At 35.5% G+C, this 72,089-nt stretch overlaps 1 protein-coding gene across 6 annotated transcripts; it reads right to left on the bottom strand.

Annotated features, from left to right (window-relative positions):
- Positions 1–15,128: 15,128 nt before the first annotated feature.
- rhobtb1 (Rho related BTB domain containing 1) lies at positions 15,129–63,353 on the bottom strand. 6 transcript variants are annotated; one of them, XM_039771335.1, is made up of 12 exons: positions 63,152–63,352; positions 61,701–61,790; positions 57,255–57,353; positions 43,838–44,040; positions 43,484–43,587; positions 38,238–38,423; positions 31,336–32,300; positions 28,761–28,879; positions 21,315–21,465; positions 19,857–19,945; positions 17,978–18,083; positions 15,129–17,845 (listed from the first exon to the last, which is right to left on the bottom strand). In XM_039771335.1, exons 4-12 carry the CDS (start codon positions 44,027–44,029, stop codon positions 17,676–17,678), a joined length of 2,082 nt encoding a protein of 693 aa, XP_039627269.1. In that variant the 5' UTR covers positions 44,030–44,040; positions 57,255–57,353; positions 61,701–61,790; positions 63,152–63,352; the 3' UTR covers positions 15,129–17,675. The 6 variants fall into 6 exon arrangements, with proteins under 6 accessions (XP_039627269.1, XP_039627255.1, XP_039627262.1 ...); XM_039771321.1 differs by lacking the exon at positions 61,701–61,790 and adding an exon at positions 61,411–61,490; XM_039771328.1 differs by lacking the exon at positions 61,701–61,790.
- Positions 63,354–72,089: the final 8,736 nt, after the last annotated feature.

Genomic DNA, 72,089 nt, shown 5'->3' with positions numbered 1-72,089 from the left:
ATGTGGCCACAAGGGGGTACCAGAGAACCCCAATCTACAGACACAGTAAAACACCACCTGTTGATAAGATAAAACAAAAGATTTTTATTCCTTTTCCAAGCTGTGATGGTGCACATCAGCTCCTTGTTCCCATTCTTGTTTGGGAGCCTGTTGAACCCGACACTGTCGATAAAGTAACTGGATGAGCATGGCAGATGAGGACAAAACACACACAAAGTAAGGGGATGGTACAAAGGTGCTCAGTGCGTTTATTAAAATCAATTCAACAAATCAAGGTGTCTGTAAGAGCCAACCTAGAAAGTAATGCTTTAAGTTAAGTTAAATTCATATTAATGTTTGACTTAGTTATAACCATAGACAATGGTACAGCCTTTTACCCCCTTAAGTTAATAAGAGGTAGAACTTTCTTGCTATAATTAAAATATAGTGTGACAATTAAGTCAGTTGTTGTTTAGAATTGGTCCCAGTACTCTGGGACTTAAAAGACCCATTTTCAGCAGAGAAATGGGATAGGCTTACAGTTTTCTGACCATTTAGAAATGTTTAGAAGTGACTTTGTAACGACTAGAAATGTAACAAGATTTAAGCTTTGAACAGAACTTCTCTTAATTAAGAACTTTTCTAATTTTTGCTATTTTAATGTATTCTTTTTTGTGTGAGCTGTTTTACTTTGAATTTTAAGTAAAACTTTTAAAAATGAAGATATTTTGTCTGTGGAATCATTTCAACAGGTCAGGCTTTTGTTGAATGCCATTTTTATGTTAGAGCTGCTGATCTTTGGTAATTTTGGGAAAACACAGCTACAGTGTCCAAAAAGTGCAGTGCTCCAAAAAAATTCAGTAAATAAACAAATAATCCATAAAAACAGTGGAAATCTGTGAGATAAATAAGACTTAAAAAAGGCTGAAATTAATGCCACAGCCAGAGTGTCATTGTTTCTCCCTCTTCATCTCCCCAGCTCATCCATAGCACACTCAGCTGGTGGAGACACTAACAGCTACAGTCCTCTCCTCCTGCCTCGAGGAGGTATCAGCCATACCGCTCAGGGTTGGTTGGCCTCCCGTATTCCTTCATGTTCTCGCAGTCATCCCTTGGATTCCAGGAGAGGACACCATTTCGATTGCACCCATTCCTCAAGGAATAGTCAGTGGGCACAATCCACCCCTAGAACACCAAACCTCTGCTCCTACACGGGGTAAACAATTGAGCTGCCTTTCTCCACACTGGCTGGCTGGTCTGACCTGCCTCTCCACCCACTGCTGTTCTCACATCTCTCACTCTCTGTGTTTTGTCTCTTTTCTGTTCTCTCTTCCTCACACTCTTGCTTCCCTTTTTAAAACAGGGATGTGGCACAGCTGGGGCAATCAATAGCTCCTGGTGCCAATTAGGGTCACGGGAAATCCTGTCCATCTCGCCCCATTACCATGCCCCCACCTGAAGACACGAGTCTTGGGATTATTTATTTAAAAGATTCCAATCAACCATGGACCTCACATAAGCACCTCTCCAACTCTTCTTTCAGTAACAAGCCACAAATGTAATTACAACCATGATAAACCAATGAATCTTCCTCCTTCTGTCTTCCAGTTGAGTCTTGACCACTTTCTCCTGACTCTGACTCATCCATGTGTGGCAACGAGTTTCCTTTTATGCTTGTACTGTCATTTTATGTCTTTTGGGAAGAACTTCTGGGCCATAATGAAAGTAGGGAGGTCAACAATAGTACCCTCTATTGGAACGTAGGGACCCCGACAGGGCTGCACTTCTGGACTCCATATCACAAGCACCCCTGTGTGCCCTCCCATAATCTCTCACGAATCTCAGCTTCTGTTGGTCCATCCCTTATTTCCTGCCAGCCAGACACAAAGCTGTTTCTCCCCTCTGCTGGCCAGTTTGTCGTCGCTGTGGCCTCCTGTCCAGGTACTGTATTTTTCCCCATTTGTCTGTGATGCCTGTTCTCCTCCTACAGTACTTTCATGATGCACTGGGAGTAATGAATAAATGGCTTTGAGTTATGTTATAGCAGCCATTTCTGCTTTCCATTAGTGCATGTCATGAATTTTAAAATGGAGGGGTATTGCTGAAGTGATTGCTTTTATTGACTTCTAAACTGATGACCCAGACCTGCACTATTATGGATGAAAACCTGGCTCCTTTCCTTTCATTTTCATCAGGGATTGCTTGCTGGTAGTCCAGAACCTAACAACAACAGCAGTAGACAATGCATTAGTATCCATTATTTCATTATTTATAGGAAACTCTTCCAAACTGTGTGTTTCTCATTGCTTGAGTTTGCAGAAGGGAAGCAAAAAGCAGTTCTGTTTACACACTGTCATCAATCCCTTTCACTCCTGTCCTGCAAACAGCATTGTGACTTTTTATGCTGAAGACCACAAGAATCAGATTATTCAATGTGTGTGTTTCTTACCTACTGTGTAAAAGTCTTCTGCTGGTTTTTTTTCCACACATAAATATAAAGGAATGTTGGGTGTCAGTGAATTGTGTACTGTTACATTGGACAATATGATATTTAGGCTTTTTAATTCTCTGTTGCCTAGAAGAGAAGAGCCCACTGATAATTTCACTTGCCATCCATCATTTTATTATTTTTGATAAGATCCTATAATAGAAAAAACCATTCACAAAAATGTATGGATAAATTTGACTTATTTTTGTCTCTGTAACTGCTGCTAGGCTGCATGGCGTCTGAATGCTTTCTCTAATCTGAAGCTGGCTGTGGCTTTACAGAATACAAATCTACAAAATGAGATACCTAATGTATCTTAATGTGATTATGCCAGTGTGCTTTGAGCAGCTAGCTTAGTTAAATAACTCTTCAGCTCTACTATTTTCCAGACAGCTGTAGCTAACCTGTCATATAAATAGCGGCATTCTTCATAATTTAATCAGTAATGATTTGATGCATCCAGGGTTACACTAAGGCCATCTTAGGGCTTCAATTCAAAGCAGGCTCCAGCAACACTCACATTATGTTTCTCTCACAAACCCTAAACACACCAGTGCCTACCTGTATGTTCAAAATCTTACCATTTCCAAAACTTATCTAAATTCTAAAAACATCATTAGTAAGGATTGAATTGATTAACAATGCCATTACCTCCTGGACTTAATGGTTAAACATGCACAATCTAAATTAAGCGTAATAAAGAGGAATACAGCATTTAGAAGTAGAGTGCAACTAAGCAACTTTAGTAAAGAAAAACACACTAAGTCTAACTAAAACAGCCACAGATTAGCAATAATTTATCATATGAAATAGGCCTGTCTTAGTCAAGGTTTTTGTATGCTTTCTGTGAAATAATGGACCTCAAGATATCAATTGCAATAAACAGGCAAGTAAACTGATAAATGCTGCTTTCTATTAGTGCCAGTAGGCTGACAGCCAGGCTGCCGGTGAGTTTCTAACAATAACATTTATTTCTATAGCACATTTTCATACAAAAGATGTTGCTTTACAAGATACCAAAGAAAAAGGTGCAAGGAAAAAAACAAAGCAAATTAGGAATAGATAAGAATAAAGATGAATAAATGACCGACCTTATTAAAATAAAATACACTGCAATAGACACAAAAAAGCTGTGGATATATCTCAATGTTAGGTAATATATATGCAGTTAAAAAATATATTTTTATCCACATATTTAAAATATATGGAAGCATATATTTCCTTAATATATTGTATCAAAGACATTTGCAATATGTAGTGTGTAAAGGACACATAAAATACTTTGTGCCCCGATCCTTGGCAGAACATGAACGACTTATCTTTCTACCTGCTGGAGAAAGCTAAGCACAAAAAGTTCAGTTAATAAACAAATAATCCATTAAAACAGTGAAAATCTGTGAGATAAATAAGACTTAAAAGAAGACTAAAATCAATGCCACAGCCAGCATGTCATTGTTTCTTCCCGACTTGGGCGAGCCAAACACAACTCTCTCTTCGTCTCATCGGGTCACCCATAGCTCACTCAGCTGGTGGAGACACGAGCAGCTGCGGCCCTCTCCTCCCAACGCCCGTCTTAGCCACCTTGAGCGGAATCAGCCAGACCTGCTGGAGAAGGTTAAGCACAGTCTTCCCAACTATTCAAATTTATTCTGAACTCTCTATAATTCACTAAAAGTAGTCCAAGTAGGTAGATGTGATATCATATGTAGGCCTCAATTCAGTTAAAGATATATGTATAATTTGTGCTGTAACAGTGTAATTTGAGCTAGGATAGATCTCAATATAAAAAAACACCTATCAGATGTCTATTTAATGATGTTCTCAAAGTCAGGTTACTATATTTTTAACATTTACTGCAGTATATAAAAATGACAGGTATCTTGAAATATAAACTCTGAAATATATCATATAGCACATTATAACTAGTGTGAGCCACCAGGTCTCGTACAGCTGCCCTAACCCGGACACACACAGGCAGGCAGGACACAGGTTCAAAACAACACCCACTTTATTTGCAGTTCTAAAGTGCACAATCACCAGCACCAACACCAATACACAGTCCCTTCTTGCTGCCAGTTCTTCTCCCTGCATTCCTCCTCAGGCTTTGTCCTCTTCCTCCAGACTCTGGCCATCGAATGGTGGGACAGGCCCCTTTTTAGAGGGCATCCAGACGAACTGCAGGTGCCTAACCAGCTTCTTCCAGCCACACTTCTGGGTGCGGCAGAAGTGTGGCCAAATAAGGCCCGGGAAAAGTCCATGCACCCCCTGCTGGAAACCAGGGGGGCTGTCCTTTGTCAGCCCAGGGGAGAAACTGTCCCAAAGATACTCTCTCCCTTTGTCCTTCCACACTCTGGGCGTCCCAGCCGGGCAAGAGTTCCGGGCTCCCACCACACTGGAATTAACAGTATATTTAAATACATTATAATAAATTTAAAATATATTTTAATAATATATTAGCCTTAGCTTTTAAAAATAGATTACAAAAAATATTTGATGTTTATATTTTGGAAAATGTATTGCAATATGCAAAAATTTAAATAATTTACATATTTTTATTTTACAGTGCATTTCAGCATACCACAATATATTGTAATGCATGTATCCTTGATGTATTTTAAAACATATTGTAAAAAATATTTAAGTATAGCGTAATATATTTTTAAAAAATATATTTTACATATATCACATTTTTGAAAGGAATACGAATATAGATACGAATTAGAAGATAAGAATTAGAAAAATAGTAGATAACAATTAAACAATGTGCACTTACATAACACAAATATACATTAAAAAAATCCTGAGGTGAGATGCTAAAAAAAAAACAAAATCTGCAGGGGCTCCAAGGCCTAAAGCCCACGCAGCTGGGCATTCTGTGTAACATAAACATACTTAAGTACTTAATTCCTTATTGTTTTTTAAGCTTTGTTCTATACAATTCGATGCAGTAGTTTCATTGACAGCTGCAGTGTCCACTTTATGTCAACATCACAGGTGCTTTGATCAGGTTGTGGTGGCACAAAACACCACCACAGATAAACTGAACAGAAGAGTAAAGATTAATTATGTGTGAAAATCCCAAAGGAAAATGATATTTCTATGCATATAAAAACTATTTGGAGCAGAACTAAAAAAAAGGTTAAAAAGAGTTTTTTAAAAATGTTCCATGGAATTAGCCTGGCGTATCTCTATCTGATAAGTAGTCCAGATTTTTGGTGCATAAAAGCTAATGGCTCCCTCACCACATCTTTTATACTTAGCCATTGCAATCAAAGGTAGACCACTCTTCGAAGATTATGACTGGGAATGTTATGGAAAATTATTTGTGCCAAAATTAACCAGTGTGTCAATTACTTTTCACCATCTCAAACAATCTCACACATATCTTTTAAAATGCAATAGAAAAGCATGTTACAATTTAATGTTCTTAATATTCTTTAATATTCTTATTCTTTCTTTGTGTTAAGTTGTTTGTACTGTGTATGTTGTACACAAGGGGATAAACCCCCCCAAAATAGTGCACCTGTGGGACCACCATCAGACTTTATACAAGACTTAGATGTCACAATTCTTTGCTGAGGCATTCGTAAACTTTCACTGGTCATTTGACATCCCTTGATTTTTATTTCTGTTTAAATTTTTGTGGTTTCTGGACTTCATTCTTGGATTATAGATTTCATATTATTCTGTTTTGGCTTCTTATTTTGCTATTTTTTTTCTTTTTGAAAATTTGTATTGATAAACTCCATCTTTAAGAATCATTGCTTTGGTATGGAGCTGGGGTTTTCTATGGTTTCCTTGTCCCTTTTTTGAGATATATAAGTGTGATCTTTTTTGGTCCATGAAGACTGCAAAAGCCTGCTTTTCAAGTTTGGAGGCAAGGTTTACTTTGTGCTTTTTGTGAATTCTGATGAAGCCATATTTTTGAGTTGAATACCTTTTTGACTTTCAAGATGCCTACAGATCACAAGAGTAATGATTAGTGGTGAGCAAATACTGCAGATTTTGCTTCTCCGTGCTTTTGGTGAAAGCACAGAAATGGTCGTTAACTTTCCTGAACTCATTGAGCTCAATTAGGAAGGAGGAACTGAACTAGTTCTGAGTGGCCAAAAATGTGACCTGAGGTGTTAGGCAGTAGTGCTAACCTTTGCGTCACCATGCCTCAAACAACAAAAGACACAGATGGAACGATAACCACAAACAAAATACAATAACTGGCCACACACTTAACAGTAAGTAAAATATATTATTGCAAATCTTGGGGCATACATTATCTGTCCAATGAAGTGGTGGCATGGGACTGCTTCATTCCATTGTTTGAATTGTCACTGTTGGCACACTTGGAATATTTTTTTTGAAGAAGATGGCAGCAGATTGTAAACAAAAAACAATTTTTCATTTTTATTATCAGTTCACAGGGTTGCATGTATTTTCTTTCTCAAGGGGGAGGACTCCTTTGTAGCTGCAGCACATGGCTAATTATTCCTGCAAATTAGCCATGTGGCACTGTACTGTCAATACATAGGGATCAGTCATATATTCCGTCAAAGTACTCCTAATATTCTATTTATGGTCTGCTAAAGTTCCCCTCAAATGAAAATACTGCAAGTTTTTTTTTAATCCATGCAGAGTGGAGGGCTGTAGTATTGATCAGGGTAGTGACATAAGGCATAACTGAAGCAGATTTACAATGATCTTACAGTATGCATGCTTGAAAGTTATGTGCGTAGGTTGTACAACTCTGTGATGTCACACTGTCCCTGCAAAGCATTAATGGGGTGCCAGGAAAAAAATGTTCATCTAAGCTGGCTAAACTGCAAATTTCCAGGAAAATATTCAGTACACATGGTCACCAGCAAAAAAACTATTTGTTTCAAGAAACACAACGATCAATGTTAGTGATGAACAAACAACAAATGCATAAAATGGTGTCATGAAAAGTAATAATTTGTAACACAAACATGATATTAATGAAAGGAGAAATGGCAGAATTTTAAGGACAACATTCATCAAAATCATGATATTATAGAATGCCTAGGAAATGGAAGGCAGGCAGTTGGTAAGTAACTGCAACTGCTTGTTACTTTATAACCGACTGCAAAAACCCCCAGAGGTTTGTTTTTCTCTATGTATCTTGTTGACTGGAGTTCCTGTTTTCCATTAAATGAGTGAATCTTAATGATAACAAAAATGGAGTTTATATTGTCTTTATTCTTTTTTGTGAATATGTATGTAAATATTGTATGATTTTAGTAATTTGTTAGTTGATACAATTGTACATTTGTGCAAAGTTTCAGAGAGTGTTCTCAGTGAACAGAGCTATATAAAAATAAATTGAATTGTATAGATAAGCTGCAGCACAGCATGAGACAGATATCAGTGCTAAGGGAGTACTGACCCAATGTTTCAGAATAGAGACGCTATTTTGGGTCTGACCGTTTGAGGCTGTTACCTATCTTGTCTGATAACATAATGGGCTCCAAGTACAAATCATCTCTCATTCAAGACTAAACGCCTTTCCAGACAGTATCTTTGAAACATTTTTTTCCAGTGGCTTTTCCAGTCAGTCAGCCACCTGATAACCTTATAAAAGTTTCATTCCATCAGTAACACTGGAGAAGTAATTCAGATACATTTACATTCAAATGTGTTTTTTCCTGCACAACAAGATGAAGTCTTACTGTAGTATCTTATTATCTAAATTGCACATTATTTGTGCTGCTATGGATTGCCTGAATGGAAACTTTTTTCTCATACCAACCCATTAAGGTTTGCCATGTCTCCAATTCTTTCCCCTGGGAAGAATTTAACAGATGCTGCCAGTGGCTTTATGGAGATGTTTCAGCCTATGGATCATCAAGCACCACTATTAGTAAAAATCTTTTTAGGTGTTTTGAATCAGTTTGAAATTGCAAGTATTGTGTAAGGGTATAAATCTTCAGCTTTTTGCTTCATCTCACAACACCCAAGTGCCATTTCAGGGAATTAATGTAATATCCTGTGATCATTCTTAAGTATTATTTACTGATAGCAGACTCCATTTCCATATATTATAAAGAGTGTAGCAAGCTAACATTTTAAGACATGATGGTGCAGTGACCAGAGCCTCACATACTGCATCCAGCCAATAATGAGACTTCATTCAAAATGTCCTGTGGCTTCAGCCTCTCCATGGATGGCAACATTCCGTATGTCTTTCTTCCTATGTAGTTTGTAGCATCAGCATCATATTCATGGAGCTTGTCTGTTCATGATTAGATATTTTGGGAATTATTATAAACACATGTCAAAAATGGGGCTGCCTTTGAAGAGAAAGCCAGGGATTTAAATTTCTGGTATAATTATGAAGGAGGTCATAGCAAAATTAAGGTGAAAGCAAACAAATCAAAGTTAGGTTTTGCTGCACTTGGGCAATGAGCATGTGTAATGTGGAAAGAACAATCGAAACTACGTACTAAGAGCTCTGCTCATCCTCACTTTGTTTTCTGCTTATGATATTAACTTTACATTACCACTTTGTTTTACTAGCTGGTTCTGTCAAATCCATTAAATCTGTTTCTAGCATATATTCCTCATTTTTGGCACCCATCCTTTATTAGGTGGTAGATTGTCAATGGCCAGCAATGTTTTGTATGTGCTGAAGGTAATATATATCTATTATTAATCCAGTTCAATTGTCAGTTGTCCAAACTCTGTACTGATGGTAATGGATTAAAGGACATTTACATTCACATCCATTCATATGAGGCCAATTTAAAGCCACCAGACCCTTTGGATGTGAATGAAAGTCTGAATAAGAATGTAAACTTGACAAAAATCTAGGATTCGATCCCAGACGTCTTGTGACATTGTTTAAATATTGATCCATTTTGGAGCTGCATTAGATATATTAGAAATTGCCTAGGTTAGTGCAAAAATCTTGGCTATGGGGATCAAGGTGAGCAGTAAAGGACATAATCATCCATCCATCCATTATCCAACCCACTAAATCCTAACTACAGGGTTACGGGGGTCTGCTGGAGCCAATCCCAGCCAACACAGGGCGCAAGGCAGGAAACAAACCCCGGGCAGGGCGCCATCCCACCACAGGGACATAATCATTTCAAGCAAAACTGTCAGAACACAAAGCAGTCAAAAAACAAAAGGCACAGAACAAGGACAAAGGCCCTAGAAAACAGATCAAAAGCATCAGTTGTCCTCAGAACTCTGAAGAAGATAAGCAAGGGACACCATTAGTGAGTGATTCTCAGTAGAGATGAGTCTCTTTTAAATATGTCATGGAAGACCACTAAAGAGGTTCAAGTGATTGCAGTGTTCTTGCCATTTCCAAGAGAGATGATATGGTTGGTCAAAAGAGAAACAGGTGGTATTGTGAAATGTGACTACAAAGTGACTAAGCCGCCTCCTTTTATTTTTGCTCGATTGCCGTTGCCATGCAGCAGCACAAAAACAAGGATGTGAAGTATGAGCCAGGACAAAAATGGGTGATAAGTGCATTAGTAGCACCATAAGGTGAAGTCAACAAGCCTATAATTTAGAACATGTGTGCCTGTGTGTTAAAGTTTAACCAAAGTTTAATCCCTGTAAATTATTGTTTTATGTTACTTCTATGTTTTACTGAATATTGTTTTATTTATTTGTCATGTTTTTTGTTTGTTATTTTTTAGCCAGAGTTTCTCCCCTAGCTAGAGTTCACATTTCTTTTTTACGTTTTTTGTTCATGTTTGTGTTAAATTTGTTATTTATTATTATTTGCATTATTCTATATTTATTAGTTTATGTATTTTTTTTTTTTGTAATTTTAACATGTTCCTGCTTCTACTGTTTCATATATTTTCTGGGTAGTTCCCCAAGACTCGGGCCACCATGCCTATCACCCTCAAGGGACTTGAATGCACAGGGTGTTGGTGAGTTCTCTGCGATATTTGCTGTACTTTTGTAAATATCTGGGTTTTGACCATTTTTGCTCTTACTTTAACCTTTTGGTTACTACTGGATGCCAATTTTTGGGAGCAACTCCTTTTGTGCCTTTTGTGCTTTGTAAGTTGAAGGTTGATGGATACTTCCTTTTGTGGGGCCTTTTGAAACAGATTTTGGGATTTGTTTGGAGGAAATCCCAAGTTCACAACTATGTGCCATGTCTCGCTAATATTGAGTTTTAGGGAACGGGTCCACCATAACGCCCACCCACAGGACTTTCCTCCACCTATAAAAGCTCAAGCAGAAGGTCCTTCAGAATGGCATTGTGTTTCTGGAGAGTTCTTCCTCCTCTTCTTCTTCTTCTTTTGGTTGGTCCTCTTAGCAGTTGCTACAGCGGAGGATCTTTTTCCAAACCATCCTATCCTCTGCATCTAACTCCTTCACATTCACTATCTGTATGTTCTCTCTCACCAACCTTCCTCTTTTTCTCTTGCCTGGCAGCTCTATCCTTAGCATCCTTCTCCCAATATACCGGGCATCTCTCCTCTGCACATGTCCAAACCAGTGCAGTCTCGCCTCTCTGACTTTGTCTCCCAACTATCCAACCTGAGCCGACCCTCTAATTTACTCATTTCTAATCCTATCCATCTTCATCACACCCAATGCAGATCTTAACATCTTTAACTCTGCTGCCTCCAGCTCTTTTTTCTTTCTTTTTGTCAGTGCCACCATCTCTAACCCATATAACATAGCTGGTCTCACTATTGTCTCATTTTTGGAGAGTTTATTGTAAATATTTGTTTTGTGGATTTTTGTAGATTTGGACCTTTCTTTTGTTCTGTTTTTTATTTTTGATTTATTTGCTTTGAGATGTCTTTTTAGGCATAACTTTATTTCCCTTCTTTTATATTTTTCTATTCATTTATTTTTTCAATAATTATTTTCGCAAAGAGCCTGATTTTTACATGTCTCACTATTAATTAATCCAGGTATTTTCTGAAGATACAGGAGTATTTTGTTGCTGTGCTTTCCCGTTTACTACCTCTGTAGGCCAAAGCTTACTTTAAGCCCACAGTAGGCCTCAAGCCTAGGCCTAGATTTTGAGAGGCTTGTCCTCATTTTATTTTGTGTCTGTTTATCACAACACTATGGCCCTGACTTGGATCCACATTTCATCTATTGTTTTTGTCATCTTTTCTTTGTTTAAGAGACATTAATTCCTTGACAACAATTTAATTTGGTAGGACGATGTCTGTAAACAGGCCTATCATATGTGGCAATTAATACAAACAAATCTAGTCCAAGTGCCACCATAGACACAGCAATGAAAGGAGTTTACCTATGATTTTCTGTCCTACAATAGTCTGTGGACCCCACAAAAGGATGCTGCTAATTGAAGTTTTTCTTTTCCTCTTCCTTGTTGTCAACTGGCCATCGTTCAACAATTAATTATTGGACAATTACTGTTGTTTTTCCTTTATGTTAATTGGTTTCAAACTACTTTCTTTTCCTGTGTGTTTAAAAAAATATTTTGCCCTTATGTGTACAATTGTTTTTTGTGATTTGTAAAAGGTATACTTTGCATTTTAACTGCAAACTTGTCACTGCACTCTGCACACGCAATCAGTGAATCTTGCTAAAGAAAAATAAACTGAACTGAACTGAATTTAACTTAGTAAAAGAAAAGACCTAGTAACTGGAAAACAAAGCAGTTATTATAACTAATTAAATAGCAATAGATCAACTATCTATCTACATCAAACAACCTCAACAACAGTTCAAAACTAGTATGCCTTGCTCAGCAGATGCCGAGAGCCATAATGAGATTGGAAGGTGGATCATCCCCGAGTTTAGGTGAGCTCTGCACTACACCACGCTAGTGTTCTTTATCTTCTCATTTTAAAGGAAGCCTGCATCTTGAGATTGCGGTGTACACCCTGGAGTATAGGCACTAACAGTTTCTGTAAGTTATGATGAGAGACTAAACCAATATCCTATATGGAGTTTTTTACGGCCGCGCTGCTAGACTTTTCATGCCAGCTATGACGGTTTTCCACAACACTGCTTGCTGTGAGAAGAATGTCAGCTATGTTGTGCACCTGTATCTGTGTTTGCTGGGAGGCATGTGGACACTTTGCTGCCTTCTATGAGAAGGTCCCGAAGCTAAATTCCTTGGCCAAGGTGGACCGCCCAACCAATTCACAGGTAAGGTTACATGTCTTACTATGTCATAAGGTCTCACTTGTGACCAAGATCAAGCTTCAAGATCAAGCCTAGGGTTGTATGAATTTTTGTGTGACAGACAAGACAACCCTTTGCATTTTATATAACCCGTTTCCAATCAACCTTGTTTCCGAAAAAGTTGGTATGGTGTGTAAAAAGTAAATAAGAACGGAATGTGATGATTTGAAAATCTTTCAAATCCATATTCAAATCAAAATGCAACAAAGACAAAATATCAAATGTAGAAAATTTTTATGAAAAAGTTTTATGAAAAATACTGTATATGTTCATTTGGAATTTGATGCCAACAACACATTTCAAAAAAGAAGAGACAAGGGCAACAAAGACAGGAAAAGATGTGGACACTGCCTCCCCCAAAACCCTAGATCTCAGCTCCCCTGGAGTCTAACGGTGCCCCAGATTCCTGCAGGGCATCGTGGGACTTTGAGCCCTGTTGGGTACCATGGGTGCCGCCAGGAGGAGCTTTGAGAGGAGAGGAGGAGCCCTGCCTCATCCAATGCCCGGAAGTACTCCAAAGTCACGAGGATGGGAACCCTGAAGTACTGAAGAAAAAGCAAGTTCTCCATCTGACCCGGAACTGCTGGCAAGTCACATAAACGGAAGAGGAGAAGCACTTCCTGGTCAAGGACTATATAAAGGACTGCTGGAGACGCAGCAAGCGAGCTGGAGTCGGGAGGAGTAGGGCAGAGCTTGCTGGGAGATGTGGAGGAGAGAATTGTGATATATTATTGATTTGCTTCTGTTTATTGGTGGCTGTGGTGCTGAAGGAGCACTACTTAAAGAAGAAAAATATCGAATATATTCCTAGTGATTTTACCCTCTGTCTGCGTGCTTGTCTGTTGGGTTTAATGGGGCGACAGCGTACCCTAGCAGGCGTCTTACAGGGTATAAAAAGAGCATCCCACTGAGGCAGAGCCGCTCACAAGTAAAGATGGGAGGGCTTCACCACTCTCTGAATGGATGTGAGGGAAAATATTCCTATTATTTAAGAATAATGCTCCTTAATGTAAAATTGCAAAGAATTTTGGGATTTAATTGTCTACGGTACATAATACCATCAGGCGGCACTGCATTAAATTCAATTCTGTAGTGGGAATCACTGCATGGACTCTAAAACACTGGCGAAAACCTCTGTCTGTGAACACAGTTCAGTGCTGCATCCACAAATGCAAATTAAAACTCTACTGTGCAAAGAAGAAACCATTTACAAAGATGACACAGAAACACTGCTGCCTTCTATGGGTCTGAGCTCACTTGAGATGGACTGAGACAAAGTGGATAATTGTCCAGTGGTCTGATGAATGAACACTTAAAATTCTTTTGGAAATCATGGATGCTGTGTCCTCAAAGCTAAAGATAAGCAGGACCATCCAGAATGTTATCAGTGCTCAGTTCAAAAGCCAGCATCTGTAATGGTTTGGAGGTGTATATACAAGTTTTAGAGCAACACATGCTGCCTTCCAGGCAACATCTTTTTCAGGGAAGGCTTTGCTTATTTCAGCAAGACATTCCCAAACCACATTCTGCTCGTATTACATGACCCCACATTAAAAAAGTCCGGGTGCTAAACTGGCCTGCCTGCAGACCAGACCTGTCACCCATTGAAAACATTTGCTGCATTATGAAACAAAAAAATAAGAAAAAGGAGGCACCAAACTATTGAGCAGCTGAAACCCTGCATTAGTCGAGAATGGGACAACATATCACTGTCAAAACAACAGCAAGTGGTCTCCTCAGTTCCCAAATGTTTAATGAGTGTTGTTAAAAGAAGAGATGATGCAACACAGAGGTAAACAAACATGCCCTGTCCCAACCTTTTTGAAACGGGTTGCTGGAATCAAATTCAAAATGTGCATATATTTTTCAAAAAACAATGTATTTTCTCAGTTCTAACATGCAATATGTTTTGTTTGTAATATTGTTATTTATAGTTTGCAAGCTTTGCAAATCCTCACATTCTGTTTTTACCAAAGAGGTAAATTGGTCAGAGTTCATCACTCATGCGAGTCCAATTGCTGCCTTAAAATGGCGACTTTTAAATACAAGTGGCGGAAGTGATGTCATCGGGGCCGGAACTGGATATGACGTCAGAACTGGGCGGGATTTCCCGAGAATGGTCTGTAAGGGATTGAGAGAGACAATTAGAGCACCTCGCCGCCCCCTGGTCAGGCATTGAATTACTATTAGTCAGGCCCTTTAGTTGTCTCCAAATCGCATGTGTATGACACTGTATTATATTTTGGTATTTGTTAAATTGTATCAGTCCCCAAAAGGATTACTTTATATAAATTTAAATAAAAAAGAAATTGTCAGCAATTATATGCAATATGCTATAATACTGTTACCTTGAAACTATACAATGAAATATTAACGGAATTAATTTACTGCCTAATCTGCAAGTACTGTATCTGAATATTTAGATGGAATGTAAACCTACATTTCAGTTTTAATTCTGCCCTTCTCAAATGTAGACACAGTAATTTTCAGCATACTCACATTCAGGGTTAAAGCAATATACAGTATTTATTTCACATTTTTTCAAAAAAACATAAAAAACTCAAACCAAAACATCTTCAAGGATAATGACCAGCAAGATCAAAGGCCTTTGACAGAATCAACCAAATGAACCGGCCACTTGGTTATAGCAGCTGATGACAATATTTTATTATTGTGTATTTCCAATAATGACAATCACTGTGTATTAAGCATATGGGAAAAAGTACATGTAAGTACAGTTTCGGTTTACTAAAATGAACACGCTATCAACATACAAAGGATAGACTACTGATTTAAGTATTACATCATTTTGTAACACTATGTTTAAAGCCATATTCCTTCCCAGTCATAAATAAAAAAGGTCATTTTGCCTCTTAACAGCTACTCACAACTATAATTTTCAAGAGACAGTAGATTCCTGATACCTTTGCATTTTTACTTGAAAGTACAGTTGTGTATTTCTGAGTATATATTAATGAAACAATCATAAAAGCGCCCTAGACTTGTTTTAATTAAATACAGTACATGGAATCGGTATATGAGCAAACATTAGCACGACAACTACGTACAATGCATATCGCAGATTTAAATTTGTATTCAGTTTTGATCAATGTCAGAACACTCTGAAGATTACATGGATATGAAGCCCTTCTAACAATTTGAACTAAGCCTTTCGATTGCTGAAACAACAAAAGGTTACTAATTTCAAGCTGGACTTAAGTTCTTTAAGGTTACACTTGTATAAAAAAATAATTCCAGTCTAGAATTAAAACTATTGTTTTCATCAGCAGCAGCAGAAACATCCTTCTGTCCTTTTTATTAACTTGCTTAGTTACATTGTACACTGGAACAAAAAATAAATGCCCAGCAATTGGGCCTTCACTTCATATGCACAGATCTCACTACTGCTTCAAAGTAAACATTAAGCTATGTGCAACTTTCTACATTTACAGCTGTAAGCTCACTACTGTATACTTCACCTGCAAAGCCATGTAAAGCCTTTCACTCCGAAAGGTGAATGCAGATGAAATAATCCTTTGTAAGTATCACAAATGACAATTATTGGAATTAGCTGGTTATACAGTGTGAATGCTCAGTCTTGTATTATGATTGGCTAACACTCCAGGTACTTTCACATCTCAAGTTTTCTTGACATTAGCGGAAATTCTACAGGAAATGTTCTTAGGGTTCATTTTACTAGCAAAGAACAGGCATCAGGGGAGTGTTGCAACCTATTACTTACACTAAACACACAGGCAATGCGTACAATTTTTACCTCAGTTAGCAAAGTGTATGTGTACAACTTTACTGTTAAATTGTAAAAATAAAGCCATAAGCTACCCTTATAAGAGGACAAAATTAATCGATCATACTTATTACGAACGAATTGTAGTGAAATGTTAAGAGCTCATCAGAAGCTGAATGGTTTACTGACTTATATAAATATAATGGGTAAAACACAACTCTTCTCCATAAAATAAGTAAACAAAATAACATAACAAATCTAAAAGTATTTATCATGTTGGGATTGTGGGTTTAATTGAAAGAGACTTTATTTGTGTAATACAGTAATGCTAACACACTGGTTTAGTCCATTAATGGGCAGATGAGCTCTAACAAAAAAAATCTATTGGAAATGGAAAATAATAAGTCGACCTGCTTTGTTTAAAACAGCACTGCTACCAGTCAACACCCTGCAACAATTGTTTGCTCTGCTTTGGGCGTTGAGTTTCTTTGGCTCTTTAAACACATGAACTGCCACTTTTCAGTCAGGAGTTTTACTTCTTTATTGTCACCTTATAGGACACTTATCTGAGGGCATAATGAAATCTGCAACATGAAAGATGGAAAGCACAGGATGTGTACATTTTTAGAACCTACTTTATGAATATTATCATCTTTGCAACTGTTTATTTCTCAAATATTGTATGTTTGTTAAAAATATTTTAAATCAAAAAGGTAATTTAATTTCAGCTGCCAATACATCATACACTGAAAGATTAACAAAATACTATTGCTTTAGGCAGAGATGTTAAAACACCTCCTTTTTATGTACAAATATAAAACAAAAAAAGATGGCAATACAATATGTCATTATAAAGTTAAAACAATGATAGTCTGTAACTAAGTCTATTTTTAAAATAGAGTCTAGCTTGAATGGATAAAAGTAAACCCTTTTGTATAACTGGAATATATTTTACAATATAATTTGAGTCAAAGCAAACAGAGTAACAGATGTAAAATTATCAGTGACTCGTAGTGATGGTCATTCAAAACCAAATAGGCTTACAATCAAAAGTGTCAAAAAAAGATAACTACACACTCTGACGGAAAGGAAATCAAGTTTTTCAACCTACTTAAATAGGCTGTGTTTGTGTGTATGGATATGTCGGTTTCACTTGAGACAAAGTTTGTGCTTTTAATCTGACAATATTTAACATTTTAAAAAAAGTTCAGTGCCTTGAAACCAACATCTCTTTTGCAAATATTAAGACAAAAATACTGAAAATGTTTATAATGCACAAACACTGAGGCAGTTAACAGGTTGCTATGCCACTGCAGATGAAGTATTCCAGAAACACCATTTGTATCTAGAATGGTGTTTATTAAGCACAACATCCTCTTTTTCCCTCTCCTTCTTGACACGTTGATAATGATCCTCTTCTTTTAAGTACCATACAGGAGGCCATCGATGTTTTTCAAAATATTCTTGATTTTCTGCAGAGGTAAAGCATTTTTACTTTGTTAGATTGCTTTATATTAGAAGATAAAGTACAATGGTATTTTCAATTTACACACCATACTCAAGAGTATAAAACATGATATAGCATTCCAAATCCCCTTACTGACCTGCAGATTTAGACTTGATCTCTTTCCGAAACTTGGCACACACGCTGTTATAATGCGTACAGATGTGATGAAGACACCAAGCTGCCAGCTGGTTGGCATTATGAAACTGTATTTAAAAAGTAAAAAAAAAAAAATTAAAGTGCATTGGACATTTTATATACACATAGAATTGTAAAATAACCAGAATATTTGTAAGTCAAAGATTTTTTCTCACAATCACGATATACTGTACATTAATTTGCCATGTGAAATTAAGGTCTTAAGTGAAGCATTCTATCTACATTTTAAAAAAATACTGTCCCTATACTTAAAATAGTGTCTATGGCTCAACAGACTGTGAAAACTGAAACTGTAAAAGTCATCAAATAAGTCCATTTTCAAGTCACGAACAATCTTGAGTATTAATCTGTTATGAGATTGCACACATACAGTATTATAAAACTGTTCATCTGTTATAATATGCGGTTTTCACTTCTTTCTGAATGAATTATATTTATACATATTTTTTACATATCTGAGGTCAGCTTGGTAGAGAAATTGTTTCCTAAAGTCACAGAGCTGACATCAGCAAGAAGCCAAATATATGTCCACGCTGCATGGCTTTTATTAAAGACGTTTGTGGGAACAGAGTAAAAAGATTCTGTTTCCCCTTATAATCTTATTTTCTTTAGCATTTTGAACCCAGTTTTCCTTTTCCTGATTTTTGGTATCTCCTGTTAATCTGGCACTTCCATCCATCCATTTTCTAACCCGCTGAATCCGAACACAGGGTCACGGGGGTCTGCTGGAGCCAATCCCAGGGCACAAGGCAGGAACCAATCCCGGGCAGGGTGCCAACCCACCGCAGGACACACACAAACACACCAAGCACACACTAAGGCCAATGTAGAATCGCCAATCCACCTAACCTGCATGTCTTTGGATTGTGGTAGGAAACTGGAGCGCCCGGAGGAAACCCACGCAGACACGGGGAGAACATGCAAACTCCACGCAGGGAGGACCCGGGAAGCGAACCCGGGCCTCCTAACTACGAGGCAGCAGCGCTACCACTGCGCCACAGTGCTGCTCTAATCTGGCACTTTGTTAGTATTTTCTTTCTGGTTCTGACTGTAGCTTGGGATTTTTTTTTTCTGGTTCACCTGTATAAAAATTTAATGTACATCTGTCTTAAAGATATTAGAACAGCAGTCATTGTTCGCTTTGGTAAAAAAAAAAAAAAATATATATATATATAAAGATGTTTTCAGGATTAGAAAATAAGCTGTCATTATATACCCACTGGAAAACTGGGAAATGGTAATTTCTCACCCACTCACGATAATTTGGAATCATCAGTTCACCTAACCTGCATGTGTTTTGGGACGTGGATGGAACCTGCACACTAAAGACAAAGTCCACAAGGTCAATGACTGGCCACGTAATTTAAACTCAGGATGTCAGACCTGTGTAGCCGCTGCACTAACAACTGTGTTAGCATGCCGCCATACATAAGAGGTACTCATTAATACAGTGTTAATTTTGCTAGTAAAAAACATTTTCTGATACTGTACAACTCTGTTTTTCATATTTCTGCAACAATTCACCTAAATAATCGTTAGAATCATGCAGACACAAGGTTAACTGAAAAAAAATAGGAAAGCATGTGACTGCAGGAAATAATGGCTCTAATAATGTGACTATTAAAAAAAACAAAACAAAAAAAGAGAGAAAAGTTTTTTCAATAAGCACATTAAATGTAGTAAATTACATTGGGAATCCAATTACAGGTTGGAACTGGGCAAAATTAACAAAGTGACTTTATGAAAAAATAGTGGCCACGATGTTACTTCTAGGTCAAGTTTGGAAAACCTTGTTAAAAACTGGAAGCTAAGATACCCACCTGGGACAGTTCTAGATATGTGAGCACTTCTCCATCTATATCAACTCCATCCTTTGAAGCTTTTACCAGTTCATTTACAGCATATTGTTCTGCAAGGAAATATGTCAATATTAAGCACTTGACCTACATTTGTCAGGTACAAAATGTTAAACGTTCATACAGTAAAATTTCATTTTTGCTTGTAGATGTTTTGTTCAATTGTGAGAACAATATTTTTACAATGATGAAGAAAAGTGTTCACACTAAACCTAGAAAATTGCAAGCACGTTTGACTGTTCCTGAGTAGTTTAATAAGAACTACTAATTAGAAAGCAAACAAAGTTTGTTTTTAGTTTTGTTTTAGGTGACTGAATTTACATTTTGGTCAAATTAGTGTTTTAAGAAAACAAACATGAGAATCCATTTTTCTTGTCATATCTGGTGATCATCAACCTCACAAAAACAATAATTTTAACCTTATTTTAGAGTTACTAACATTTAACTTAATGAGCTCTGCAAACTATTTCTAAACTATTGTTTAATTTGGCTTGCAGTTGGTAATTTATCATCTGTTACTCATGCAGTATTTCTAAAAGCAGAAAATGGCAGGACAAAAAAAAAAAGTTTTTTTCTTTCTAACATAGTAATATGTTATGTGTCACACATGTGCACAGTGAGAGCTTGTTGTAGGCTCTGCTCATGAGGTGGGGGACCACTTTGGATGAGACACACCGTTTACAAGCTCTCTTTGTCTTCGTGCTCTAGAGTGAAGGAGGAGCCCCACAAAGAGCAATGATGATACTTCTAGTCCGGCCCAGAAGCTTTGCCCCTTCCAATCACCTTACTTTGTTTTACCTTTTTAATTTTTTCTTCAGTTTATTGACATTGCTGCTATTAAATGGGGATCTCATGGGAACCCCAAAACTTTATTTTTTTCTGTTTTCTTTCATTCAACACTAGCTTCTATATAAATTTAAAAATACAAATTTTCTAGCTATAAACCTGCTTCTATGTAAATAAACTATATATATTTATATATATATATATTTACAATATATATGTATATCTTCTCCCTATGAACAGTAAAAAACATTGAACATTAATCTTCGCTTAATCTTTTAGTGCATCTGCATATATTAAATCTTTTAAGTGTAGATTAGAAAAACTGAAATTGAACATTATTGCATCAGTGTAGGTGTTTCCATAGCACCATCTACTACATTATCATTGATCGTCATCTAATGTTTCAATGGCATAGAAAAAGAAAAAGGGGTATAAAAAGTAAAACAAAACTTGCCAACAGGATTTTTTCGAATATAATAGTCTGCTACTGAATTAATTTAATTAACCATTTTTACATAGATAATCAGGTCAACATAGTTTGAGCTACCCTTTTAATACAGCTAGCATATAATGAATCTAACACATTGCACATGGTGACTTAAAGGATGTTACTTTCAGCAAATTTTATATACCGACCTGTCAAAGCCACCAAACGTGGAAGGCACAATCTATTTGCAAGTGCAATTAATTCCAGTGGATCCAGATCCAGTGAAGGTGACAGCTGATTCATATACAGATACTCCAAAACTGCTTGTATGCATGCCTTGCTTGTATTAGGAAGGTAAACCTATTTAAAACATAGAATAACAGGAAAAAAGAACACATGAGGTATAAGTATAAACTAATGCATTACTTTTATCACATCATTGTAAGTAAAGCTTTTAAGGTGTACTGTTAATCTAACTGGAAAAAATACATTAGTCACCCACACACTGAAATAAAGAGTAAATAAACAAAGAACCTGTTCTGCCAATAAATTAGAATTGTCAAGCCAGAAAGTTAGATAAATATTTTTGAATGTGATGAGGAGAAAAATGTCCATTTTGAGGGACAAAACAAAATCAAAATCTGCCAGCCAGGAGTCAAAAACCTAAAAGACTGTTAAAGAATTGAGCATCAAAGTTAAAAAAGAAGCCAGAAATCAATATCAAAGCAATAAAAACTAAGCCCTAAATCAGGTCCCTTCTCTGACTAAACTATAAAGCAAGAGTGAAATTCTGTTATTAATTTAAAAATATGTATGTGTGGCTGTGGCAATGCATGCTCTCATTAGTGGTGGTGCAACACCCATGTGGCATCACGTCATGTCCACATAACACCAGCAACAAGCATCATAACTACAAGATGGCGGTGCCTATTTTAAGATACTGTGAAATGGAATTGTCAACGAGAAAACAAATAAAATGGCATTATGAACTAAATTGTAAATAAATAATAATTGAATAGCATGAAAAACAAGTAAAAACTATCAACATAATTGTAATAGCAGAAACAAGCTTACCTCACTTAACACAAGTATGTAAGAAACACAATCTGTACTTATCCCAACTGTGCTGATCTTACAGCAACAAAGCTGGCCAGTGTATATACAGTAATAAGTAGAATAATAATCAAAAATAGTAAAAAAAAAAGGAAAACAAAAGAAAAACAGCAGGAATAATAGGAGGCACTACACTGGGCAATGGCATAGCACAGTTTTCAAGGTATCCTCTGGTTTCTCTCCATCTTCCAAATACTTAAACATAAACTTAACTGAAGCTTTAAATTAGCCCTGTATGTGTGAGTGTACAGTAAGTGTGTGTACTGTATATCAATGTCTGTTGCAGTAGACTACAGCGCTGTCAAGTCGTGATTCATGTCATGTACTATATGACAGTAGTTAGAGATTGGTATTTTCAACAAATATTGTACAGATCCACAATCCCTTAACCACATGTCTGAAATTTAAAAGATCCAAAGAGCAATTTTATTCCATAATTACATTTTTTTTTTTGAAGGACCAAAGACAGTGATGCCTAATGGTGTGACAACACATTTTGTGGAAAGTGTTATGAGTGTTTGTGCACATATGACCTGAATTAGTTATGGCAAAATACCACACTTTAAGTCATGGTGTCACTTTTGTAAACAAGCTTTAATGGTTTTATAAAAACTCCAGCTTATTCCTTTTAAAAGATTAATACTTGATTCTGACATTAATGTCAACACAAAAAATGACAAGAAAAATTAAGAAATGATGTTTCTTTATTGGCAGGTAGTTCATATTAGTATCACCATGTTTATTTGGCATATCAAAAAATATAAGTGAATAAAATGAAAACACATCAAATTAGTTAAAATTGACAGCAAATTTTAACACTGACATTTTATGTCAATGTTCAGAAGGAACATGCACACACTTTTAGTCATTCCCTTTCACTTTCTGCCAGCAGCTATGTATGGCTTAAAAAAATTGCAGTTTTAAATCTTCATGACCTAATCACCACATAGATTTGGCCATGTTCCTGAGTGACATTTTTACTTTCAAAACACAGGAGAGAGCAGAAAACGAAACTACAGTGAATGTGAATTTGAGGTATTGTGGAGTGTAAGGAATGGCCAGAAGGCCTACAACCCCTTTTTTTGTATAAGAAATGGCTTACACATTATACTGTGCACTCTTCTGCTGCATGTACTTTCGTTGAAATGTGTATGTGTTTCCCTCATGCTTCTCTTATTGTGTAACATACTGGCCCTTGTTTGTGGTTAAACAGTCAAAAAAGCTGCAAATCCCAATATAAATAAAAGTGAAGAGAAGAACAGAATAACTCATTTTTAACTATCAATAGCACAGAAAGTGGAGTTATTGCTAATGTTTTATCATGGTGTGTATAAGCTGCACCTATCTGCAAAAGTTCAGATTTAAATATATAATATATCTAAGATTTTTTAGTAAACACTTTCCTCACAAATAATTAATTGTCAGTGTTCATAAGGTAAATTTATACTGGTCATGAATCTGAAAAATTCTGAACATCTAAACATACCTGACTCATGGACTTCTGATAAGAAATTGGGATCAAGTATCTGGATATTCTAATGTGAAAACAGAAAATTTTTAAAATGTGATGAAGGGTCGTTAGGGTTGTTCCAACGCAGTGCCATGGATCTGAAGAACTGGTTTTCAAGCAGGAAGAGAAATGGTAAATTCATATTTGTTGGCTCACATTATGAATGTGTTTGGAAATTTTGGGAAATGCTTAAATAAGGTACCCTTTTAATTGCACAGAAGAATGTGGTAACAAAGAGACATTTTAATCTTTTTTATCAACTGAATCTTACTGTATGTTTCAGGTTTGTTTATTAAGGTATCATATTTCAGCTATTTCCTCTGCACTGTGGATCCCTGAAGAGATATCAACATGACTAAAGTACCTCTGCAGCTGAAGACAGGTTTGGTAGAAAACTGAAAATACCATGTTGTGCGTGCTCTGTACCAGATAAAGTAGAAAAACAGCTTTATGTAAGTCTCTTTATGTCTCACTTTTCAAAGAGTGAAATAATCATATAATACTGTTGTCTTTTGAGTACTCTTCTCTTTCAAAATGTTAGTCTAGTTAGTATAAATCTTTGCTAGATCATCTCAAGATATTCTACAACTTTACTAAAAAAGTTTAACCAGTTCATTAGAATCAAAGGATGGAATTATTCTTTTATAACATAAGATTGCACAGAACAGAATTTTACCAGCTCATGAGGAAGGGTGCGCAACCAGCTGGCCTAGGTCTTCAGATCAGTGACAGTGTCTGATTTTGTCTTTTGACTTTGTTCATTATGACTGAATGGGAAAGCCCCCAGAGGTTTATTTTCTCCAAGGTTGCTGCTGACTCTTGGAAATGCTTTGTTTTGCTGTGTATCCAAACAAATTTTGTACGTGGACTCTTGGGCCTTTCTTTATGTGTATCCATTATGTTATTAGTATTTTGTCAAATGATAATTGCAAGAACATGGTGTCCCATGCACGTATATATATATATATATATATATATATATATATATATATATATATATATATATATATATATGTATGTAAGCACTGAAGAAGACAATAAAAATAATGCACAATTTAAAAGTCCAGCATTTTCACTATGTGTTTTTGGACTGTCATTCTAAAGGTGCAAAAAATAGAGAAAGCAAACAAACTTTATAAGAAGCAGTCACTTTGCAACAAGAAATATCCTACAGACCTCTTAGAAGGCATCATTACTGTACACCTCACCTAGATGTGGTTACAGTGTCTGTAATAAATTGCAAACAGAAATATAGGAATACTGGACAGTGCAGGAAAATACCAAATTTAATTATCAGCAGTAGCCAAATATTATTGATTCTTTTATAAGGTAAAGCTCCTATTTTCTATAGATGAAAACCAAGAAAAGAGGTACTCAAATCATGTTTATTTAACGTTATAAATGAAATATAAATATCTGAGATTTTAGTCCGGCAAATTGTTTTACTCACTCTAGCTCAAGGTTACTGCTTCCATGCACAGATCGTATGCCATTATAGTCCATAGCAACAACATTTACTGACAGCAAAAGTGTGAATATTTTTGTGTGATGAGTTGTACACTAAGATACTACTATATAGTTAACTATGAGTTACTGACTATGAGACAAAAGAAATTCCTTTCTGCAAGCTTTTCATTCATTATTCCAATTAACAATTTTTTTTCCCCAAGCTTATTCTAATTTCAAATAAATTATTAAATATACAATCAGTTCTCATTGCCTTAATAGATTGTACTGTTATAACTGCATTTGCAAGATACATTATAGATGAAGCATGAGATATACCAGGTGCAGGAAGCATGGTGGTACAGTGGTAAAACCACTGAGGAGACCGCAGTTCATATTCTGGGTGCTCCCTGAGTGGAGTTTGCATGTTCTCTCTATGTTCGTATGGGTTTCCTATGGATTCCGCCCACAGTCCAAGCACATGCAAGTTAAGTGGATTGATGATGCTAAATGTCCTGTGTGTGTATATGTGTGTGTTCAGTCTTTGATGGACTGGCACCATGTCCAGGCAATGTTCCTCCACTGTCCTCCATAAAAGATGGATGGATATAACAGGTGCTTATTGTAAAAGAAGCCAGTTTTCTATTTATATTTAATTTTATTTAGAGGAGGAGAAAGTTTTCATTATTCTGAAAGAGTAAATCATGAAGAACTTGTTGAAAATGTCTCCTTAAACCAACCACTTACTGTGGTACATTTCTCAGACATCTTGCTATAATATATTATATATTATCTAGAATTATGGCTGTGAATTCTGAAGGAGTCATTGAATAATATTTTGTTTGTCCACAGAAATAAACTTTCCTCTTTCACTTCATTAATGTTTTGATTGAGTATTTTTCTGGTATGTACCTTTCAGTGCTATGCATTTCCTTAAACAACCTATAGCATTTGCATAATTTAGCTTTAAAAATATGCTTACAAATTTTATTACAACAACCTAACAATAGGCTACCTTGTTATTGGCTATTTTAAGCACATCATCCATTATTCAATAAAGTCTTCCCACTTATTTATTAATTTTAAATACCATCATCTTGTCCACACAAAAGTGTATTTTCTATTATTACAGCTTATTATAGAATATGTAGTTCTGTAATAAACCCACAGGACGATTTAAGAAACTAGCCAGATTAAATTTAGTGGAGTGGCAGACAAAATAATCTTCTATCTCATATACCTCTGCCACTCAGATCGCTTTTCATGTTATTTAAATATTTTTATAAATATTAAAGATGAAAATCAAGCTTTTTACTAACACTATTCAACACCTTTGTAACTACATTCCTTAATGAAGTACATTATATATTGGTAAAAAAAAAATTCAATGTCTGCACTCAATGCACAAATAACATACAGTATCCTTTATAGTTCTTTGGATCAGTGTTTTCATATATTTATCGCTGTAATTATTTACTTAAGCACAATATTATTTTACTTAATATATTTTAAAGCTCATAATAGCTGAGCTGATATATTTCATAATGTTTAATTGAATGTCATACTTGTTATTCTTTATGCTCTCACAGTGCAGCCTTATTAAATTTTATACAACAAACCCTGACACTGAATCCTCTTACATTTCTATTAAGAATAAACTAAGAACAGTTAGAAGCAGTTAGAACTACATCCACTTCATTGTTATCTATTATTATTTTAATATTCAGGTTCCTTCTATTATTGTATTGCCATACAGACTTACAATACAATATTGTATATAAGGATGCTACTCTTCTACATATGTATGCTGTCAGGGATGCCAGGGGCAACGACCTGGCTGGGACGCCGTGAGGGACCGGATGTGGGTCTGCGCCCACCCTGGATCACGTGGGGGTCGCCGCCCTGGTTGCTTTGGGGCCACGGGTTGAGGGCATGGAAGCCCCACCCTGCAGGGGCCCGTGGTCACCTCCAGGAGGCGCCCCAATGCCTTGGGGACATGTTACCTCAGCACTTCCGCCACACCCGGAAGTGCTGGGGGGAAGATTAAAAAGGACACCCGGTGAGAACAGCCGGCACTTCCGCCACGCTGGGGCGTGGCCAATGGGGGAATGTCGGAAACACCTGGAGCTCATCCGGGACATGGATAAAAGGGGCCGTCTCCCTTCATTCAGGGCTGGAGTCGGGTGGAAGAAGGACGAGGCACGAGAGGAGTGTGGAGGTGGCCCGGAGAAGAAGGCATTGAGTGGCCAGGACTGTGGATTGGGGTTTGTTGTGCACGGACTGTGTCTGAGTGACGTAAAACATTGTATATATTGTGAATAATAAAACGTGTGGTGGTGATAAACAACATGTCCGCCTGTCTGTGTCCGGGCCGGGTTCACAATGTTTTATAAGATTGCACAGATATATTTAATTATTTTTATTTATTTATTATTTCTGTTTTATTTATTCATTACTATTCTTCTTAATCTTATTTGTTTTTTCTTTTCTTGTAACTTTCTCTTTGACATCTGGCGGAGCACTTTGAGCTATGGTCTTTGTATGAAAATGGAATATATAAATAAGTGTTTTTTAACTTTTAACTACAATGTTAAACTACTCTGAACAGTATATTACAGTATGAAAGAAGCTCAACATTGTTTCTGGAGTTATATAACACAGCATACAATATCTCCCACACCATACTATTAAATCGTTCTAAATAACAGAATACAGTATATGCAATTAAAAGCTATGAGAGTCAGTTTTTGTATATTATAGTTGCGTAAGAAGCATGCACAGTATTTGTAATGAGCAAATATGCCTCTAGTAAACTATGACTATAAACTATACACTACTTTTGAGCTGTCAGGCAGTGTGCTAACCATTGCACTAATGCGCCTTCCCACTACAGAATAATCAATGTTTATTTTTTTAACACAAACCTGAATTGCAATTTATAGTAGTTATTAAAATAGACACACAGTAGACCTATAGGTTATGCAGTAATATGGTGTGTGGATGTGACATACAACCCTAAAATTACATAGTAAGGATGTTCCCTTTTTCACTTGAATGAATAAAAAGCTGAAATACTCATTAAGTTTTGTTTTTTTTCTGTGCTTGCTGTAAGTCTACCCCATTGTACAGTATACTCTATCCTATGATTTAATTCTTACCAGTAGGCCATGAAAGGAATAAAATGAGCAACTATAGTCTCACCGCTCAGATCTATTAGAAGTATGACTTACCATACAGTTGGAGTGACAATATACAAAACATAGCCATAAATGAATACAAAAAAACTTAAACAAAAACTTAAAAGTATCATGCATACTGTGTAATGCTTATTCAGACATGTTTTGGGAGGTATCTGTATTTTTTACTGAGAGAATGGCAGGAATAAAATGAACTATGCAGCCTTAAAACCTTGTAGTTAAAAAGTAAACACTATTTACAGGGTAACTCAACCAGTATTTTAGGCAATATAAATATTCATTGTATGTTTTCCCTAACAGTTATTGACATTGTTTGCTTTGCAGTTTAATATTGTAAGTAAAAAAGTGAATATGACAAAGATTTGCTTTTCTGCATTTCAAACACTTACCTCTTCATTTATGCTTTCAACAAATGATCCACCAAACAAAGCAGCCATCCAGTCACAGCTGGAGATCAACAAAGGCTTATGAGCATTTATACTCCCATCATCCAGTCTGAATGTCACATCTGTCACAGAAACATTGCACAACTATGTTAATGATTACTGAAGCATCATTGCTAATTTAAAAGCTAACAAAAATAGGTCTATTTTCTTTGCTTCCAACAGTAAAAGTAGAAATATTTAAAGACAGCAGGTGGCTGAACAGTTGGCATATTTTTTTTCCTAAACATGATAACAGCTAATTTGTTGACCACAGATTTAAGTGAGGCTTCATCTACTGACATGTAGAGATATTTTGCTTGCTAGACCACATAAGTCAAGATCGGAGTCAATCTGACAGAAGTATAATTATATTCAATCAGCTTAAACAAACAAGTTATGGCATTTACACCAAATGTTATCCACTTGCTAAAATACAATAAAACACACTGTAACCAGTAAGCTAAAGACACAACAATCTTAAATTACAGCATCTTAAAATTCTTTACACTATAGCTGTACGTTTTACATTGAAACAGAAACGTCTAATGTGCCTAGGTTATCCTGGCATTTGTATTTTCACAGTTACAGATAGGCTAACCAATTAAACTAAACTAAACTTTTTTAATAGAAACAGCTACAGCGGCCGATGATAAAAATAAATAATACCCAAATTAAAATATTGCCACAAGCACTTGGAGGATATAAACCATAAATCAAGCAATGAAAATGCTAATGGAGGAAAATGTGTTTAATAAGAGTTTGGTTTTGTAGTCTCCTTACACCCCATAATATCTCTCTGCTTTTCCATTTGCTGTTTTTTGACTCCAAAAGTAAAAATGTTTTTAATATATTTTCCTGCCAAGCCTGCTGTTTACCAGATAAAAATGACATATCTAAACCTTCAGAGAATTTACTTATATTTATTATTGAAATTTAAATTTAATAAAAAGTAATGAATCTTGTTCCAATCATTAAAAACACAGCTGAAAAGTATAACTCTATTTATGTGTTAACATAATAAAAAATGTCTGACTGGGGAAAGAAAGCAATGACTGATTGCCTATCACAACTCATATTCATGTTACAATTAAATGGAAACCCATTTTCAAGTCAAAGTTCCAAAGAACATGTAGCTTGAAAGAAGGTGACTGACAGTTTCACCCGATTATGCCATTTCCTGTTTACTCTGTTGTTTTAAAAGTTTTGTTTAATTGTACGTATTGTTCAGCACTGTTCCAAAGTTTAAGTCTTCCCTAGTTACTTGTTATTTTCAGTATTAGTGGTACTTCGTCTGCAATGGAGTGCATGTGTCTTCACTAATGACAGACCTATTTTCAGAAGTTTTGCATTCAACTGAAATTATTATTTGTTGAAGAACTGATCCATTTGTAAATGTGTGTGACCTTGGTGAACTGTACATGTTTGTCTTAACACATAGCAATAAACAAGCCATCCAATTTCACCCACTATTTTTCTGAATTATTAAGTTCATGCAATTAATTACTTTTCCAGTGTTGTTTCTGTAATTCTATTTTGCACTGTGATTTGCACTAAAGAGCATTATGAAAAATGTTATATAAACATTTAAATATTTAAACTCTTTAGCATTTTCCAGTTTAAAAAGACACTATATAAAATATTTTTTTAATTGAAATACACATTCATCTTAGGATTTTATGTTTTCCTCTAGCTATACAATGGTAGACTACTTTAGGTAAACCGTTCCAGTGTAGATGAGTATATTTGGCAACTAAACAGATTTTCATAGGGCATCTCAAGAGCAGTGTCACTGAGGTGTCTTCACTGAACACTGGTGGATTCTTAGTGAACAAATGTTGTTACTTTAAACTATTGTTATATTTTTAGTTATTCACTTTTAAATACAGCCCATGCATTAGACAGATAACACTGATGTGGTTTATAAACATAGCTTATAAACCACAATATGTCTTATCATTGGAAAGATCCCTCCCACCACAAGCTAAGTAAAGCTGTGATAACAGAATTTAAATATGGAATATAACATTGGATAACTTACACATATGCAAAAGGCAGGTACTACTGTTATCAAAAGGCAAAAGTAAATGGTTTGCTTAGCATATCTTCTAATAATAATGAAAGGGTATTTGGTAGAAGAAGTGGCAGTAAATAATTTAGTTCTTAATCCTTCTTCAAAAACAAACAAATACACTAGAAATATAAAAATAAGAATTTTGTTAAACATTAAATTTCAATGTCAAAGAAAAGATGTTTAAGGATGGCAGAAGAGTGAATGCCAGTGAATTGACCAAACTTCAGGGGCTGCAGCGTACCAAGGTATGGCAGATCACTTTAAGACCATTTATCAACTTTGAATGAGGTACACATTGTTTAGAGCTATGGCATGAAAATAAGTAAGGAATCCTTTCAAGAGTATTATCATTTTTTAACATAAAGGGAAAGAAGAGATTCTAAAGCAGTGTTAAACAAAGTTAATAATATTGCGATTAATTTACATTAAAAGTCAATACATTTCTCATTATTTGAACATTCATCATACCTGAGAAGGTGCTTTTTGCCAAGCATTCCTTAATTCTGTTTGCTTTCCTAACATGGAAAGCTTTTGTAATTTCCTGATTCATAAATGCTTCTTTATTCATAATATTTTCAACCATCATCCGTAGGTCAAAAACTTCAAGCACTTCAGCTATTTGAGCAATTTTCATCAAGTCTTTCTCATTTTCATCAAGCTGACCAGTGTAGAGAAAACGCAGCACTGCCTTGAAAGGTCCACTTTGAATTGAATAATCCATATTCACTACAGTTACTTCAAATGTGCAACAGGTTTTAGGGCTGATAACAGTTTCTTTATGAATGCTAACAAAGGCTTTACACCAGGATGACAAAAAAAGCTTGGGTTTCTGTTTTTCAGTATCACTGTCCACCATTTTTAAAGTACCATCACTTTTAGAAGCTCTTAGAGAACATGTTGAATGTGTAGGCAAGTTAATGTCTTCTTCAGTGTCAAGGCTTAAAGTTCTCATAAGAAAATCGCGACTAGGTTTCTCTTTCTCAGTTTTTGCAGTTAAAAACAGAAATTCATCAGAAACTTCCATTAAAAACAGGTCATAAAACTTTGATGATGAGGTAGACAAGTAAATCTTGTGAGCGAAAACACGCTCATTATCCTGAAAAATAAACAGAACATCTGCACATAATGCATTCTCCAACAAATGAACTGGGCACTCTGAATTTACAGCAGGGCCCTCTGGTATCTTTATCAGTGGAGGAGGTGCTTTAGGTGGCAGGAAAGGAGCTTGAAGTAGGGGTTTCTGCACTCTCTTTAAATGGGACTTCCAGAATTGCAAGTGCCTTCTAGAAATAAGGGCTGCTCTTATTGCATTATCAAATACATCCTTAATGCCAAACTGGTCAAATACACTGGTCTCATAGTAAGGAACTCCAAGCTCTTTGGCAACTTCTCTACCCCTTTCTGGTGGCAAAATATCACCAGGTTTTATTGGCCTGTAAAACAGAAAATAAATGAGTAAATAATGTGATAAATCATGCATCATAAGTGGAACATACAGTATAAACATAAAATACACCAGTGTTAATTTTTTTATTAAAAAAAAAATCTTGTGACACTTTACAGTACATAACATTCTCAACCCCTTCTAATCCAATTCATAGTCGCGGTGGGCTGGAAGATCACAAAAATAGTGCCTGTACTGCGAAGAAGAATTTCAGAAAGCAATCAGACATGTTAATTTATGTTGTGTGGAGTTCCAATAGTGTTTCGTGTGGGCTGAAAACGTACAAACTGAAGGATGCAGAGTTTCAGTGTTTCTTCCCATACATTTATGAGTCGATATGCTGTCCCATAATATATAATTGTTTTGGAACCTAGATTATCACTTCATCACTAGCCTTTTAAAAACAGCTGTATATTCGTCTTCTTTCTTGCCATATACACAATGCAGTTATGACAGGTGTAATGAACTGACATTCTGCCCAAAATTGGCCCTCATTTTATGCCTAATGCTTCTGGGGATAAGCAATAGTTCCCCCAATCCTAAGATACGTAAACAGGATTAGTAAGTGGATCATGAATTCTAATCAAACTTAGGTCTATGTACTTTAAAACATTAATGTCAATAAGGACACTAACATTCAAAAGGGCAGAAAATTCTACAAAGAATTAAAAATAGTGATTTACCCCTGTCTTAAATTTTTAGATGAATTTCTCATACTGTGTTAACTTGTGTAAACCATGTTTGAAACTTTAATTATGGACAACACATTCTATACAGAGGTTATGTGACTTACGTTCTGTATACTCATACGCGTCATTGTTTTACATTACTTAAAGAACAAGATTTAGGTTTAGATTTCCATACAACATGCCATACTTTCTCAATATTACAGCCGCTTTTAATATTCCTACATAATACATCTGTAACAGATTTCCTTTTCAGGTTATGTTAGTTAAACTATAAAAATTGTGTTGCTCTTGTGACAGAACAATAAAACAAAATAGGCTTGGTTTTCTACTAAAAAAACTTGCTAAAGTTAAAATGTAACAAAGTTTCTTTACTAAAGTAAACATAAAATAAGTATGAAGTCTATGACCTTCAAATTATTTTCAACACAGTACACCTGATTGTTTTAGGAGAGCTATTTTTAGGTGTAGCTTTATTAAAAATATACTGGAGTAGAATTACAATATGAAAGTTCTTTCGACCAAGGTTAATTACTGCTGGCAAAGCGTATTTAAAAAATAAAAAAGCAAATGGTCACACTACAGTTTAGGTGTCCATTACAAATAAAGTACTAAACGTCTATAAACATCTTTGGGTCTAAAACCAGTAAAACCACCCTAAATTTCATTTGTTCAGAACAAAACCTTGTGACTTTTCCTACAATTTAATGAAAAGTAAAAAAAAAAAGAGTTGAGAATCCCATAGTTTGTACAGCTTCTAAAAAATGTTACTTTGCTACAGATTTTAAACAACGTAGTGTCCTTCGGGTCAGTTTTGACTTATACTGTAGTACATTTTACTCTTCATTTAGAGTGCTTTGTTTATTCCCAACACATACAGACATCCTAAATGTCATATTTTCTGCACAGAAGTGTAAAGTGATCTAACTTTACAAAAAGTAAAACATATTCCAAATATATTTTTGTACAGTTGCTACACATTTTGATCACAGCCTTGTCCTATGTTTCGATTTGTGGCACTATTGACTTTAATGGATTTTCTGCTGGATTTAAGGTACTTTGCTTCTACGCAACCTATAAAAACATCCTAAATGTTATTTGCTCTAAAATTAGCATCATTGATACTACAAGTTAAAACGATCAAGCAAAATAAAACAGAACTGTGGTGAAAAATTTGATGTCCTGGGCACCTAAAAGGGAGTGTCAAAATTTGATCAAAAATGACCCGGAAGGCACAGCATTGAATCAGGACCTGAAAATGTTGTAAGGGTTCAGTATTCTACTAACAATAATAAATTATTAAAAATCTTAAAACTCTTGAAATAATGTTAATGCCAATGTTCAACTGTTTTCTATCAAGTTAAAAATGCTTGTGTTTTATAACAAGTGTAGACTGTTAATAGGTGTTGTGGTATTATATATTTCTTATTTACACTTATAAGTGAGTAGCATATTGGTGCAGTGGGTAGTGCTACTGTATTATGCCTCCAGCATTATGAGTTAAATCTGTGTATTCTTATGAGAAGCTCATTCACACAGTTCAATCACCATTATTCTCAATTCAGGCAACTGCAAACAAACATTTAACATAACTCAGAAAACAGAGATAACATATTAATTGAGAGGATTTATATGTTATGAATTGTTTCTTACCAATAAAAAAATTTAAATGATCTTATACTATATTTTATATGAGCTATTAGAGGTATGCTGCTACCCCAAAGAACCAGGGAATCCACCTTCTTACCAGATGGATTCTTCCCATATTCTAAGCTATTTGTTTCACTTACTTTTGTATCCAAATTGGCCTATTATAACTGAGAAAGAATAACAGAGATGAAAAGAGAGTAAGTGTATGCATTGTTTAGTTCAGGGCTGGATCCCACCCGGCATCCGTTAAAATGGAGAAGAGCCCAGTTCCCTGTAATTGGCTAAGAAGTCTCTAAAATTTGATGGATAGCATTTATCAGCCGTACCACATACTGATCAGGATGTTTTCATTCCCTAAATTGTATATTATTTACATACTTATCAGCATGCTATTAATTGTAATTCATATTGCTCAGTTTGTTAGATTAAGCATAAAACATTTAATTATACCAAGTATTAGTAAAATGACATTTGTTGTGCAAATCATTAACATTTCAAGCTTGTTTTCATTCACTCAAGTTAAGTTGTGATATCTTTAACATTTTAAAGATAATTTTTACATCTTAATGTTGAATAATTTACAACTTGTACAAATATTCATTATAAAGCTCAAATTGCATCACAAATTATAAGTGCAGAAATTCCGTAAACATCAATCAGATAACTGCTGACTTTAATTAGCCAAAAAAATCATACATAACAATAAGAACTCAATTGGTTAAGTTTCACATTTCCAATCTAATGGGGTGTGAATTACAGATGCTCTGCTAGTTTTCTGCACATGCCAGCTTTATTTAGTTTGGGGTTGCAGAAAGTAATATACTGTACAATTAGTATTAAATCTGGTAAAAATTGTCTACTGGTGTTAAAAACTGGGAGCTATTATTCACAGTTATATACAGTAACAGGGTAAACATCAAGTAAGAAAAAAGGCTACAGACCAATAAGCTTTACTTCTATCTTGTATAAAATAAAGAAGCTATAATCATCAGTATTAAAAACTGCAGCAGAAGCACAGCTGTTTTTAACTAGAGACAAAAAATGACAACATCTGTTATGTTTCCTTATTGAAATATAGGGAGGTAACTGGCAAGTGTTCTACTACATTGGAAGAAACTTAAAAGATCTAAACAGACTATTTATTAGTGAAATGTGGAAAAAAATGTGTGTAGAAATTGTAATATATACAGATATACTATATACAGAAACTAAGCCTTACTATTGTCAATAAACAAGCCTTCATCCCCTGGTGTCTTAGGAAGTATTGCAAAATAACAATACAATAATATAATAAATATTCAATACAACATCCCTGTCATATTACACAGGCCATAAATATTCAAAATGTATTTATATAAACAATTAAAAGAATAATATTAGGATTTATAGTCCATAAGCAAAAATGCATTTTTTCATTACTGAAAAACTAGAAGAAAATATTTTTTAGATCTGTGGAACCCTGCATATGTTCTTCCCAAGAAAATTAGAAAATGTTGTGGAAGTAGTAGTTAGCTTCAACGGTATTTTAAAAATGGAATGTGCAGTACGTCCACTCGGTAACAATGTTGCAGCTATTCTTGTAGATGCTACGGTTGTAGGAATGTCTCCCCTAGCTCCTATGGTATGAATCAGGGTTTTGTAGACAAAATTTTTTTGCTGTGCTTGCAGGACCATCTAAGAAGAAGCATGTTTGTCACGGATGGGAATCGATGTATGCAGCGTGTAAACATGTGTTTGGTGAGGTGCTGTGGGCGGGCACATGAGCAGGCAGTGCGCATGCCTCGAGAGCGAGGGTGGGCGCGGGAGAAGGGTTAGAGTTGGAGGACAGGGCTCCGTCGAAGGTACCCCATGGTCGTGCTTCCCATGGTTGGCCGACTTTGTCGATTATATATATAGATAGTGAATTGGACAATGACTGACTGACATAACATAGCATTCTCAAACCTACTAAATCCAATTCTAAGTAACAATTACCTGGGCCTATACTGGGTTGTAAAGAAAAAAATATCTCCAGGTAGGAGAAATAGTCCATCATCCTTAGATCAGTTATTTTCCTGCTGGAGCCAATCCCAGCCAGCACAGGGCGCAAGGCAGGAACAAACCCCGGGCAGGGCGCCAGCCCACTGCAGTCCTTAGATAATGTTTTGAGAATTTATAAAAAGGACTGTCAAAAGTAACAGAATCTCTGGTCAAAAAAAAATGTTGCCTGCATGTTTTGTATTTTATGTAAACAACTGTATATCTGTAATATCTCAATCCAAAGAGTTTTATTTAAAAATCATCAAAACTGTATTCATCATCCACAAATTTTCATTAAGTTTGAAGCTCTTTATTTAGGACAATAAATTTGAAGAAAATAACAATTTTATCCAAGTACTTAAGTTTAATAACAACAGTAAGCTTGTGATTTTTGTCATTCCATACCATATCAGCGACTTTCAGAATATTTAAGGGTTGTGGACAAGCAATTAATACATCAGGATAATGTTTAGAACAGCTGTCAAGTTTAATTTACTTGAGAACACAGGATTCTTTAAAGACCCAGCAGTATATAATTAAAGAACACTTCAATAATTTCATAAAAATTAACTTATGGGAAGAACATCTGATTACACCTCTAACCGCTCAATAAGATGAGAACGCTTTAATAAGAAATTACATAAATTATTGGAACATATTTTTAGCTTACGCAATGTTAGAGTTTACTTTGCCAGTTTCACAACTCATAGACACTCATTTAATAAAATTCATTTTTACTTTTTAATCTGATTAAATTCAAATACAATAGTAAATAAACAATAAGCACAAAGAAAAAAACAGGTGGTAGGACATGCACATTCATTTCATTGGACTACTGGCTATAATGTAAAAGCCCCAAAAATGAGATAACAGTTTCTCTCTGCTGCATCAGTAATTAATGTCATTTTTAGTTGCATAGCGCATGCTCCCAACCTTAGTTGCATATACAAATTTACAGATGATGCGTGACTTAATCAATGTAGCGTTATTTCTATAGGCATAAAATAAACCCACCCATCAATTTTCTGAGCCACTTATCCAGTTCAGGGATGTGGAAACTCTGTGACTATCCCATCAGACCTGAGTGTGAGGTGAGACCAGACCCCGATGACAAATTCATTTTTATTTTTACAAAGATTGTTACCTTTCAGGAGCACAGTAACATTAGCACCTTAAAATAAACTAAATTAAAAACTAAATCAGCACGAGGAAACAAAATTACTAAACCTGCTTCATCAAGTTGTTAACCTTAGCAGCTCTCAGTGATGAAAATCAAGGGTCGTCCAAAATATTGAAACATTTACCAGTGTAAAAACAACCTTTTCTATTCTATTTCTAACAGATAAGCAATGGAACAAATAGATGATTTGATAATTAAAATCAGTAAGCATTTCATGTTAGGTGATCAGTAACATTTGTTTTATGGCATGTAAACGTCTAGACATCATCAATAAAATGGATGAAATCTGTCCCAGATCCAAGAAGCACTTTCATTTTAGAAGTTGTAATTCTTCACCAACTACAATCTGACTATGTCGTGATGGAGAACTAAGGTAATGGGTGAATCTCACCTTGCTAATGGACGCCTTGCTCGATTGACTGCTTCCAAATCAGCATAACGCAGGTCTAATTGGCATCCAACTAGAATAACTGGAGTCCTAGGACAAAAGTGCTTGATTTCTTGGTGCCACATGGTCTTCACATGATTTAAAGAATTAGGGTTTGCAATAGAAAAACACAACACTACAACATCAGATCTGAAAGAGAAATAAACAAAAAGACTCTACTTAAAAATAACACTGCAGTAACCAATAATGCTTTACACTGCATGCTGAAGAATGGACATAAATTATTGTACATCACAGACTTTAAAGCTGCATTTAAGGTAGCATCAATGGTATCTGCTTTGAAGTCATGCATAACATAATTCACACTTTAAATGCCAGCCCATATTGAGGCCTGCGCATTTATTATTAAGGATCTGAGACCAACTGCCTCATTTATTACCCTATATTAAATCACACGTTATACTAATTACTGTGTATACCTTCACAATATTTTTCAGACTCCACTGAAACAATTGCTTTGCATGCATGCATACTAACATACCACTGGCATAACAAAAACTTTTAGAGTAAGGTTAGTACATTGAGTATGCTCAGCTGCTCAACACACAAATAAAATAAATACATGAACAAACCAAAGTATGGTCACTTGGTTATCTGTGTAACAAAAGAATCGTGCACCATCAGCTCTTACTGCAAGCAAACAAGTTAGACTACCAGTCCACACATGAATATTTTTAATCTGCAGACCGACTAAAAATGCATTAAGCACAAGTCATGAGTTACCATGACTAAAGAACTTACAGTTTCTGTCATTTGCCTTGTCCTGTATATAGTTCATAGGAACCCTATAAATAAAAACAAGTACAGTACAATACTATGTTTTTTAAACCAGCAGGGAAAAAGAAAATTACACTGAGGTATACCATGTATTAGAATGTCTCTGTTTATCTACTTCATTATTAGTAGGTTATCCATGTCAGCAATCACTCAAGATTTTTACGACTACTGCTCTTTTACTTTTCTCAATAAATTTGCAACTACTTTCACAAATTATAATGATCCATGGATATATAGCCATGGGTGCAAGGCTTGAACCTACTCCTGGCATTAAGCCCATTGATCACAAAGCACATTCATTCATAGGGAGCTAATGGAATGCTGTGACTTAACACGAACACGGGAGGAAAAACCAGAGAGTCCAGAGAATCCACATGCAGACATTGGAAGAATGTGTAAATGTCACACAGAGTGAAAAGGCTAGGATCCAAAACCAGTCCCTTAAAACTATTGTGATAAAACCACATAACATAGTACATGAATCCCAAAGATGTAAGAAAGAAGCATTAACAAATACTACAACAACATACATTTAAAGAAAGGGATCACATATTTTACACTAGCTACAGTAAAGAAAAATATAGAAGATACGACATTTGGTTGTATTTGTACTCTTAAGTGCAGATGGCAAGTACAATCTATAAAACATATACACATTTTTATAAAGCCCGAGTATGTGTCATATGTGTATGAGTGGGCTCTATGATGGCCTGGACTCCTGTCCACAGCTTATTTCTGCTTGCACCCAATACAGTCAGGATGGGCTCTGATTTATCATGACTCTGAATTGAATTGATTGGGTTTGAGAACGATATTTTAGATGACAGGTCAAACACTATGATGTCAACTTGGAGATAAAATGAGAAAACATTACATATCACAGTTTCAGGGCTTTTTCTCTATTTTTTGACGATAAGATTTTTTTTGCTGTTTCCTTTCTATTGTGTCTGCTTAGTGCACAGTATTTTATTTAACAAAATATAATATTTTGATATTAAAATCCAGAAAGCTGCATCCTTCTATCTCGTATAAAGAAAAGGAATGCCCTGCATGGAATCTGCAGCAGCTTCTCATTTTCACAGAGGTTTCATTTAGGGACTCTGGCATCCACTCATGCTACAAAGTCAAGTTGCCAGGATAATTGAACACCATAAACTGGCTTGATGTGAGTAACTGTACATTTATACATGAGTGTTTCCTGCAGTCATGATTTCCTGTAAAGTTGTGGTTTCTGTCATATATACCTGTTGCAGTTTGGAGAGACTTTGGTTCCCAGCAATACCAAGAAAAAAAATGGGAAAAAATCATTTTTGATTGTATTTAATGTAAATTTGACACCACAAAAAATAATTATTATATATAAACCTAGACATCTAAACACTTCAAGTAAAGTTACATTTTCATAAAGGAAATGTAGACTTCAACACAGACTTCATTGAAGATATTTTCATGATATGACGAACATAAAAATAATGTTTGTACTCTGCAAGTTTTTCACATATACTTGTCTTAACAATATAAAATGGAAACTCCAATCTAAATTAAACAGCACTGGCTAGATATAATTTGCATTATTGTTTCCCCTAATCGACTAATTACATTTATCTGTAAAAGAATTTCATTTTACCTATAGAAAAATATCTGAAATTCCAAAATATGAAAATGAATAATTGGAACAGAGCCACATGATATAAAAGTTATTGTCTAGTAGTTGGCAATACTACTAATATGACTAATATTACTATTTTGCTAAATACTTCTGCATTCTGCAAATTCAGTGTTACACTGCACCACACTTCTACTTGACAATAAATGATAAAGTAACTAGAATGCAAAAAACCTTGTATATCACCACACAACCTCCTGGATCTATCAATTAAATACATATTTTCAGTTAGTCAAGTCTTAATTGAATTTGGATAATTAAGTGTATACTGTTAATTAAATATTTTACTGAACAGTTAATAATATGAATAGTTATATGTACGCAATGTTTAAAACTCAGCAAACCTAAAGTTTGTTCTGTACAACCTTACCAACACAAATAACACTGAAGCACTGAGATACATTGGTTAACACTGCTGTTGCCTTGGATCTCCTGGAGACTGAGATTGGATCCTAGTCTAGTCACCATCACTTCTCTCTGTGTGTATTTGTATCTGGGTACACCACTTTTCTTATAAAATTCTAAGAAGTACTTATGTTGTTTTTTTTTAATTGACAGTACTTGGGTATGTGAGAAAATGTTCATTGCTATGGACTATTGTCCTGTTTAGGTTTTGTTCCTGCCTTGTGCTTGGTACAGTCAGGATAGGCTCTGTCCCTTGGCAACACTGTGCTGAATTTAGTGGAGTTGAAAATATATGCATTACCAAAGGGAAAACTCTTAAACACCCCTGCTTCCTGTTTTGATTCCTTATAACTGACCTATTTCTATCCTGAGAAATGAATACAAAGAGTTGTCTAGTGGCTTTTCACTTGGGATTTACAAAGCAGTCTGTGCAGATACTTGTGCTTGACTGCTTCTGTTTTTGAACATATGACCATTTGGTGAAAAGCCCTGATGCATAAATACTAGCTGAAGGTTATTAATTAGAAATTAAGATTAAGTGAAACATATCTTGCCTCCAAATCTGAGTCACTGTAAAGAAATGACACAGCCATCTATAGTTTATTCCTAACCATTTCAATGGATGAACTGTAGGTTGCATTTGACAGTGCCTTTCCTTGAGGGCAGTTAATTCCCTTCAGATCTTTCGACACACATTTTACTTGCTGCAGTCTGGGCATGGGTTCAGCAGCTTGGATATTAATATCTATGCTTTTCAGGCAAGCTTCCAATAAAACTCTAAACTACAGTCATATGCTTGAATCCTCTTATTGGCAATTTAGTTTGAGAGATACGACAGTAAACAAAGCCTTAGTTTCACTAAACAATAATGATTTACAGTGTTATATTTAAATACCAAAATTGGCAGTTTAAACAATTATACATTGTCACAGAACTTTTTGACAGTAAAAGTCCAAATAGTAGATGTAATGTCTTATAAAACATGATTTAAAGCCAATGACATAAATAAATAAATAAATAAATAAGTAGGGGATATCCAATGCACAATCAAGTTAATTTAGATGGTGTTGAATTTTATAAGACAATTACTATGTTCAGAAGCACATGAATTTAAAAGGTTAGAGCATGCATTTTCAACTGAAGTCCTTTCTTTCAGTTTCTAAATTTGGGCAGTCTCTTGAGACAAGATTACAGTCAACCAATGTTTAAAGATGTCTGCTTGTCTTTTGATCAGCCTGTCCATTAAGGTGTATTAACATCACTGTTTTTAAAATGTTTCCGCTAAGGAGAAAAAACTTTGAAGGAGCCAGAGATTCTGTTGAGCCTCACCAAGAACGTGAACCATAGGAGGTCACTCAAAATGTCACAGGATTTATAAATCAAAAGCAGAAATCCATCTGTCTCTAAATAGTATAATTTAACTAACACAATGCATTAGTTTTACTCAGAATTCCAACATTAAAATTCAGACATGTATTTTTTAAACCAGCTTTGGGCATTTTACCTGGCAACACATAATAGAGTTATTATTTGGAGAATCAGAAATAACAGTGATAAGATGAATTGTAATTCCAGAGTAAGATGTAGTATTGCTTCCATTACGTGTATTTAATGTTTCTTCACATAGTTTTTTTCTAGTGAACCAAGCTTGTTTTATTAGAACAAAAAACAGTCTTTCATTTTCACAACACAAAAGAACAACATGAAAAAGAAATATACTCTTTCCGCTGTGCTGTCACAACAACTGAACTTCATATTAAAGAAACCACTGTTTTGCCATTTGCATAAAAATGTGTTAAGAGACACAAAGATTTAAAATGACTGAAATCCATTTAATTTTAACTTTATCATAATTAAATGTTATTGTTTCTTCTGTTTCATTAAAAGAAGACTTATAAATTGGACACCACATTAAATATCATAAATCACAAAGTATTCTGTTTAAAACTATATTGTGAAAAAAAAAAATAATTAATAGACTTGGTTAATGTTGAAAACTGTATTTGTTTCACTGGTTGGTTTCTTTTCAACTGTACTATTTTTTAAAATGGTGAAAAATGAACACATCTTATTTAAAACATACACAAATTTAAAAAGTCTTAAAAGAAATGCTTAGATAAGAAAATGAACAATACAGCATTGGTCAGAGGTTATATGATCATTTTGTGTTATTCATATTAAAATACACACCAGTACAGCTTTCACCAAATCATACTTCTCAGTTTGTTACATTTTTCTGTTTACTAGAAATAAATGTAAGGATTCTCTATGGATAAAATAATTGTAAATTTCTGAAATTTTGTTAACATCATATGCATTTTACTCAACTTAGGATTTTTACCTTCCATATGCAAAGCGCCTGTCCTTATGGTGATCTCCAAATGTGTCCCAGAGTCTTAAGGATACACTCACTTCATCCACTACATCACGAGAACGTTCCAGTACCTAGTAAATAAAAAAGATGGAGGAGTAATACTATTGAGTTGATCACTAATACAAGTTTATCTGGAACAAAACAAATACACATAAAAAACATAACTGAGTAAGTTGTTTACCTTAAAAAAATACAGTTAGATACAATGCAAAAAGCATATGCATATGCTTTTCTTTCACAGGATATCAAAGATTGGTCAACATTCACACTGCCACAGTTATTAGTTCTAAAAACAAAAATATAGAAAATGAAAATATTTACCTCTTGGCACACTCGGTACTGATCAATGGCCCACACTGTGGGAACATGCGTTGCCAGTAGCTGGTACTGTGTTAGGGTTGTGTTACAGGCTCTAGCACAAATGAGACGTGTCTTTCCCACAGCATTGTCTCCCACCACCACACACTTGATTGTTTCTACATTTGGTCTTTCGTAGTCCATGCTACTGTCCATTTAAGTGTTCCCTATTAAAACAGACAATAATAAGATATAGTTTGAGTATTTCTCTGTTTTTATAGTAAGGTTGTTTATCCCCAAACCAGCTGGCATGACTTTCTACTTTGCCCTCTTCTGCCCTGTAAACATAAGCTAGTTTCTTTGGTAGTTTTGTCCAGGTATATCCAGGAGCAAATGTCTGGTTCATTCCTTCTATGGCAGGCAGGAACGAACATCCTAATTCACCTCTAGGTTAATGAATAAGCTTTTTTTTAATGTTGATGCACAAATACACAAAACAAAGTTCATTGGAACATCAAGACATTTACATATCTTGGTAAAGAGCTATTTGGAGATCAAACTTCTACTTACCTAAAATGCTCAGAAAGTCATAAAGTAGTCGAGTGAAAAACATTATGCATCACGCACCTGTGTGCAAAACAAAACTGGCACTTTGTGTGTGTTTGTCATGGACATATAATTAAAACAAACCATTTCTGGGTTAATCCAGGCACCTAAATTCCTGAGTTGTTCAAATAAAGACAAGAAAGAAAAAAGGCACGCGCTGTCTGCTCGTCCGTTCTTATCAAATGAAGGTGAACTGTATTATTAATACATGACACTGAGCCTACAAAAGGTTTAACCTATATTTTAAAGAAGTACAGAATTTCTCCAACAAACAACTGAATGGAATACCTAATACTCCTCGATGGGTTCTATTAGCACACCTTACTCTTTTATAACAATTTGTCTCCAAAGAACTCTCGTATTATCCAAACATTCAAAAACACTCCAGAGAACTTTAGCAGTTTTAAGTTTTCCAGAAACATCAAAACAGTGTGGGAACTAAAAGCAATAAATATCAACATACCCTCGTTGAATGTCAGTCTTTAGTGTCTCACAATACGCCAAGGAAACTAAATGCCACACTAATCACCACGTCTTTTGTGGTGCTGGTGAAGGTTTTATATACGAAGAATAGATGTAAAACTACCCGCGGCTTCATCAAAACATAAATACACACTTATTATGCACACACAGATTTAGAAAACATCGTCAAAGATAAATAACCAATTATCATTTTATGCATTGTTCTTCAATAAGAAACGGATACTGCGCCAGCACATTAACTCGACTGCACATTGCAGATTGAGTGAACCGAATGTAACACTCGGACCTACGTCTCTGACGACATGACGGGAAATATTCTTTGAGACAAGTGCGCATCAAGCCATGCGATCCTGCTGTCTTGAGGTAGGGACATTCATTTTATTAGCAAGACTTCAAGCTGTGGCGCTAATGGGTACCAGCTACCATGTGAGATACAGTCGAAGGTTTATATAGTACGTGCTCAGTATTGCATTTGCTGGAACTAAACCCCGAGGTTCATGTTACCGCGTCCCGTGTAACTGTCAGCTATCGTATTGTCAGAAGGCGTTCTTCCACCTATTCAGACTAGCGGCATCGAGGGCAAATCATGAAATATGACATGAGGTAAAATAATACCGTGCATTTTCTCCCCTCGACAGGTCTGTTAACACAATGCGCGCTTAAGTTGGCCCTTATCCCTGGGACAATGGGCTTAACTTTGCGGACTGTAATTACATTCGGCTGGCGACCGCTGGTAAGCACTTACTGGAAAAAAACGTTAAGCGCACGTGCGCCGGAGATCATTTAAAAACTGTATTTAGAGGGAAGCGGGAGTGAACTGAGTGTCACCTCTGCCTTTTTATTTCTTCGCGATTAAAATAATGAGGTTTTTACTCCAGCATGCATTATTGTATGCAAAGGCGTTGGTTATCTGTACATATAGTTTTGGCACACTGCAGCATTTTTTGCTTTCGGCACCCATTCGGGTTCGTATTCATTGCACCTTCAAAAGTTCAAGTTATAAACCCCCAGTTACCATTCATAGATGTCAGCCCAGTAACAAACGAATAGTTATTGAAGAACTGTCAGCGGACAGTTTGGAAATCATAATTACAAACTTAATGCTGAGCACCACATCTGTAATCTACTGCCCAGTCTCCACGATATGAATCATAAATTCACCTACCGTTGTTAAGTAAATGCGTGCGTGTTTGGGGCGGAGATTTCGGAGATCATGCCTGATTTCTCCTACTTATCCTTGACCCCCCATCAGAAAAAATATCAAGACATTAAATTATTCAGGTAAGCTAACTAGGGAAGCACTGCAAATATCATTTCTTAATCCGTATCCAGCTTCCAGTAGCAGAAAGTTCATGCTTTGTTGTCGTTTGAACGCATGTTAGAAACAGTGCATATATCTCAGTCTTTATCTTCCGTGTTGGCCCACTTCTTTTTCCCCCAGCGCTGTGCGAGTGAAAGAGATGATCAGCTGCAGCCTCGCATATCGGCTCCAGCTTGCTCAGTGACGTCAGCGACCTCTGTTCTATTTATAGCGCGGCGATTAGATTTCATTCAAGAAAACAAGGTGGTCCAGGCGAGCATCATAGGGGCTGATGGCTTACCACACGGATACTAAACAATGCGCTTTGCATCATGTCGCGGATTTCTTGTCTGTGATGCAAAGGGATTTGATATATATATATATATATATATATATATATATATATATATATATATATATATATATATATATATATATATATATATATGCGCGTGTGCTTGTGGGTTTGTGAGTTCCATCTTATGCGGTACATTTAACGATCTCTTATACCCTGCCCAAAATCACTCCCGTGGTTTCACGTACAAATACAAGTTAAAGCCATAATGCGGTCGACAAGGTTACCGACGTCGATTGCCCATTGTAACATGACTCCCGAAGGACAGTTATTCTTAGACAAGATGCTGCACATATAATTTTGCCCTGTGCATGATTTTGCAGCAGCACCACCAGTTAAACACTGAAGGAATGATGTAATTGATGCTAGACTCTAAGAAATGATGCTTCATGTACCAAAAAGAAAAGTTTTTTTTTAAGTTTGAAGTACCAGTGAAGGCATTGATCTTACCTTGATTTCTGTTAATACAGTAACATTCAGCCAAGAATTGATGAACTTGTGACACATTAAGTTATATGTTTTGGTTGTTTTGACGAAGCTAGTGATCTTTATTATTTTAAAACATGCTATTTTTCTGGAGTTAACGAAGCGATTTCTAAATAGGTTAACCTACCAATATGTGCACCCTGTGCCTAACTTGAAATGCAGAAGTTTTATTTTCAATTTTATACTGTGTTTTGTAGCTTTAATTTAGCTCTGTAGTATGAGTATCAAAAGATATTCAATACACAACATTCCAGGAGAGCCTTTATATTCCAAATCTGTTTTTCAACTACAACTATACACTATTATGAAACAATTCCATCATACTTATATAGCTACTTTCAAAATAAGCTCCATCACACAAATCAATAAATTAAGTATATTTTGGTTCATTTAATTTTTTTTAATATAAGTGCTGCTTGCTCATTAGACTGAACTACAATTAATTCTCTATTCTGAGTCTTCTGTTAGTAATAGGTAAGCAGTTACCCTTGTGTCTTTTTTTTATAGTGTATTTCAATGATTTTAAGCAGTGCATTGCAATCAGTATGTTGCATGTCAGTAAGATATTAAATGTTACATCCTATGCAAAACTGATCACATATACCCTCTCTTTGTACAATTACATTATTAGAGATGGTTGCAAACAACAAAAATATAGGGTGTGCCCTTGGAATAAATGTAAATAATATGTCTCTACAAAAAATGTACTGGATGGGCTATTTTTAGAATTAACATTTTTATACAGACTCAGACCCTGAATTAACTAGAAGTGAGGAGTTGTGCTTCTCATAAACAAACTGCCTAAAAAGAAAGCTAGGACTGGTTACATGATTGGCAGGGTTGATAACTGTGATACATTGATATATACAGGAATACTATGAAAAAAAGAAAGGTGGTTTATGTGGGGTGCAGGTATTCACTTGGAAAGTATGAAGACATAATTGGCATATCCATGATGACCACAGGTCTTAGAGCAATTTTTGCTGCAGCGTTTTAGATAAGCAGGCAGCCAGGTAAATTTTGACTTAAAATTTTACTTACATGAAGGGTCATGCAGAAGAGGTATGCAGTGTAACAACACCTGGTGTTCTTGTTTTATGCAAAATGCTTATATTGTGATCTCCACAGGTAATTTTTAAAATCTTGATTGCACATCCATAGAGCTTCGGGCTACAGATGCGTTTATTTCATTTTGTATTTCATATCACATTGCACTGATGTACCGCTGAAGTCACCTGTGGCCGCTTACAACTATTAGTCATTACTTTAACTTTATCAATATGTGAAACCACAGTTGCTGTAGCTGGTATGCTTGGCAGAATTAGCTGTGTCCATTATAAAAAGGTTTACCTTTACGTTTGGGCTGTTAATTCATCACATATATCATTTGGCCATGAATAAATAGAGTGGAAATCAGTATTTAAAGTCTGCAGAATATTAATTGTTCAGTATCTTTTATAAGAAAAGGAAAGTAAATTTAACTAGATTTGATTAATACTGTTTATCCATTTATCCATTATTTAAGGAATTCATGCATAGGAGCCTTCAATGCAAGGACAGTGTATGTCCAAAAATAAAGCAAGCAAAGATAAAAAAAAAAAGTTAAAGAAGTTTCACAATGTGTAAAAAACTTAGAAAGTCATATAGAACATCCTAATTGGTAGAAGGCCTATCTGGAAAATCCTAAGTGTTTTTTCAATACCAAGTTCTCACAGTATTCTGGAAACAATTCATGCTATTAGCAATATTATAAACATTTAATAGAAGTTACATGATATTTTTTGTTAGCACCTGTTTGGAGATGTACTGTGCTGTATATCTGAATGTAGAAAAGGAAGAAGTTAAGAATCTGAAAATGTGTTGCCTGTACTTGGACAAAGATCGTAAGATCCAGAAGTGAAAAAATTTACTTTTTAGTTTTGGCAAAATAAATTGCCTGTAATTAAAAATTAATTATGACAATGTGTATAGACTATTTAGTAGCCATCTAACTGTTACTGAGCAACAAAACTGGGTAAGGGTTTTGATCATGGTAACAGATTGCAGCACAGTTTCATCTGTTGGTACCACCATTCCCAAGATTCTTATCATCCTGTCATGTATTTCTGATGTCAAATTGTAGACACCCTGCTTATCTTAAGACACTCATGCCAAAAATCATTAGGATATAAACATGCTGTAGGCTAATGTGTATCTCAGAAGTCTGCCACTTAAAGGAATTAAGAAGATTAAAAAGCTTCTTCACATCCAAGTCTTATCTTGATTGACAGCAGGATCAAGGTTTAAAGGTAACTTCACACCAAAAGCACGCTTATGAGAATGATTTTCTGGTTTCTTATCGAAGGCAGCAAAAGGAAAAAAGAATGGTGGCCATAGTGATCTCACAACAGGAGGCATGACTTGATTACCTGGCCTCATGCTCTAAGCTATCTGCTGAATACTTGTGACAAATTTTCAGTAAGAGAGAATTAGATCCTGCTATTTATTAACTGGAGCAAGGTGGAGTCATACCTGAAGTGAACGGCAGTCCATTGTAAACTTTAAAAACATATTTGAATAAAATGGATTATGCTTAGTTATTTAAAAATTATTTACATTTTCTTCTCCTTTGAAACACTGTATTAAAGGTCGTTTTAATTTCATTCAGTGTTTTCTAAAAAATATTAGTAGAAGTTAAATTAGCATGTAATATAACTAACCCCAAATATCATAATGTTAACATTAATTTTGCTTTCTGTATCTTCTTTGATATTTATTAATTTATAGAAAAGCTCAAAGGCACAAATACTCTTAACATACGTTTGAAAAAATAACTAATAGAAAGGTTTAAATTGAAATTTGCTAATGCCTTTTATGTTTGTTTTTTATATTGCGTACTGCTTTGTTAAATGACAATGGAAATTAAACACATGCATCAGATGCTTAACTTTTGCAGTGGTGTTTTATTAACCTTTCAACTCATATATCCTATGCAGACTGGACTTAAATGCCTTTGCAAATTCATTAACATGACATGAGGTCAGCACACTTGAAAAGATTGCATACAGAACTCTAGCTTTGGATAAGGAGAAGCTACACCCTGCTTAACAAGTCTCAGACCATTGACCTAGTAAAGTGATCAGCTCTAGGTACCTGAAGAGACCCAGTTCTCAGTCATAGTGAGTGAAAATATTAATTGACTCTTTTCTATAATCTTGCAAACACGTGTGTTCCCAATTCTTTGAGATTTGCAGATTTCTTTTAAAGCTTTTCCAAAGTAAGGAAGCATAAATGTAAAATGGTTAGTGATATAGATTGTCTCTTCACTTCTGAAGAACCTGGGATCAACAAAAGTAGGTGAAAAATATTTACTCCAACTGTTTCCTTTTTTATTGGATCAAGAAGAAATTACAATGCTGGAAACATATGGTATAGCTAAGGTAATGTTTTATGTTATCCAGAGCCTTGGTAGATGATGATAATAAGTGAGATCTGTTTTAGGACATGTCTGTAATAAATTAAAATAATTTATTTCTGAACTATTTCATGCATAAATTGATCATTTAAAGTTTCAAGTGGTATTTTATATTTCTATGTTATTTGTATAGCACTGCCTGTATTTTTGAAATAGGTAATATAGTATTTACCTTATTTCAAAATATTTGTCAAGTAATTGTTAACTGTTAAGAATAGTAGTGAAGAAAATTATATTGCTTAAACATCCACTAAATTTAAAAGAGTACATGATTTCACTGGATTGATATCTATGAATGAAATATTCCAACCAATAATTCTTAATTCATTCCCAAGTACTACTGGCAAAAAGTGGCGAATAATTTAATGTAAAATTCTTTTATTTATTATTTTCATTGGTCCTTATGTGTTTTGATTTAGAATATTTTCATATGGTATGTGGCAGGACCATATGTTTAAGAGAAGCTGTAGACATGACAGGCGAGCATGATTTAAGCAAAAGGGCCAAAAACCAAAAGAAGCAGATGACCGCAATGACCCTAATATTCTTTACCGAATTGTATGAGAGCAGACAGGGTCATCTGGAAGGCATGGGGCCCCTATCAAAGACAAGGATGGATGCCTGATCCTGACCACCGAGGAACAAGAAAAATGTTGGGTCGAACACTTTAAAGAAACTCTGAACCAACCAGAACCAATATTGATGTTTCCAGAAGATGTACTCGACACAGAAGAGAACCTGCTGGTGGACACTGGCCCAATTACTCTGTCTGAGACTAGGGTGGCGATTGTGGTGCTCAAGAATGGCAAAGCTCCAGGCCTTGATGAGATATCACCAGAGATGCAGACATACAGCAATCAAGCCCTTGTCGATGCAGTGATTGCCATACTGAACACCATCCATCCATCCATTTTCTAACCCGCTGAATCCGAATACAGGGTCACGGGGGTCTGCTGGAGCCAATCCCAGCCAACACAGGGCACAAGGCAGGAACCAATCCTGGGCAGGGTGCCAACCCACCGCAGCATACTGAACACCTACTGGGAGAAATCAGTTTTTGGTCTAGACTGGATGCAAGGAGTCATTGTCAAGTTACGGAAAAAGGGAAACCTGGCAGCCTGCAACAACTGTAGCGGGATAATGCTCCTCACTGATACTGAGAAGGTCTTCAGAGCAGTTCTTCTCCGGCGATTGGCTGGCTCTGTGAAGAACAAGCCAGATTATACAGTGGATGACCTTGTGTGAAGCGGATTTTTGTTGTGTGGACAATTATTGAACAGAGTTTGAAGATGCAGAAAAATCTGTTGATCAGTTTTATCGACATTAATAAGGCTTTTGATAGTATCCATCGAGGAACACTGTGGAAGATTGCACGCTCGTATGGCATCCCTCAACAATTTGTTGACATCTTCCAGAATATCTACCATCAGTTAAGCTGCAAGATCAATACAGGCATGCACCAAGGGTGTATGCTATCGCCGTTGCTCTTTCTCCTGGCCATGGACTTCACCATGCGATGCTCTGTTACTCATGGTGACTTTGGCCTCCCGCAATGAGGTGGGCTGAGGCTTGTAGACTTGAACTTCACCAAAGATATCACCTTGCTCTGTGTCACTCAAGAAGTGCCAGTGGGTACATAGTGACATTGGAGCATTTGTTGGCAAAAGTTTGGTTGCAACTCAGTGCGCTGAAAAGTGAGGTTCTAAAAAGACATTTTAGAATAAACATTTAAATTGAGGAAGCAGATTCTCTTCCGTTTTTTATCTTATTTTATTAATTCTTATTCGCTTATTTTTATTACTATGAAAGTTTTACTTTGTTGGCCTAGCTCTCTTTCTCATGGGTGGGGGTTGATTTGACATGAACTTAGTTCTGTAAAATTTGACTTGCCTGTATGGAATGTTATTTGCTTTTAATAAATTGAACAAAATGCCACAAAAAAGCAAGATCCTATGTGTATTCCCAACGTCAGCACCCCCATCTACATCAGTCAACAGTGCTTAGAGGAATTGGATCACTTCACCTTCCTTGGTAGCATTGTGGTGACAGGCGCTGGGTCCAACCAAGGCACCCAATGTCGAATTGGAAAGTTTATGACTGTTTGATGCCACTTGGGGCCAATATGGAAATCCAACAGCATCACCCTACTATCTAAAATTCACCTTCTGAATTGAATTGTAGTTCCTAACGCTATCAATTCCAGTGAAACATGGAAGGTGACTGTAACCATTGCCAAATGCCTAAACGTATTCCAACAACAATGCCTCTGATGGATCCTTCACATCTTATTCTGTGACCACGTCAGAAATGAAAAACAACAAAAGCATTTATTTATATAGCATGTTTTCAAACAAATGATGCAGCTTAAAGTGCTTTACAAGATAAAGAAAGAAAATATAAAAATAAGATTAGGCAATATTAAGTAACAAAAATAAAGTAAGGTCCGATAGCCAGGAGGACAGAAAAAAAAAATAAAAAACTTCAGAGGCTCGAGAAAAAAAAAAAAATCTGCAGGGGTTCCGAGGCCACAAGACCTCTTAGCCCCCACTGGTATATTAAGTGGCAAACTGCCACTCACCCTGTAGCTGATATTGTCAGTGAATTCCACAAAGTTTGTGGGCCACATTCTCCGCATGCCTCCAGAATGCCTACCAAAAGTGTCCATGCTGATGTCAGTGCATGGGAAATGGAAGCAAAGGCAAACGAGGCAAACATGGTGGCACACCTTTCTTGAAGACCTTCGTGCAATCAGCTTGGTGTGGGACAAAGCTGAGGCTGCTGTTGCTGACCGGGTTCGATGCCAATTGCTTGGTGCGCAATTCTCCGCCCGAAGCAAGAGGAACTAAGTCTAAATCTACAGTAAGTCTAAGTGGCAGATTATGGTATAGTTTTGTGTTGGGAGGTTCAGTGTCACCCCAAAACTGCTTTATCAGGACCTCCTTGTACCTACCCTGCATTCAGGAACAAAAATAAATCCCCATTGGTCTTTCATACATTTCATTTAAATCATTATTTTCATGATTTCTAAAAATGTTGGCGCAACATACTTATTATTACATGTAGAAAAAGTCCCAAACTGCAGTCTTTGTGTACAGAATTGAGAGAAAAAAATCCCTCTTCTTACATTTTTACATTTCAATTTATTGAGATATATTGTATAACTGTGACAGTGCAGTATGTGATGGATAGCAAAGAATGTGAATCACAAAAGGCAATTAAAATTCCTGTAAGTCACTTCTGTATTCTGAACACATACTCCACTCTCTAACATACCGGACAGGAGGCACTCAGTAAAATCTACATTACATAGATTTCTTAGAAGTAACCAACCAATAAAATATCACTCAGTAATACTTGTACTTTGCAGACCTGGTATGGTAATGCATTAAGTCTGGCAATGTTACATTGTTTTTATTAGAATTACAGTGATTCTAATGTTTAATTTCAGGCCATATTCTTCCTTTTTTCTTTTGACTTCAATAACTGTTCACTACTGGTTACAAAATAAACTTTGCCTGTCCTTTTGTTCCATAGAACATTCTGTAGCTGTTAGTTTAAATCATATACACAGAAACTGCAGATAATTTTCAGTTGATATCTGCTAGCATAAATGTACTGTTTAACAAATTCCAATGTGCAACACCCAGGGTTATGCTTTATACCTGAAAAAAGTTTTTTTTTAATAATTATCACTTTCTGAGTCCTTAAATTACTGAGGTATGAAATAATCTATGAGCTCTTCTATGCAGCAAAAATAGTGATTGAGGGTTATCACAAATTCATGTTTTTAATCTGCTGTAGAGTGAGGAGAGTTATTCAGTGATATTAGCGATTACTTTATAATTAGAGGGAAAGGTGTCATTCAACAGCTTCAGTCACCTTATTCTTTATTCCTACAACTAGTATATGTGAAGTAATGTACCTGATTGTTTATCAACTAAAATGTAATTTTTGAGAAATTGTTTAAGAGGTTTCCACCCAAAGAATACTAAGGATATTGTCTAAAGGTAAAGTCTAAGTCTAAATTGGCTCATCGTATGCGGATGTGTCATCTGCTCTTTGATAAACTGGTAGCCCTTCTATCTTAAGTTCCTTGCACCCATTGCTGCCTTGTTAGGTTTTATTCCCTGGGACACTGTCTTGGAATCTGCACATTTAAGCAAAAAGGGGAAAGTATGATAATGTTGAAAAATTGATACCCTTATTAATGACTATTTTGATAATTATCATGATTAAAAAAAACTTCAGGTGTATAAAAGGAAAAAACTTGGAAAACGTAGAGTAGAGGAATGTACTGACTTTTCATTGCTAAGACATCAAAACTGGCAGTGGGACTTTTCACTCACTGTGAACATTTTCATATACATTAATAAACTTAATGTGAAACTGAAAGGGAACAGCATCAATTTGTGTGAACAGTACTAAAATGTGAATGCATTCAGAGCTTTTTTTTATTTTTTATTTTTTAAAGCAGATGACTACTTGTTTGGGAGGACAGTGAAGGTTCTCCACAATACAATAAAAAGGTGTAATAATGGCTCACAGAGGTTCATGGAATATTCTGCAGCAGGTTTTCTGATTTTGATGAAGTTAGGTCTCAGCAGTTACTCCCATGACTTAAGAAATGGCAGTTTAGGAACTGCAGTTTGTACTAGTCAGTATGTAGTTTGGTATAACCTTTAATGGATAAGTTAAATTCTGTCCAGATAGTGTACAGATCATTCAATGAGATCAGCTCTCCTAGCATACTGCATTGGTACTCAGAAATGCTGTTATTTTTCGGATTCACTTGTGCTGAATATAACATAATTTCCACCTTAGCTGCATAGTAAGCATTCTTACAAAACAGAGATCAGCTTCATGTGCCAATAGATATGAACTTATCTTTAGGTATATTATAGCAACGTTAACCACTGCATCACATTACTGCCAATGATGAAAATCCACAATATCAAAAATGTCTGTAAGAAGTATAAAAAATAAAGTCCTTAAATAATGTGCAGGTCACACAGCTTACATTTCTAATAATGGCATTTATGCTTAAATTAACTGCATGCAGCACTAATAAAGGATATCACAGAGATATCTGGGAAATTAGAAGTAAAGCAGTTACATTAATGATCTATCAAAAGTAATAACTTCAATAGTGGAACATGACATCATTATTTATATTAAGTAATTAATTGAAAAATTAGCCAAGATTTGCAAAGCAAGTGACATGCACACAAATAGAGTAGAATGATTTAAATTAGGATTAATTAAAAACCTATGAACTGAAAATTGAAATAAAAATATGTGTAATGAGCTTGTCTTGTGTGTGGTAAAGTTTGGTTTGTTATTTTCATTATGAAATATACAAAGGTAAACTATATTCTGGTTAGGGTTTATGTACAGTCTATAAAAATTGTATAGGCTCCTGAAACAATTTACTTTTGGGATCAATGAAGTATCTATATAATCCACACTTAGAATTATACTGTTGATGACCTGAAGGCTAGGGAGTATAATTTTTCTAATGATTATGGCAAGTCTCACACTCATAGATAATAATTTGTTTGGAAAATCTGCATTACTTTGATGTAAAATAGAATTTGAACTTTATCTAATTTCACGTGATACATAAAGTTAAACTAATGAAACAAAATGTATAAATATTAGCAGTTTTTAATTTCCAATACTCAATTTTTTCTTTTCTTTTGGAAGTATATACCATGTTAGGTCATTTCCAACCCACTTAATCCAGACAAGGGGCATGGGGGTGTGCTGGAGCTTATCCCAGCAGGCATAGGGCACAAGGTAGAAACAATCCCTGGATAGGGCACCAGTGAGTTGCATGGTGAACACACACACAAACACTAAGGCCAATTTAGGGTCACTAGTCCACCTAACCTGCAACCTGAATCAGTCTGGTAATGTGTCTATGCTTAGAACATCACTCATGGGCCATCGCACAGTTATTGTGCTCCACTGGATCGATTAGTTTGATTACTGAAAATAGTCATTAAAAATTTCTTTGTGAAAAACTGATTACTTTTATTTAATATGAATGTGATGAACGATAAAGACAGACCCAAACAATCATACAGAAAACAGAAATTCGGGGAAAAATATTGCAAAGGAGAAGAGTGTCAAAATGCTGGTTACTGCAATGAAATAGGCATGAAAATTGGGGAGAAAGAATGCAGAAGGCTTTATTACATGGATGTTATATTTATGTAGGATGTTATGGAAGTACATCTATAAAATAAGCAACCCCCAATTAATCAAGGTAATTATATTATATTATTCTGTAGGTTTGTATAAGATTGGTGATTTAAAATGGGGACAACCAGATAAAGATGCTGTCAGATGACAGGTTAGGTCAATTGTTAAAAAAAAAGGAAAAATATACTGCAGAAAATACGTAAGTTACATTTTAAGAAATCTTTAACGTTTAAAGAGGTGATATAAATGAAAAGGCACATGACAACGAAAAGGTTCTGTAAATACCAAGAGGAGGAAAATAGAAATAAAGATACAATGAGGTAGTGTTGTACAACTGAGTATCTGGAAAATGGTAAAATAAGTATTGGCATACTGTAGGTTACTACCAAATTGCAATACTTACTGTAATCACAACTACAACAGAACGTGCTTGTATTTTAATGTTTATGTATAAGAATGCTGTCTTTTTGTTCTAGATTTTGTATACTTGTATATATTTAAAGTATATTCATACAAACTGTAGAAATAGCTATTTAAGAAATTCAGCACTTACCAGACAAAAGTAAAAAAGTGATGATTTCATTTTATCATCTTTCATGAACAGTTATTGGAGCTCTATTTCAAAACTCATTTTTTCTTCCCCCTGAGTGACCTAAACAAAGGGCACAATAAAAATGTTGAAATAACATGCACACTCTTACTAGTGACATGATTCAGAAAAAGCCATGATGAAGCATTGTTTTCCTTTGTGTTAAAGCAATAGTCTTTTTAAAGTTTAAAATCAGTTATTAAGGATTTTATGAGCAAACAGCTATCTAGTGGTCACTTTTAAAGGATAAAGGAAAATTAAGCTATTGATAGCTATATTCTGTTTCTCCGTCATGCACACTTACTAGTTTAGATTTATGTACAAATATATATTTATACTGTATAATTTACATATTGATCTATCTACTGGATTCCTGCCCTGATGAAAATGCTGCCAGGGTAGGCTGAATCCCATGTGGACCTAAAATAAACTAAAAGGCTTTGATAATGTTATATTATGTAAAAATCCCCCTTTCCTCCGTTCAAGGGTCCTTCCTCACTTGTGCCTGATACTGCAGAGACTCTAATGACCTCAACGGACTTGAAATTAAACAAAGTGAATACAGAAAACTGGATAGATGGATGTTAAAATCATTTATTCAAAAAATGTTAGTAAAAATTAGTGAAACTGAAAGGTAAGGCCATTTGATCTGAATTATTTAAAAAATTCAACCCCAAATCCAAAAAGTTGGGACGCTGTGTGAAATGTAAATAAAAACATAATGCAATGATTTGCAAATCTCATAAACCCATATTGTATTCACAGTAGAACATACGTAGAAAACACATCAAATGTAGAAAGTGAGACTATTTCATGAAAAATATTTTGAATTCGCTGGCAGCAACTTGTCTCAAAAAGTTGAGACGGGGCAACTAAAGACTGGAAAAGTTAGTGGTACTAAAGAAAAACAGCTTGATGAACATTTTGCAACTAATTCAGTTAAATGGCAATAGGTCAGTAACATGATTGGGTATAAAAAGAGCATCTTAAAAGGGTAAAGTCTCTCAGAAGTAAAGATAGGAAGAGGTTCAACAATCTGCACAAAACCGCATCTACAAATTGTACATCAATTTCAGAAAAATGTTCTTCAGTGTAAATTAAAGAGACTTTGAATATATCATTATCTATAGTACATAATATTATCAAAAGATTCAGAGAATCTGAAAAAATCTCTGTGCACAACGGACAAGGCCAAATATCAGAATTGGATGACCATGATATTCAGGCCCTTGGGTGGCACTAAAACAGGCATGATTCTGTCATGAAAATTACTCCATGGGCTCAGGCACACTTCCAGAAATCTTTGTCTGTGAATACAGTTTATTCTGCCATCCATAAATGCAGCTTAAAGCTCTGTCTGCAAAGAAGAAGCCATATGTGAACATGATCCAGAAACGGCACCGTCTTCTCTGGGACAAAGCTCATTTGAAATGGACTGAGGGAAAGTGGAAAACTGTTCTGTTGACTAAAGTGGAGAGAGACTGTGCAGCTTGTTATCAGTGCTTAGTTCAAAAGCCCACATCTCTATTGTATGGGGGTCCATACTGAATTGGCCTGCCTGCAGTAAAGAACTTTTGCCAATTGAAAACATTTTGCACATCATGAAATGAAAAATATGACAAAGAAGACCCAAGGCTGTTGAGCAGCTAGAATCCTATATCAGACAAGAATGGGGCAACATTCTTCTCCCAAACATCCAGCAACTGGTCTCCTCAGTTCCCAGACATTTACGGACTGTTGTTAAAAGAAAAGGGATGTATGGTAAACATGGCCCTGTCCCAACATTTTTTAAACATATTGCTGCCATTAAATTCAAAATGACCTTATTGTTTTCTTAAAATGGTACATTTTCTCACTTTTAACTGTTTTCTATGTTCTGTTGTGATTAAAATACGGGTTTATGAGATTTGCAAATCATTGCATTCCGTTTTAATTTACATTTTACACAGTGTCCCAACGTTTTTTTAATTGGTTTTGTAATTATTGTTATGCTTTTCAAAATTAAGAGTGAGATTTTGATCAGCTGTGTATACAAATAAACACAGTGCAGGTAATTGAATTTGGTATTTTTAATAAGCATACAGCTATAACATCACTTATGGCAAATGCAGAGAAGTACTGATTATGGCTTTTTGGTATTTACTGCTTTCATTGGCTATCCCATACTTTGCAATTTTCTAATCCTTTTAATGTATTGTAATAGTTTTTAAAAGATCATTTCCATTGTCTGATATCTAAAAAAAGCCAAAGAATGACTGTTGAAATTTCTTCTTATGTGGTAGTAATATTATCAAATCATAATTTTTACTTGCATGTCTGACCAACACTTCGCCACTCTGTAGTGCCATTGTAACCAAGATTGTATTAGAACACAGCATATAACTTACTTTCATTTAGACTTCTAACTTTATAAAGAGACAAATATGCTGCCACTGGTGACATATAAAAAAAAGTACAGGTAGTATATTAGATGGAGAACAATCATTCTGCAGCCCTAAAGTAAGAGAAATATTTTGGGAGATGGGAAGATAGGCAGGCTAAGTCTACCAAACCTTCAGGTAGCAGTAGAGAGGTCCACATGAAACTTGTGGAACCTTGATACAAACAAAGTAACAACCAGGGAGCTAAGAATGGTAACGGAATATTATTTAGCAATTGGGATTCAGAAATGTTGGCATACCTGTAGTAACAAGAACCCAGAAAAGATTGTTAAAAACTGGAATGACGACAAAATGCAGGTCAGAGAAGGGGATATTACCTGTGATTTTCCTGGAACTACTTCAGAAAGGCAATTCCTATAATATGTTGTTAAACCCTAATAAATGCTATTAAAAGTAGGAGTCAGGGAAAACTGTCATTTCTACGTGGGCAGAATGACACTACATGAAGTGTGGCTCCTGTGCTGGATAAACATTTGGTTGGTAGTGTTAGGTAGAACCTTCTCCTCTATACCCCTGCCTACAAAAGTCAGGAGCATATCTTGTTTGGGCTGTTGTGTCCCTGTTAGATATTGGTAGGCATCAGATAGTCTGTACACAGTCTTGGGTGCCCGCTACCTGGTCTACCTGGAAATTGCGTGTCAGGTCAACTGCCTGCTAAGAGACGCCACACTTTTTTTGGATCTTGGAAGTGATTCCAGCAAGGGATCTAAAAGACTGATTTTATTATGGATATGTAAAAAGAAGAAAGAAGCTGCTCTTTACTGATGAAATAAAGAGTTTCCTGGCACAAGTATGATGAAAGGAATAGACATGCAAATGTACATAAGATGCATCTGGCCTATTCTCTTCATATATATATACATATATATATAGAGAGAGTATATATATATATATATATATATATATATATATATATATATATATAACTCAAGAAAACAATTCAACATGCAAAATGTATAAGGATCAGGTAAGGAACCGAATATCTTTTTTGACTGGCAGGCTTTCCAGAATGAAATCCTAAATGTCAGGACAAGGTTTTTGATGGACAGAAAATCAGATAGATATAAACAGCAATTCACTACAGCAGTTTTTGAAAGGTCAAAAATTTTGAGTTAAAATCAGATATAATCAAAAAATGGCCTTTACAAATGTGGGTGAACTTATACCTTTGTTTCTGCATGCCTTAAAAGTGGAAGGCCTAACAGTGTAGATCTCTAGAAGTCAGCGCTACAAAACCAAACAAAGAAAGTACATTGGCTTCTAAATCATTCGAAGGTGGGCTTCTCAAATTATCGGCTGTCACACAAGCCTGGACAGGTACTCCTTGGTATTTGTTTTTAGGACTTTGCATGTGATTGATTTATCCAGGAATTCTGCCAACTTTAGATAATCATTTGAGAAACTAATGTTTAATATTACAGAGGTGCAGCATATACTGGGAGCCTCAGAGTTTTCCTTACACTCAATTGTCAATATTCAATTTAGTCTAGCACTTTTAGGGTGTAAAATAAGTCTTTACAGATGTTATTTTTAAAAATATTATTTTCAAAAACCTAAATTTTATATTCCTTAATATACTTATTTACATGAATGCTTTTTATCAAAAAACAATGTTAAATCTAAATAAAATTAGTTTCAAAAAAGCATGAGTAGTTTTACTGTATGGTTGGCTGACTTACTTGACTTTTGATGTCACGTTACACCATGGATAGATGGATGTTTTAGAGCTTATTTTGTTGAGGAACACTCCTTGTGATCACTGTAAAACATCCAGCATAAAATGAAGTTTGATTAATGAATGAAATGTGTTTTCCCTGAAATTTAAAATATACCAAGGAATACATCGCTTATCAGCATCCTAACAGTAAAATATAACTAAATATTTTATTTCCTCAAGATTCCCCCACTGAATTTAATTTAAATGACTATTGTCTCCAAAACTGCATTTTGTGTAAAATACTCAACACACCATGCTGAGACTCATTCATTGATTCCTTTCCCCAAATGCTTGTGATTTCAAAAGGTGCTCTTTGGACCGAGTCTTCCCTCATATCACCATCTACAAATAAAAGGTTTTGTCTCCAGACAGTTTTCTTTATTACACTTTCATTTATCAAGACATCTTTATCAATAAGTTTGATTTTTAGCAAATTGCAGTTTTTTTTAAAGAAACCTGTCACACTGTTGAGTCAGTTGTTTATTTAGTTCTCTGTGATCAAACCCAGGCAGTAAGTTAAAGCTGATTGGCGCAGAGGCTCAGAGTGAGCCACCTCAGTGTAAACATTTCATACATGTTTGTGTACTGATCTGATGTGCTTTAACCTCAAGTAAGGCTCTATGTACATAGGGAAGATAAGCAAATGGTGCTGAGGTCTATCAAGGTCTTTGCAGTTTACTTAAAACATGTGACTATGCCATGGCTTCTGTCGTTTTTATATGTGGATTGTCATTTAACTTGGGTGAGTATGTAGCTTTTCCAACAGAAATGCAGTATCTCAGTTTCTGTGCTAAAATATAATGTTAAACATATACACATCTTCTATAGATGTAGCCTTATATCATATGAGCTATCTAAAACGCTAATACAACTACAGGAAGATTTTTAAGTAAACCTAAAATGTGGAGATTTTTGTATTTAGTAACATGAATTTATATGATAGTATTCTCCACAATATTTAAAATCAATCTATCCTTTGGAGACATAGCAATATATATCATATACATGTGAAATCAATTACATATAGCTAAAATTTATTTGATCTAGTGTTGAGACATTTCCAAGGTATTGCAAAATGTACAAAGAATCTAAATAGTAACAAAATTAAGTAAAATAGAATATGTCCCTAGAGATTATTTTAAAAGTAACATTGTTATAACATTAGTACCATAAAGATTGAGGTTATAATTACTTTTATAATTCATCACTCTCTATTAGGCATCAATGCACAAAAGGGCAGTTTTTTCTAAGATTTGCTAGGGTGCCCCTGCAGTTTAGACATATTTTGGCACAGACATTGTTGACTAAAATTTGCTGTATATCCTAACACTTGTCTTCCATAAAAACAGAGCTGTTTAACTTTTAATATACTGTTGACAAAACACATTTAACTTCCTTAAAAGAAAAGATGCAAGTGCCTTATGCTTACAAACAAAGCATGGTTCATCTACTGTATATGTTAGAACTTATTTTATCTGTGTAATGAAGCCTTAGAATTGTACATATAATTGATAAATACAATGAGAGTCATGACATACTAAAGTTGAGAGCCAAGCAAAAGAGTATAAATATGTTGTAATGGTAATGAAAAAAAAAGGTAATGAATGAAATCTGTCCCTTCTATAAATGGAAAGCGTCTTTAAAGAAAACAATGTAAAAGAAAAAAAAACAGCCATCGGCGTAAAAAAAGAATATATTCCTACCTGAAATGAAAGCAGCTTGAAATTCTTCAAAGAACAGTGCTTGCTTCCATAAATTAAACACAATGAGTTCTTCCCACTGTTATATAGTTTTGTAGCCAAAAGCTGCAATATTGCAACTTGTTTTTGTGAAAGAGTTGATCAGCACAGGTCCATGTGAATACTGTCTCTGAGTCAGAAGGATCAGCAGGGTTGATTTTGTACGGCTGCTTCTGAGGTGTGCCTTAGCTCATGTGACTTTAAACAGATTGAGCAGGTTAGCTGCAAATTCCTCCTGAGGGCTTTTTTTGGCTCACTGTTTTCTTTCACACATGCACCAAAGTGCAAACATGCACTAATTTATTGGCAAGGCAGACTGGCTAAGCAATACTTCAGGAGCTCAAATGACAAAACAGAAGCTTCAAGAATTTAATTACTCCCATAAGTTACTAATCTTGTTTTCAGTATTGGTTATCAAATATTAGGAATGCAAGCTTTGAACACTCTGCATACAAAGCAGGGAACTAAAAGAAAGTGGGAAAAGGACAAACCAAACTGAAAAAATGTACCTTAAAATAATGTTAAGCAGTAGCAAAATCAGGTGATTCATTTATTCATTTTCATTACCTATTCATCATGGTAAAAAATCGCAGTGTGTTGGAACTAGTTTTGGCAGCAATGAATGTAATGCAGTACTGTGCCTTGTACAAGATACCGGCCTATTATTTGCTGGGCACTGTGCCCCATTAGTAATCACAGTCAAACACAGCCACAAAATCACCTGCCCAGTATTTAGACAAGATTCAGGTCATCCTTAAATCATATACATACTCCACACAAAAAACACTCCATACCAGAATGAAGCTTAGCACAGTGAAAAGAAATTACAACTTCAAAATATTAACTTGGAGTATTAGTATGGTTTAATTATTGTAAAATATTCAAATGTAATGATTGTTGTTGTGATAAAATAATTGTGACCCACTGTAGACTTAGTTTATCTGTCTATTCATTTTCTAACCTGTTTATCCAGTTTAGGGTCATAGGGCAATCTCAGGGTATCGGTTGTCATTTCATATAGTTCCATTTAACATTAGGATAAACATATTTTGAAAAGTTGTTATGACTATTACCATAACATGTTTTATGTCACAACAATGCTATCTTATTGTAAATCCATCACCTGCGTAAATGTGAACCCAAAGGGAAATGATTCACATGTTCAGGGGAGAAACAGACTGAATAAATGTAGCCTCAAGTATTGTGCAATTATAATTCATCTTTCCTAAGATCTCCAAGGGAACCAGAACATTAGGACTCAAAGGAACAAACTGTAAACATCTTTTTATCCATGGAAATGAAGAGTGCAGGACAGTTTGACAGCTACTTTCTCAGGAGGCTTAATAAACAGACCTAAAGTAGTGCTTAGTATGTTAATAAGGTTAACAGCGGCAGCCTAATAAATGTAGGCTGAGGCTTGCAAAGAGGGGACAGATGTTCATTCACCAAATTTTAAGCACATGGGTTTGTTTGATTTTAACACTTAGGAGCTGAAATTTAAGGCTGCCTAATCAAGCTTCCTGACAAAACATCTGAACAGCTTGAACAGTGAAATACAAAAAAGCCCCTCTTCAGTGAATTTTTAAGTAAAGTTAAACAAAATTTAAATAAAATATGAAAAACTACAAGGCTAAAAACACAAAACATTAGGTCAAAAAGAACATTAAGTTTATTAGGAAATTTTTAAATATGTAAACATAAAACTTTCTGATAGAAGGCATGAAGGAATCTCATTTCAAAGTAAGGGCATCTATGTATTTTGTTCAAATGTTAATGATTTGATTTATTTTTTCTTTTATGAGAAGTAGCTTCAGTACATATTGTATGTTTGCTGAGTACCATTTATTTTTTGTTTTCTCCCATACTCATTTAAATTGATATGTGTTACACTTAGACAAAAATATTCCATTAAGATATGAAAGTGCAAAATCTGAGTATTGTTCACATTTTGTCTTTTAAATACAAATAAAAGATACACATACACTGTAGCTGAACCAAGTTGAGAACAAACATTTTTTAAGGTTGTCAGCTTTTAAAATCCCTGACTTCAAAAAGCAAGAACTAAAAATGAATAGATGAGTTGGGTAATTTTCACTTACAGTATATCTTTCTAATTAGAGTGAAAAGCAGGAGTGTTGAATTCTCAGCCTTCAGCAGTAATTCATGGACTTGTAGAAATATAAATTAAGGAGGTTTGGCAAACTTGACTTGTTACCCAAACATGAAGCAGTATTTAGTATAACATGGTAAAGGGACCTCGAAGTGTATTCTCTTTAAGATCTTCTTTATGGCCACTGCCTATGTACAGTATGCATGTTCTCCTCGTGGCTGTGTGGCCCTACATCCCAAACAAGTAAACATTTTGTTATCTGGTGTCAAAGGTCAGAGCCGACTATACTTTCTTAGAAGGTATGCGTCCTTCAACATCTGCAATAAGATGCTGCAGATGTTCTACCAGATGGTTGTGGCGAGTGCCCTCTTCTACGCGGTGGTGTGCTGGGGAGGCAGCATAAAGAAGAAGGATGTCTTACACCTGGACAAACTTGTTAAGAAGGCAGGAATAAAGCTGGACAGTTTAACATCTGTAGCAGAGCGATGGGCACTAAGCAAACTCCTGTCAATCTTGAAGAATCCACTGCATCCACTTAACAGTGTCATCTCCAGGCAGCAGAGTAGCTTCAGTGACAGACTTTGGCTCATAATGATTGGGTGTATGTATGTGCATGAGTATGATCAATAATCGGCTAATTGGGTGATTGCATGTGCATGAGTGTGGCCAATAATGGGCAAATGCCCTATCCAGGTTTGGTTGCTGTTCCCTTCCAGTGATCTATAACAACAGGGCAAAACAGTTGGCAAAGAAAATGTGTAGCTGGATGGAAAACATTCTTGAAGTTTGCCTGCAGATTTTCAAGTTTTAATTAATTGTTATATAGTACCCTTTACAGAAATTTGACTTGGATTACCACAGCTCCCAACCAATGAGCAGGAAAATACTAAGTGAGTTATGATTAAACTCAAGCTAATGAGATTTGTTTAACATCAAGATGGCAAAGGAGAAAAGGAAATAAAACATCTGGTCTGAAGAATTTCCTCATAGAAGACAGAAATAAACTAACTTGTCAATTAAGCCTCCCAAACTAATGCATAATGCAAAGTTGTCTAGGTCAGTGTCACAGATTGTGCTGCTACATTTTCAGAGTTGCCATCCAGAAGATGCTATGGCGTTAGAGTCAGTTCACCTTCTGTACCAATAGAGAGTACGGGGGTACTTGCCTAAGGGTGGAACTGGAACTCATCTGGCAAGTAAACTGAATAAAGATTAAAATGATAATGGGATGGTAACAGGCAGTCTATAAGTCAAGCGAGGAGAGGTACTAGAGAAACATACAGTCTAATAGACATGGTGTCACATGATAATATTGTCAAATCTGTTTAGTTTAGTTCAAGGACAGGAGCACTGAAGCTTTTTCTATCAGCAGTTGGCAGAAGGCAGGAACCAACACTGGACAGGCCTCCAGTTCAGTGTTTTACAACTTCAATGGTGGCATACTTTTTGTAACCAAAAACATCCCAAGGCACACAATTGTTCTACAAACCACAAATATATTATATCTCATACACATGCTCAACTGTCCAAAGGGGCAGTACTACCAGATAAGCCAATAAAAAACAGCTCCAAGATCAGTGTTCACAGACAATGCACTTAATGAGCACTTTGATGGTGTCTCTCAGCTGTTTTGTCCCTTTTCCCGCCCCTCTCTTCCTCAGAGACAATTAGTTTGTCCACTATCCACCAGCCCTGTGAGACTCACTGGTACCACACATCCAGGCAGGTGAACTCTAGCAGCCAGGAGACAAGTCCAAAGTGCTCTAAGTGCTGTGTCTGCAGCATAGCAAAAGTGGTGCTGCTTTTATGCCAGCATCTCCAGATAGTCCTGTCCTCTTGAGACAGGTCTCAACCACCTTAGGGGCTTGTCTCTCTCATGTTCAGTTCCAGGTGCGCTACACTATTATTTCCAAGGCACACCTGGGAAGCAGTCACGGTGCACCACAGTGCCATAGTTAAAAAAACATTGGACTAGTTCATCACCAAGCCTACTCATATCCACACAAATACTGGGTGTATTGACAGCTACAAATAATATTTAAACAACAACTGAGATTACAAGTGATAGAGAGACAGATTATGCAATACAAAAGCTTACAATTATACTTGACAGGCCTCAAAGCGCAGTATGCTATGTCAAATATTAAAAACAAAGTGAGTTCCTTCCTTCATCTATTTCAAAAGAAAGAGAAGAAAAGGTATTTAAAACCATTATTCTGGCACCTATTATTTTCATAATGTCGGGTGTTTTTGGGTGTTATGGTAAAACTAAGAAAACATGAAAGCAAAAAAACCCCATAAAGGTTCAAAAAGTTAAAAAATGAAATAAAAATAAAAACTTATTAGCAGGTTTACCTTTTCGCCAGTTTGAAGAGTCTGGGCACTTTTTTCAAGCTACCAATAAATTTCATCTATTGTACAGTAGAGATACAGCCAACTGAGTAATTCTACAAGGTCTGGTTTGTATTTCTTAATTTGCAGAAAACCTTTCCAAACTTTATGATTTCTCAGCAACAGCATTCTGCTGAGATATGCCAGGTCTAGAGAGTTAATTTATTTTCAAAAATGATTTCTCACTATTATGCAAAGTAACAAGCAAACTGTTGTCAATAAAAAGCAAACACCTTACAGGTAAGCTGAAACACTGTTCACTTGTGATCCATATCCAGGATGGTCCTTGTGTGTTTCAAATAAAAGTGTTGTCAATCAGTACATTTCAATGTCAGACTTTGCATTATTATACTGTATACAATAAGTACAAAGAAATCCAGCAGACTGTCCTAAATGAAACAAGACAATTACAGCTAATATGTTGTCCCCACGAACAGACTGAATTTCATCCTGTAAAGCATCATCTGTAACAAATAAATCTGCTATTCACCCTGGAGATTAGTGAATGGCAACTTTGAAAGTTGCCCAAAGCTCCTGTTACGCCAGACACATTCAAATGTAGTGTGAAAGTTTACCATCATGCAAAATCATCAACTTGCTTCATTATTACTAGAACTAGAATGCTGTCACTGGCCAATGCTGAAAAATTGCCACTAACTCGATATGGCATTTTTTTCCTTCATGCACTTTCCATTCTGATAGCCCATATTCAGCTCACCTGTGCCACAAATTCAGTCCCAGAAGCCAGCTTCCATAATTCATTCATTCATTCATTCATGGTGAAGCAGGAGGCAATCCCAGCAAACACAGGACACATGGCAGGAAAAATCCTTGGATACTCACACAAACACTAGGGCCAATTTAGTATTGTGAATTCATCAGACCTGCATGTCTTTGAGCTTTGCTAGGAAACCTAAGCGCGAAGTGAAAACCCACATGAACATGAGGAGAATGTGCAAACTCTACCTGTAATTCAATGTAGACGCTTAAACTCTAGAATGAAACAGTGTGTGTGACCAGTGGTGGATGAGCTGTCTCAAAGATAACAGTAAACGGATTACACGATTGGCTTTAGCAAGAATATTTCTCTTGAAAGATAAGCAACAAATATTTTTTTCATTTATCTTCATTAATTTTGGGGACCTGCATTTGACAGAAGCCTGGGCTGCAGTCCATGCAGAAGTCCTGTCATGGGTAGTATCCAAATTTTACAAGTGGTGTTCAATGCTTTACTAAGAAAATAAAATCTGATCAACAAATTCATTTCATTACTTTTCAATGCAAACCTCCTAGACACCAATATATTTGGTCCACTTTGCCTCCAGTGATTTAATTCCTTTGGAATAGAAGGATTCATCTTGGTCCTCCAGCCAACCTGTTACCACTTCCTTGAAGTCATTGTCATCAGGTTATTGCCATCCATGTTGGAGTTTCATTAGATTTTAAAATAGAAAATAATCACTTTGTACCACGTCTGGACTATACAGTGGATGGTTAAGCTCTATGAGGCCACACATCCCTGATAACATTTGATTTTGGGGATTTGTGAGATGAACATGTGGTGGTAAAGCAGCAACATGCCTGTTCACAGTTTCTCATGATGTTTCTGTTAGATGGCCTCATACAATGCCTTAATTGTGGAATCATAGGTTTCTCCAGTCATGGTTGACTTGTGTGGCCTGAATTCCAACCGCAGAAACCCCTTTGTATCTTAGAAAATGGTTGCCATAACCTTTCTGGCTAACTGTTCCAGTTACAGAATACTTGACCACATAATACAGACAATGTCAGTTTTCCTTTGTGAGCTCTGGTTACATATTTTATTCACTTAAAATAAAGCTAAATTATCCTAATATAAAACACAACAAAAAATATATTAGGAGTTGTATTTAGCAAACTGTAAAATTTTTATCTTTGTTACAATTTGAGTGTTCTAAGCTCCTGACTATAGGCTGGATTTTAATTATTTTCAAACATTACAAAATTCAGAATATCAGATGAACAGAGATGAGACGAATGAACACTTTTGCCACTGTTACCTTTTATATTTTCATATCAGAAAACAGTACATATTAGCTATGCTATTTTAGGTTAGACTCTATAAATTAAATTCCCTTTAAAGATCATGTTTTTGACAATGTACAAAAATGCAGAAAATTTTATGAAGGTGAAAGGTATAAACTATCAACCAATATGGGTTTATTTATGAGGAAAACAGTCTCCTAGGGCTGACAATAAATACACGGTGCACATTACCAAGTTACAGGTAAAGGAGCTTTTTATTAAAGTATGTTCATTATTTATTTACGTAATGCCCACTTTTTGTTTTCAGCACATGATCAAATACTATGAGACTTGACCTAGCATTAATAATTACATCCATATGTCAGGGATTTAGCCAGAAATAGTATAAACTGTGTTTTATTTTATTATTTTTACTTTTACAGCAAAAACTCCCTTGTGATCACTGTTTGACACAATGCAGAACTAGTTTAGTTACATAAAATATACATTGAGAAACTGTCTTAATCATATTTGGCACTGTTCCAGTTAGGATAGCCAGCAGGCTCCAGGAAGGATACCACGTGTCTCATATCTCAGTGACAGTTCACCCAGTTTCTTTTACATTAATGTGCCAATTCACTACAGTTAATATTCAAGTTTGAGTGCCAAACAGGTGAATTCAATAAACCAAACTGTGATTATTTGTACGTTTTCAAATTAATAGTCATCAGAACAAAAATGATGATGAAACACACCAAGTTACTTAGCTGTTACACATGCCCATGCTTGCTGATGATGCACACAGTGCAAACCATACTGCAGTAGCTCAACTACGCATTGTATGTCTGCTTTATTTATTAGTGGTTAACCAAGTCTGAATACTGTCTGTGTTGTCAACAGAATGAAGACACAGACAACAGCTAACTCACAGGTTAGCCTGACTTAAAGGAATCTGTAGATTGAAGAACACACAGGGCACAGTGGTAAGTATCACCACCTCTCAGATTCATTTACATTTACATTACAATTACTTGTTTGGCTGATGCCTTTATTCAAGGCGATCTACAACATTTATGATACCATTGGTTACATTTCTTTTGTGGTGTTCCAGTTGGAGCACAGGCAGGTCAAGTGACTTGCTCATGGTCACACAGTATCAGTAGCTGGATTCAGTGTCATGTGTTTGAATCCTGTACCCAATCACTGTCTGTTTGGTATATTTCACAGACTGTATTTTTCCACCCACAACAATAAACATATACGTATGAGGTTACCTGGCAGATCCAAATTTGCCCTTGATGGACAGGCACTCTACCCAGGGCTTGTTCCTGCCTCATGTCCAGTGCTGCTAGGATAGGTTCCGCTGACCTAAATGAACTTGAATTGGATTAAGTGGATTTGAAAGCGTTACGCGTACTTTTAAAATTCTTATACAGTATATGATTCACTGTATATTTTAAACTGCTTTTATTGTTTCCCTCAACAAGATCCTATCAAATACCCAAACTAAAACAATGAGAATCACTTCTTGCTTTTTCTTTTACATCACAAAAATATTCATGTCAGTAGGGTTGCCAGGTGCTACAGTCAAAACCCCCCCAAAAATGAGTGCTGTTTAGTAATTTACATGCTTAATAAATGCTGTATTCAAAAAACAAAACACTGTTCTCCTGTAAAGACATCATGCTACTTGCACGAGTAAATTACAGTGAAATATTTTAAATTATTCTGATGGAAAATCATTTTGCTATCCAAAACAGGTACAAATATTTGACTTTTGATAAACAATCATGCAATGAAAAATCTCAGTATTCTTTAATGATATTAAAGTTTAATGATTATACAAAAGTTTCAAAATGAGCGGGCAGTATGTTGGTTATTGCTGGATGATGCTTGCATTTTGTGGAATTAGGTGTGACGAAGATGTAGTAGGTATGGAAAGTTATTTCCTTAGAAAGGTAATTCATTTAAAAAAAAAAAACCCTTATCTTTAAGAAATAGCCCAGGTTATATTTTTATTCCACTATTTCCTTCCCAGGCTTATGATTTGCCCCGAAAATAGCAGGAATCCTCCAACCCCGGCTGCCCTGAATGTCAGGCTGACTTTATTTCGACTGGTAAGAATAAGTATGGGTGAGATTCTCAGTGTATACGGTGATGATTTGGTGATCTGCCTAGGGCTAGATTTTGGCTTCTCGAAAAGATTATCGGTTGATGTGAGTTCCATATCCAATTTAAAATGGCTACAAGTTTTATTGTCATGATTAAATTAGGCTATATTTTTGCATCAATGAGCCATGTTTCTGAAAATTCATTCATTGCAGCATCATAACTGAAGCAAGCTCAACAGTTTACGGGCAGAATGTCTTGAAATTATACTCAGATATTAAAACAGTT

This window comes from Polypterus senegalus, chromosome 1 (genome assembly GCF_016835505.1).
Source record: "Polypterus senegalus isolate Bchr_013 chromosome 1, ASM1683550v1, whole genome shotgun sequence".
Taxonomy (NCBI): Eukaryota; Metazoa; Chordata; class Cladistia; order Polypteriformes; family Polypteridae; genus Polypterus; species Polypterus senegalus.
This window is presented reverse-complemented; position numbering and strand designations above follow the sequence as displayed.

Bases quoted from the DNA above. Each gene is read 5' to 3' on its own strand.
- rhobtb1 (XM_039771348.1), bottom strand. From the start codon at position 44,029: ATGGACAGTAGCATGGACTACGAAAGACCAAATGTAGAAACAATCAAG. The intron at 28,880-31,335 runs GTATGATGAATG...TTTCTGTGACAG, and splicing joins GGCAAAAAGCACCTTCTCAG to ATGTGACATTCAGACTGGAT. The intron at 17,846-17,977 runs GTCAGTAAGGGG...TTACCTCTGCAG, and splicing joins GATCAAGTCTAAATCTGCAG to AAAATCAAGAATATTTTGAA.